Source organism: Miscanthus floridulus, chromosome 19 (genome assembly GCF_019320115.1).
Source record: "Miscanthus floridulus cultivar M001 chromosome 19, ASM1932011v1, whole genome shotgun sequence".
NCBI classification, from domain to species: Eukaryota; Viridiplantae; Streptophyta; class Magnoliopsida; order Poales; family Poaceae; genus Miscanthus; species Miscanthus floridulus.
In genome coordinates this window covers 24579952-24652040 of record NC_089598.1, presented here as the reverse complement: position 1 = coordinate 24652040, position 72089 = coordinate 24579952, and the positions used below count along the sequence as shown (strand labels likewise).

Genomic DNA, 72089 nt, shown 5'->3' with positions numbered 1-72089 from the left:
ATGAGTTACGTGCCATGAAAAGTGATTTATGTTTGACCAAGTTTATAGTGATATTCGCAGTTATGTCTTTAAGCCCCCGCGTCGTCTGCACCAGGTGATATGGGGGCGGCTCGTCGCCGCCACCGCCGCAACTCCCATCGTGCTCGGCTCCGGCCGCTGCTGCTGCCGTCCATCGTGCGGCAGTGGCGGCCCACGGCAGCACCCCAATAGGTGGCTACTCGCACTCCCCCATACATCCCTCTCCTCTCCCTTCCCTTCCTCTTTCTGCTAGCTATCTTCGGATTCCATGGCCAGCGTTGCTGGAGGACGACGCCTATGTGCAGATCCACTCGTGAGGGGCATGGATCCGGGCTCAACACGGCTGGATCTATGCTCATCCAACCTGTCACCGCCACGGCTTGACGGCCTTCGGGCGGCGACGATAGTGCTCCGTCGGGGGCGCCGAGGGCGCGGCAGCGGATTTGTCTCCTAGGCGCTGCCCTATGGGTGGTGTGGAGTTGTTCTCCCAGCTTCGCTCCCGCCGTTGCCATGTGCTCCTACGCGACGGCTCTGGCATCGGCCCACAGGTTCTATGGCAGAACCGCCTAGTCTAATGCCCTCCCAAGAGTACTTGCCTTCTATTAGACACTAAGTACCCAAGAGAGTGCACTCAATCGTGTTGTTCCATCGAGAACACCCTAAGGGAGAACTCGAAAATCCATATTCTTCCATCAGGATCATAAATGAGAGAATAAAGCTTATAACTTTCTTAACCATTTCTTACATCACTTTATTACAACATTAGAGTACTTCAACAAGTTGAATGCAATAGCGGAATTAAGACAGTTCTACATGTAAAAGAGTTTATACATTTTAGGTTCACATTTTATCTTGCAGCGGAGAACAACATATGATCAGAGTTACAGCGGAAATAAAGATTAATGGTGAATCATTAACATAGTGAACATTTATAAACTAGATATGATGATAGATCATAAAACGTTTCTTCTAAAAACTTTTAGTGAGAGTTATAGATAAACACCACGGCCATAGCATGAAAGGAATCCTCTCTGAGCCCACCAGGAGGTTTCCACACACAAGAGTTAGCTCTATGTATCCTCCGATCACCTGCAACAGGGGGAATAAAACCCTGACTGCTCGATTATACTCAGCAACACTTACCCGACAGGAGAAAAATCAAAGACTCCAAGGATATGCAAGACTATTTAGCTTGTGGGCTATTGCACCTGTAGAAAGCATTACTAATAGTGCATCCATATGTTCTAAGTTTTATTAGCAGTCATCATTAGTTTATTAACTAACCATTCAATGTAAGCACATGTGCTACTTTCAAGCAGGTGGTAAGCAATCAGAACCATTTTACCATCTTTTATATTCCAGTTCTTACTACGGTGCTAGACCATAGCCAAGTCGTACCGTCTCACGGAAATGGCGATCAGCGAATCAATGTATCACAGCTGGGTACCCTGAAACACACGCCTCGCTTGTACCCTAGGCACAAACAAGACCAACCCATTTCACTCCTGTCGAGGGATCCAGATCTCTGTCCAAGCCCCCACACTTGAGACTTGGTCTCAGTATGGTGCTTAGACCTCCACCTTTCGCCACCTCCAATCAGTCGGTCCGAAAAGAGCCAGAACCCACGACAAGAGCGTAACGAGCCTTCCTGCTCCCATAAGCAAGTATGTGCTCAGGATAATAAGTCTGTGAGCTGACTACCATCCATTGCAACGGACGGTCCTCAATCGACATAGGCGGAACAAATGCAACCCGAACCTCGCTCGAATGCCAAATCAAGTCCAGATCCAGAGTACCATTCCGCTCGGTCTCCAATTATCATCCTGATATATATATTTCATGTGATAGTAATATGCTAATAACAATAATAATATCTTTCATATCTCTCGCGAGTGACATGTAATCACTCGACTTCTAAAAGTGCAAAATATTAGAGGTTATGCACCGGGGCTTGCCAGGGTAAGATATAACCAAAGGTTAGCACTCTATCGTGGTGACACGATCATCAAGGCACCATCTTTTCTGCTACTCCAGATAACTCCGTGATCCATCGTTGTTCCTATTATGATATACGTGGATGCAACGCAGAAAACGTAATTAACCAACGGCAACCGCAACTCTTAAAATACGTTGACGCCTCTCAAGCTAACAAGCTAGCTCTAACGACTAACATACTATGCTATGTATCCACGTTGTCGAGTAAGACGTCGTTTGTCGAAAAATGTTCTAGTTTTACAATCCCCGGGTGTTTTGGTATTTTATCGATTAAACATATATATATATGAACTGAAACTCATTTAGCTACCTTAGCAAAATGATTATTATGGAGCTACAAAAATTATAGTGAACACCTAATAATGTTAGTACTTTACTGTGAAAGTTTTAGAGCCAATAATATCACCAATTTATCGCAACAATTCCTATAAATTTATATTTTAACAATATTAAGCACCTAAAATTAGTTAGATCACTCTTGAAAATACTTATGAAGGTATGTGAACCAATTATACTAGTAGATAGATCATAATTTTAGGAACCTAACAAATTTAGTTTTATAATTTTTGGTTAACTAGGCAAATTCATATTGAATTTACAAGTTTACCTAAAAACCTCAATTAGAAAACGCTTTAGAAAAAGAAAAGGGCCGGTGGCCATCGATTCGGCCTAGTAGCCCCACGCGGGCGTGGCTGCGCGCGCGTCGCGACCGCCCAATATGGCCCAAGGCCGAGGGCGCCTGCTCGCGTTGGCTGTTTTGCAGAAAAGCCCCCGAGCTTCTAGAGATTAATGTGAATGCTATGTGCAGTATTCCTACCGACAGTGGTTTTGCGATCAAGCCCTCGAGCGTTTTCATCCTCACCACGAAGAGGTCCCTGGAATCCCCACGCTCACCGACGCGGAGGCCGACGGCATAAGGCAGCTACGCCAGGCAACCTAGGCTCGCTACGACGGGAGTAAGGGGTCAACCACCATCTACGGCTAAACGCGTAAGGTTGGGTGGCGGTTAAAAACTCAGGGACACACTGACGCGAGCTGCAGTGGTGAGCGGCTACCCGCGGTGACGACACGGCTGTTCCGATGAGCTAGGGCCCTAACGGAGGGGTGGAGACGGCGGGGAAGCATCAGAAACTCACCGTGGACCGTGCTGCGGTGACGGTTGAACCCAGGGAGTGCTGAGGTGGTCTGGCCACGTGCACCCGTGCGCGCGTGGTGGCGCTCTGAGCGCTGCACTGACGCGTCACCGCACCCACGACGAAAACCCAGACCAACCTGACGCAAGCACCAGCTAGAGGGGATCAAGACGAGTCTAGAAACACGACCAATTGAGTCCTTTACCCACGGGTTGGGACTTACCCCCAACCCAGTAGCTCCCAAAACTCTGGTTAACACTATTCACTTCCCAAATCTAAAGTTGCACTTTTAACTACACTATTTGCTCATCCTTTTACATAAACACTATACATACGTTATATTTTGTTTTTGTTGACCGAAATTGCTTTCCGTTTCATGTGTGTTTTAACTTGTTAAAATTCGAAAACTCGTTTTGCTAAATCCCCTGAGGCCTTAACTGAGGTGCTAAGCAAGTTCGTAACACCAGAGGTGTTACAGGTTTGCCGCCTCCGATGCCAACTACTCCAACCTCATGCTCGGCATGGTTGCCCGCACCAGGTCCCCTGCCTCCAACTACTCTTCTGTAGGCTCGCCATAGCCGGTGAGGGCATGGCGATGAAGCTGAGGATCCCGGTTGTCTCCGTCAGGCACGACACAACATGGGCTGATACGGCACAGGCATGCTGTTGTGTTCACTCGGCCATGGTTCACCATGGCGCACCACTGCGATGTTCCATGTTGCCCTGTGCGAGCTGCCAAGGGCTCAAGCAGTGGGGGCGTGTTTCAAATCGACCACCGCGACGTTCCCTGCTGCCATGTTCGAGCTACCAAGGGCTCAAGCAGTAGGGGGCGTGGGCGCGCCGTCGTGTTGTGTGCCATTGACCCATGACGCTCTGTGCTGTCCTGTGCGAGCTGACAAGGGCTAAGCAGTGGAGGGCGTGGGTGTGTCGTCGTGCCATGGTCTCCTAGTCTGATAAGGCGGCCTACAGTTTATGGGTTCGAGAGCCTAGGTGAAAGCCATGCTCGACTTGTCGGTGCTATCGACGACGACACCCTTGGGCGTCGTTAACCTCCTTAGAGGCATTGATACAGCCTCTTCGCCCATGTAACTGTAAGATATTTCCAGGTAAAAACCTAGCTCCAATTCTCTGGGGTCGACGGCGGTGGCGTCGTTGATGTCGCGTCCTACTTGTAGGCGTCGCCGTGGAGGGTCACCTCGGGCTTAACCACAACTCTTTTGCAGTGACCTTTCTTTCCTCGCACCTCGTAACTGGGGGCACAAGCTGGTTGCTAGATGTTGTTTGATGCCAGTGTCCTAGCTCTGATGTCTTCTAGGTTCCTTGATGCATCTTCTCACCATATGCTAGGTTAGCGGGACCATGATCCCCACTCTTAGATCTCCTCGTTCTCCAATCATCAGTCCTCCAACCCTTGAGGCTTCTTCCCCTCTAGGGGCGTAGGTGGAAAGCGACTAGATCTCAAATGATCTCCATAGAAGATGTTTATCATGGTTGTCGACCGTCATCTTGACTCAGTGCCTTACAGTTGCCTATGGAATGGAGTTCTTCGGAGTTTTGCTTGCTAGCGGACAATGTTCGACAACCATCGACATGTCTCTATTGTGGGGGTTGTGGCTTTGTTTGTCCCTGTGTGGCAGTTGGTGATAGTTGTTTTTCCCTTTTTTTCTTTTTATGTGGTGTTATTGGTGCTCTCTTTCTTACCGTTTTGCTTTTGTAACTCTAGGTTCATGACCTAACTATGTAACTACCATCGCTGGCTTTTGCCGAAATCTGTGGTAATGAAATTCAGGTGGGGATAGTTCATCCCCCGGTGACCTTTCAAAAAACAGTTATCTCTTTAAATTAATTTATTATAAAAATACATTTCGTAATTAATCTAATAATATTTATTCGGTATCATAAACATTGATATTTTTTATCTATAATTGGTTAAATTTAAGGTACTAACATATGACACTGTACTAGAATTGCATTTCTTGACGGGAGGTAGTATTTTCATAGACAGACAACAGTGCTGCTTGTACTGATGCGGAGTGACAGGTGCACTGTCCACTTTTAAAGTGTAAATTCGTTGTGGCCAGCTCACGAGGCCAGCATGTCCACGGTAGTAAACGAGATGGTGGCCGTTCGATGCCTGGTGGGTGGCCGTGATCGCGTTGATCAGCAGCTGGATCAGAGCTCGGTCAGCTGGTCTGTGCCCTCTTTTTGTTGTCGATTCAGGATTGGCTGAAGGAGCCAATGTGGGCCTGTGAAGCCTGGTTGGCCAAGACACTCCCCAAGGTGGCCACGTTAGCAAAAATGTTTTGGTCCGTTGGACTGGAGATCGGCGGCGCTGCTGTCTCCTTCCATGCCGAATATATACCGGCTCCAACCCTAGCTCTCTCTCTCCCATCCACATCCGCCTCTCCTCCCACCCCCTTATCTCGCGGCGGCGGCTAGGGCGGGCCCGGTCACGCGCGTCCGGGCGAGGGCGCCACAGCTCCCTGGCAAGGGAGGCATGAGCCCCAGCTAGGGCGGCCTGGCGCGGCAGCGCAAGGGCCCTAGCGCGGGTGGCCCCCAGCATGGCGCACCCCGACGCAGGGCAAGTGCGCCCCTCGGCGCGGCATTGCGCCCCCAGCACGGGTGGCCCCCCATGCGGCGTTGCGGGGTGAGCTCACCCCCACGGCCGGCGGTGCGGCGGCGCGGGTGGGGCCCAGGGGTTGGTTCGGGTCAGAGCCTCCACGCGGCAGCTAGCTCTGAAGCCCCACGCGCCCCAGTGCGTGAGGACTCTGGCGCGAGCAGACCCAGGTGAAGGTAGCCTCTCTCCCTTGCTCCTCCTCTCCTTCACTCGTCGGCGCCGGGGTCGAGCATCGTTCTGTGCTTGTCGCACTTCTTTGCTGGGGTCGAACTGGGGCCTCCACGACCGGATCTAGGGCCTTCATGGCCGCATCCGTTCGTTCCGGCACTGAATCTAGCCTGGTCGTGTCCTCTCGTAGCGTCCGGCTGGATCGAGCTGCACGTCGACAGATCTCGCCATCGCGAGGTGGGCCATGCCGCCGGATAAGCCGCCAGCTTTGCTTTTGCGTCATCGCGCAGCTGCTTGCTAACTCTAGATTTGCGCTCCTTGTAGGTTGGTGGTGGTGGGAGGAGCGACCCCACGAGCGCACCACGGACGAAACGGCCTTCGGTACCAGGTCCGATTTGCTTTCTGTTTTCTCGGCCCTGCTTGTTCGATGTTTGATTTTTGAGTGCCTTTTCCCGCTTGCTGGATTTAGGGACCGCGAGGACGACGCCGCAGCTGGACCGGAAGGCGCTGGGGATGATTCTCGAGAAGCTTCAAAAGTGCGTGTTTCACATCTTTGTCGCAAAAGCAAGATGAGATTTGTTGTGTCAAGTTTTAATGAGCTCGATTTCTCCTCCTTTTGCCACTGCCCTATTCCGCAGGAAGAATACATATGGAGTGTTTGCGGAGCCAGTGGATCTAGAGGAGGTAAGGAGCCCATATTCATTTGCCATGCTTCAAATAAGTTATAGACCAAATTATTTTTCCTTCAAATAAGTTAAAACTCAACTTTGTTCATTGCTATTTCCTTTGATCAGTTTTGATGCTTCATAGAATCTTTGGCTGGTACTAAAAAACCTCTAATTCTAGATGAAACAAAAAATTACTGTTGCGTCACTACCTTTTTTATTCTGGGGATGAAGCAGAATCAGGTTCCAGCTTTTAAAAACAAGATAGTGGTGGAGGGTTTTTGTAACACCCTAAAATTTGCATCATCTTTAAAAATAGGTTGAAATGATTTTATTATGCACTTATGTGATCATACAACATAGAAAAATGATAAATTCTATTAAATTAAAATCCATCATAAGGATAGGAACATGTTGGTGCATTCATGCTGCTGCATTATTTATTGTTGTGTTAGAGTGGTTTTGTCCAAAATTCAAACTAAATTCAAAATCTTTGAAAATGCATTTGAAATCTCTTGAAAATAAAAAGATAAGGCTTTTGCTCCCTCCCTCTTTCAATTCGGCCAAGACGCCCAGCCTACCTGCCCACCCCGGCCGGCCCCCTCACTCCCGCGGCCCAACCAGCCCAACGCAGCACCTCAGCAATCTTCGCGCAGCCTAGCCCACTTGGCGCCCTGCAGCGCCGCAGCTAGCCAATATGGTTGGGTATATAAGGAATACAGTCAAGTATACATAGCAGGTTCAAATTATAGCTAATCACACATAGACCTACCTAATACCTGTGGCTTATGGAGGAGTATACAGAGTGTTTAGTTATAACTCTGATAATATTGTAATGGATGATTAAACGTGATGTAATAAAGCTTTGAGTAATTTGTCTCTATATGTGTGTGATTGATCTCTGAGCACACATATGGTTTATACTTGGTTTTGTTCTTAAAACCGGATATGACAGGTTTCCCAGCAGCAGAGTGAAATCTGGAAATGAAAGTTGTGTTCTTCTCTCCATAAGCTGCATTTACATGCTGGTTCTAAAATTACTTTGAACCTACTTCTGAAGATTTTAGATCGTTTTAAGTAAAGCCTGTATGAAAAGTTGCTTATGGGCACCAAATGGCAGCTGCTGTTTTTATGCAAAGCTAGCTAGATAAGAATGAATTGATAGGTGTTTCAGTGTTTATATGCTCATGTTTGTACACATTGCGATGCACGCTGGCCTTATCAGCTCATTTTTATTCTACTGGATTGGTTTAGTTGAATAAGGGTGCCAGAGCCGTGAGGCTCCGGTTGCCGATTGAACTACCACTTATTGCCTGGATAGTCTTCAGCATTTTACATGGATATCATTTCATTGGTTGGTAGCAGCAAGGATTAGTAAGGACAGGTAGGAAATCTCTTCGATTGATATATTGTCAGATTAATACTTACAGTTATATCAAACAGTGCAGTTCTTATTATAGTTGCTGGCTTGCTGCCAAATTAAAAGCATTAGTTTATATTGTTGTCTTGTCAACAATGGACAAGGATTAGCTTTAGTATTCTTCTTGTGTGAACAAAGGAAATCCCAAGGAACAAGGTACATTGGCCCAAGAAGAGCTGCTTGACCACCCATCATCTGAACCATACAGTTTCTACCATCTGCAGCCGCCCAGAATCAATGCTTCTGCTCCAATCCTATGGACCCATTTGCACCAAAATCCTTGTTTCCACATCCATACCCAGGTTCATGTTGCTGGTCCTATCTGCAGTGATGGTCGATGATTATGTGTTTTTGTTGATGCTGATTAGATCAGGCAGGAACTGCTTAGAGCTAGATGCTGATTAGATCAGGCAGGAACTGCTTAGAGCTAGGTCAGTTTCATGAAAGTAGACTGATAATTTCCAGCTTTATATAGTAAAAAAAACTGTTGTCATGTTCAGCTATGTTGACGAGAACAAGTGAGTCGCTCTTGATTATATGACTGTAGTTTCATAATATAGGATAGGCAATGCATATGCTCGTACCTCTATGGAATCTTTTTTCGGTAACATTTTATTAATAATATTCTGATTTCTTGATGGTTTGCCTTGTGTAAGTGCGATTGCCAGCAATCATGTGTAGAAGAGTGTTGAGGTTGTTGATATAGAAACCAATGAACTACGCCCGCAGAATACAGGAGCACCCAGGGTATCTGTTGGAACAAAAAGATGGCCTCTTTTGTTTGATCCAGATTGATGAAAAGCGGCATGTGTCTTCCATCAGCTTTGTGTTCTCTTTATATAGTTGCCTAGCTTATTGGCCTTGGCTTCTCTTGACTTAAGGTCATGCTATCTTCGAGTTATTGCAACTTCTCTTGTGTTTTGTGCTGATTCTGAAAAACAAGGGCACTCAAAAATGTCAATGGCACATTGTTATTCTGGGGGATATTGCAAGGTGAATGAAATAATGTTTACTGTATTAACATACACTTACGGTTTCCCATAGAAAACAAAAACCAAATCAAGTGAGGTGATCATGTTTCAGTACTTTTGTCTTGGAGGACAATAGACCATTAATATATTAAACATACATTATCAGTTGTCGTAGTATTATGAGACATTTGTGGTTATTTTTTCTCAGCTTGTGTTTGCCTTCTGTGCTCTATTTTTGTGGTGATTTTTGGTTAACCTGTGATTTTTTTCTATCCTAGGACTATTTCGTGTAAAATTATGTACTATTTGAACATCTATAGTTCTGATGTGGGACTGTTTCATGTAAGATATAAGTACTATTTTGACACCTATGTCGCATGTAATATATATGTAGTGTATCCAGCTTGACCTTTGGCACGCGTGTTGTCCTAACTGTGGTCTGAGTGGTGGAAACAAATACCTCCTGTGATATGTTCGGTTCGTATCAACATTATTCCATTTCCCAGATAGAACCTATCATATTCATTCTGTATCAACATTATTTCATTTCTCAGACAGCTGCGGCCATGACTCACGCGCATGGGCGCGCGCAAATCACTAGTGTTATTTAGTTGCTGCTGCCTGCTGGATGCTGAGTAAGGAGGGGACTTGTAACTGCAAGTCAACTTGTGTGCCGGCTCAAGTGAGCTTCCACATCTAGCTCGCCCCTCTCCGTCGCCCTGCTTGCCGATCTGCTGCGATACCCACCGGAGCCGGGAGATAATGGGCGTCATCAAGGCGGCGTCGGATTCCATGTCTATGGCCTGAGCTGAGCTTCTCTGCTGCCACTCGGGCCATCGCGACGACAGGTCTGTCTGCGCTCCCTATCTTCACTGCTGCAAAGCGTTGTTCTGTTGCAATTTGCAAAGCTGCTCTTGGTCGAGTACTGTTTCTTCTGTCCTGTTAGCTGGCATCCCCAGCTCGGTCATGAATCCCAAACCCAAATGTTATAGGTCTTGAAAGCTGAGATTTATCTCCTTCAATTTTTAATTTTTAATTTTATTTTTTGCAAAGCTGCTAGTTCACTTCTGCCCCTTTTGCTTACCTTGTTTTGTGAATCCTTAGATCCACTTCGAGTCGGTCAGTACTCAATAAGTCTGCAAAGTCTTGTCAGAGAGCAACAAACAACACCTGGAAATACATGTTGCCTCAGATCTTAATTCTGCTAGAAAAGTTGTGTGTAGAGTGTAGACTTTGTAGATACACTAATTAAGAATTGTAGCTTTAGCCTTGTTCGCTTGAGCTTATTCATAACTGCTTTTCAAGCATAAGTCAAATTTCAGCATCAGCGAATAGGATGTTTGTCGCCAGCCACCTGCATACATTTGCCTTCATTTATTCGGTGATAAATTGGCCTTTCTACCTTGTCTCGCTTAATTTGATTGCGTCTACTGATGAAACCACTGGGATCTGGAGTGAATTTGACCGTTTGAGTGGGTATACGAAGTTCCGTACTGATGCGTAACGCTTGGGCTTGGGCTTGGGCCAGACATGGCCTAGGAAAACCCCGTTTGTCGGCCTGAAAGAGGTCGCCCAGGCGGCCAGGCCTACGCCTACCCAATAAAGCTTTTTCGCCTACTAAATGTGACACCAGGCTGGGCTGGACTAGGTTGTGCTACCCGTCCAACATAAAACGTTAGATAGATTGGGCTTCAGTTCTCTTTGTTACAGAACGAACAAAACACAGCCTGTATTTAAAGACGAGAGCCCAGTATAGAACAGATGGGCTTAGCAGCAGCACCGGCGAGGACCCAGCACAGCCCAAATCTCGTCCCTATCTTTAGCTACCACAGCGTTCGGCATCGCTTACCATTTTCGCCTACGGCAGATTATGGCTAGATGCCGCCACTTAAGCGTCACTGAAAACAGATACTCCTGGTAAAGCTGCTGAGGGAAAAGAGAAGCTTCCTCGGAGGTTCCTCCCGTTAGCCCAGGCAACAGCCGCAACAGGCATGGCATGGCTAGTCGTCGTCCTCGTTGGTTTCTCCGGCGAACTCCAACTGCCCCCCTCGACGCGGACGTACGTTGCTATCCTATCTTGCCTCTCTTTTTTTTCTCACACGACGTTGCTCGTTCGGCTGGACCGTGCCAGCAAGCTGTGCTCTCTCTCTCTCCCCCCGTCTCTAGCACGCACTCTCTCTCTAGAGCTAACCGGCTGATTAAAGCTACTCCTACTTGCGTAGTAGTCTAGTACTTTGGGTTTGGCATCCAGGGACTCTTCTGTCTTTCTCTCTCTAGAGCACGCACTCTTCTCTCTCTTGTCATTATCAAGACAGAAGCGAACTTGCAGAGAGGAAGGACTGGACATAGGACTGCAGATGCGATGCTCATGCTAGTGCTGGGTTCATTGGGGGCTATAAGCCTATAAGGGAGTGTTTGGTTTTTTAGTTGCTCCTAAAATCTATGTCACATCGAATATTTAAATATTAATAACGAATATTAAATATAGATTAATTATAAAATCAATTACATAGATCAAGGTTAATTTGCGAGACGATTTTTTAAGCCTAATTAATCTGTCATTACACATGTTTACTGTAGCACTACGCTGTCAAATCATGACCTAATTAGGCTTAAAAGATTCGTCTCGTAAATTAATCATAAGTTGTGTAATTAATTTCGTAATTAGTTTATATTTAATACTCAATATCTGATGTGACAGGAATTTTAAAATTCTGATACGAGAAGCAGGAGCACGGAAAGGGTTCGCCTGACGCGACGCGACCGTGGAATTGTTTTTTCTCTTGGGCCTCGTTTAGATTCTAAGTTTTTTTATTCTTTCTTCATCACATCAAATCTTTAGACATATACATGAAGTATTAAATATAAATAAAAAAATAACTAATTACACAGTTTGATTATAAATTACGAGACAAATCTTTTGAGCTTAGTTAGACCATGATTGAACAATAATTATCAAATACAAACGAAAGTGCTACAGTGCCAAATACTGATTCACAACCATCATCTAAGCAAGGCCTTGGCGCCGCACGGCTTCAGCGGACAAGGATTTAAAAGTCTTCTCTTCTGATAAGCAACGAGAACAGGAGCACGGAAAAGGGCTCACCTGACGCGACGCGACTGTGGAATTGTTTTTTTCTCTTGGCGCCGGGAAAGCGGACAAGGATTAAAACGTCTTCTCTTTCGTTTTCCAATCCCCTCCCCTGCCCCACAATAATCAGCCTGTTCGGTTGGCTGGTTCGTATCGTTGCTAGTTCGTAAAGAAGTATTACTGGTTGGTTTGTCTGAAAAAAAAATATTATTTCGATTGAAAATTTACGATCGTTTACGATAAGCCACAGCCAAACGAACAGGTTGAATATCATATTGACAGATCGTTCATCGTATCCTCCTCAAGTCCTCTATGCTCTGTTCGGCAGGACTTATAAGCCGGCTAAAAAGCTAAAACGACTGATTTGTTGTGAGAAAAAACACCGTTCTATGAATGATAATCCGGCTGGAACAGAGCCCTGATCCTCTCCCTGGATCCTCCCCTCAATCCAGACGCGCAAACATCGAATCGTCTCCACATCGAATCGTTTCCTTTTACATGCACTACACCCACTCTCTGCAGCTATATATAGGCCACCATATGCCCATCTTATGAAACCATCCACAAGAGAAGAAGAAACAAGCAAGTAGCAAAACTCTCTTCTCCCCTTCCCCGTCCCTCCACGCCTCGAGGCTCGAGATCGTCCTCCCCAACCCAACACCATGGTGAGGGGTGTCGCCGCCTTCGGCTTTGCCGGCCTGTGTCTGGCCTTCGCCACCCTCGAGCTCTTCACCTTCCTGTACCCGCAGTGCGGTGCGGGCACGGGCACCACGACATCCGCTGAAGCCCCACTGCTCCACAGCGCGGCCGAGGTTTTTCCGCCGTTGGCTGCGGTGGTGGTCCTCTTCATCGCCGTCGCGCTCAACTACCACCACTTGACGGGTCGCCGCGTCGTTGCTGTGCCCGTGGCCGGCGCGGGCAACGGGCGGCGCTCGATCTCGAGGCTTGTCATGTTCGCGCTATGCGTCTCCGCTGGGACGCTCGAGTTCATCGTGTTCGGGCAGGCCACCGGTGGTGGTGCGGAGGATCACGGGGGTGCCCAAGCTCGCGCGCTCGCCATGGCTGCTCTCCGCGCGCTGCCTGCCGCGGCGACGGGCACGTTCTTTTCGGGGATGTCGCTCATCATCGTCGCGCACGTCCACGCCGGCGGCGAGGGTGGTGGTACCGGTGCCGTCGCCGGAGACGAGCTGATCCAGGGGCTCCTCCGCCTCCTCACCAAGGTCGTGGTCGGAGCGGCGGCGGCGCTCGTCGGCCTAATCGCCATGGCCCTCACCTTCTACGGCGCCAAGTAAGTTGCCCCAAACTCTGCCGCCGATGGACCTTAGCATTCCCGGCTGCCCCGTGCGCCCGCGCACGGCGCATCCGCCCTCCGCAGCCCCGCCGCCTTCCTTTCCGCTTTCCGTGCGCCCGTGCATCCTCCCGGCGACCCCGACTCCCCGGCTCCCCGTTCGCCCTTAACCCCAAACCCCTCTTGTCGGCACGCCTCCGCCTAAACCCCGTTTTCCGTCCAGCTCCTCCAACTTCGTCAGGTTGCGCACCGACCAGCCCGCGGCCGACACTATCACCTAGCCAACCATGGTACCAGCTCCTATAACCGTGGGAAGGGAGTTAAATTCCTCCGTCTCGGACCCTAGACCTTCGCCCCCGATTCGCGCTTCCTGCTGACCTCGTCGCCGCTTGATGTGCGCAGCTGGAGCTACTGGTTCGCTCGGCCGAATAATGCGCGTAGGAAATATCCTCCCGTTCTCCGCAGAGAGACAAGGCGACTCCCGGTGAGGCGGTGATTCGATCGGAGCGGTTGGTGGTGCCGGGCAGGTTCTGGGATTCTTTTCTTGAAAAATCTCCGAGCTCACCGAATTGGACGAAATTCGGATCGGTATCCACTATAAATTTGAATGAAATTTAAGCAAATTTGAACAAAATTTTCCCAAACAGTCAAACATGGCACTAGACATGGAGAGGGTGTGTGTGGCCCACCATGGAACGCGCAGGCAGCGAGGAGGGGGGCGGCAGTGTGTGGTGGCGGCAGGGGGCAGCGTCGGCGCGGCAGATCCGGTGACAGCGCGGGGTGGGCGTCGAGGAGCCGCCATGGCGCGGGGACAGGCGTCAGGGAGCCACCATGGCGCAGGGGCAGGCGTCGAGAAGCGGCCACGGCTCTCGCAGTGGCGGCAGCGGCGGCAACCACGCTGGAGCAGGTGGCGAAGGCCGAGACTGCGCGTTGCTGGCGGCGGAGAGCCAAACGTCGGGTGTTTCTGCGAAGACGTCCAGTGTTTCTGCGATGTATTCACGGTGGAGAGCCTGTGGGCTCGTTACTGGACCGTTGAATGGGTTAAAATTTTTGAATCGGGCTGAAATATTTGGCCAGTTTAGTTTTATTTTGGGCCGGACCGAAATGGGCGCATTTCGCTGAAATTCGGTTGATTCGGGCCGAATCCCAGATCGCTATACAAGTGGTCGAGGTGCGAGTGTGGTTCTGCAGCTGATGTCTCCTTTTGCTTATCCATACGGCGGCAATAGCTACGTGCAGCTGCAGACCTGCGCCTGGTCCATGGTGAACAGCTCCGATCAATTGAGTGAACAGTTCGGGCTCTTCAGCAGCAGGAGCAGCAGCAGACACGCCGCTCGTCTTTGGCTGTCAAGTGTCACCTGCATGGCGGCATCTTAGACTGAGTTCCTTTAGTGGTGCCTCCTGGTCCTGGGAGGAGTCAATTATCCATTGCAGCGCCGTGGCATTGCCGGTCGCTTTTAACCATTGTTTTGTTGCCGGCTTGCCGCACTGTTTCATCGTGCTCAACCTTCTCATTTCCCCTAGAACGGATAGATGGTTAATGCATGATCAGCCATCACAAAGCCTTTTGTTGTACATTTATACAATCGTGTTTACAATTGATTGTTTCCCCTTTGCAATATTCAAGATTGGTGTGGTGATTGCATAAAAATGATAAAATGTGGGCAATCTTGTGTTTGTGTCTTGCAGATGCTAAAAACAAAAGTATGGAAGAGGTGCTGGCCGGTTAGCGGTTACATTACAATCAAGGTTCGTCGTGGGGGTATTCTGAGATTGGCACTGCACCGGCCTACACACAGCAAATTTCAGCTATATGTACATAATGAATTTTCGCATGTTATGGATGGTGTACTAAATATGGTTTTGGGCCTTGCGGCGGTTACTTTGTGACTATGTGAGTGGGGTCAGCTGTTGATATTTTAAGCTTGTGTGTCTATCTATTATGGTTGAAAACTTGCCTATGATTTCATACTATGAAACATGGGAATGTGTGGTTGAGTAATATGATGCCATCTTCTGTATCTGGTGAATATATGTACCAGCTGATGATTGCTATTTTGCCAATTTGATTTGAGATTCTTGTATTGGTGCACTGGCATATGCAGATGTGCAATAAATGTATGTGTTGGCTTTTGCCTAGGAATGGGCCTATTTCATTCCATATACAGGTTAAGACTTGGCAGCTGTCAACTGAGTTTGAAGAGTATCCTGTGGGAGGATTTGATTCAGGTTATGGTTCTCTAAAACTGCAGAATACATCTATTTTTTTTTCAGTTAGCTTGGTATTTGGGGGGCTTGTTGGGGTAACTAGCTATCTAGTTCTAGTTTGGTGGTTCCTATTAATTCCTTCTGTTATGTGCTTCTGTAAAACTTCTTCTGGCTTCCGTTCAAGCTATGGGTGTTACTACACATGTACTTTGCTCTAAAAAGATTTGAATGACTGTTAACAAATAACAGTTTATCTGAATTGCTTCTATTGTGTGTGCAGGTAGCAATCAACAAGGCCTAAGCATATGCTGTTATTAGCTGCATCTTAAGCATATCATCAGTTCGTCACTGCCCAGAGATAAGATATGATGCTGTAAGTTTTGTCTCTAAACCTGTCACATAGTGAGACCCTGAATGGCTGAATCCCTGATTGATCACTTAATTAAGATGTCTTTTCAGACTTGTTAATGATGAGTTAACTTGAGATGTGGCAATATTTACCCGTGAACCCAAATACGCCCTAGTCACATCTAGTGTCATGCTTGCTATAAAACTTGTTTAGCTCTATTGCAACCTGGTTGTGGTCTTGTGGCAGCTTCTCGTTGATCATGCTATTTTGTGAGATTAGTGATATCCATGGGATTGCTGATTTCTGTAGGATCCTCTCTTTGTTTTGCTAATGGTAAATTTCTTAGGTTCCTTTGAGTTTTTTTTTCCTTTTTTATACTTGTAGAGTTGTAGTGTTAGCAAAGATGTTTTTTACTGTTGTAATGTCCAGGACTGCAGATAATAGCGTGGCCAAGGCCAACACATAAGCATATTCATTCTCAACTCCATCTTCATTGTTTCCCAGTCTGGCCGGAAACAAGACATGATTATGTAGGTTGCCTCCAAATCTGACTACAGTAAGATACTTATAGGACCATGATTGACTACTTGTATACTCCCTCCGTTACAAATTATAAGTCGTTTTGTCTTTTTTGGCACATAGAATTTATTATGTATCTAGACATACGTTATATCTATATGTATAGCAAAATGGATGTATAAAAAAAAGTCAAAGCGACTTATAATTTGGAACGAATGGAGTACTTCCTTTGAGAGTTGTAAGAAGTTAGTCACATCTGGTGCCTTCTTTGCTTGGTATCTAACCTTATCTAATCACAATTGAAATATGATTGTGGCTAGCTACTTCTTGTTAATTACTTCCTCCGTTCTAAATTATAAGATGTTATGTGTCAGACATAATGTATATCTAGATACATAACAAAAAGTACGTATCTAAAAAGCCAAAACGTCTTATAATTTAGAATAGAGGGAGTATGATATTATGTTCATTTTATAAGAAATGTTCTTTGGTAAGATTTGTAGTATGAATTGGATTGTGAGGTTATATATGCATACTCTACTGATTTTTGTTGATGTCTTACCCATCCACCATGGAATTGTTAGCCGTCCTCAAGTACACATTGAACATTTGGACTGCTTACTTTGCTGTCATGAACTGTATGATTTGGCAACAAAACCTTGAAAGAACTTTCTGCGAGATTCTGCAGAAAACCTCATCTCGGTCACAAAGGTTGATGCAGATTGATAAGCCTTTTGTTTTCCTACAGATATCCGTGGTGGCCATCGTGCCGAACATGGCCCTGTGGGCAGTGATGGCTGACAGCAAAAGTCTGCAAGCTATCATGGGAGCATGGGGCCTTGATCAGTGGAGTATTAGTGCGGCTGGATTAGAACAAGGGCAATCACTGTCGTCACTGGTAGCGCACGGACTCATGCACGCCGCGCCGCGTGACCAAGGCAACGCGGCTTCGCCTTCAACCTCAAATTGTCAAGAGACGTTTCCATCGAAGCAAGTTGCATCTTGCAGATGTGAAAGTAGCCACGATAATATTTTGTGCTCCTCTGTCGTTTTTAGTTGTTTTCGACACTGACAACGAGAATGAGATCTTGGATTTTTCTCATTTTGTTCCATTGATTGTGCCTGTGCGCAAGGATGAAAACGGTACGGATATTTTTCGACCGTATTCGAAACCGAATCCGTTTAGAGGGGTTGAGATCTGTCCGTATCCGAGTCCGGATATCCAACATCCGATACCGTATCCGTATTCGAATACTCAAATCGCATATTTATGATGTCGATATCCAATCGTATCCTATCCGACATAGTTGACACTATCCGTATTCGAATCCGAATCCGGACAGAAATATGAAAACAAATGTAATATCGGTGATATCCATCCGTATCCAATCCGCTTTTATCCCTATCTGTGCGGGACCTCAAATTGTCAACAACAGCAGTTCTTTTAACAATCACAGATGGGGTTGCTGCAACTCTAGCGTGCCAGTGCCGATGCCAATGCCGAGAGGAAATCGCGCTGTGCTACTGCTACCTGTTGCATCGCCGCACATGGCATCATCCCCAGGACTCGGCGGTGTGGCAGGCGCGGAAGGCCAGCACGAGCAAGTCGGGGCACGACAACGGCGCCAGCGCCGGTCCTATGATTTTAAGGGTCTTCCGAAGATTTGGTCGTAACGGTCCTTTCCGATCATGTATAAAATATTATAATATATAAACGCTAATTTTACTTATAAAACGAAAGCAAATTCAATAACATATTTTTAATTTAACATGTCTGATAATTATCGAGGAACAATATAGATTAATGAATATATTTGTAGATGTATGATAATTATCGAGGAATAATGTAGATTAAAAAAATAATATATTCGTTTTCTTTTCTCACCCATGACAAATGTTTCTTAGGTAACATTATAAAATTCTAACATGTAAATTATAAGAAAAATATGACTATATGGGTACAAAGTACTAGAAGTCTGGAATACTATACAAATAATTATTTTGCATTAAAAATAAAAAGGAAAAAAATACATTGGGCCTAAACAACTAATCGGTGATCGCAATTCATAAGAAGCAAAGAATCAAGATGTCGTCGTCGTGGAGTCCTACCTGGTCGCCGTCCTTGTGCGCCGTGTCTGTGTCTCCGGTAGTCTAGCTCTTCGCGACGGCGCGGCTCGCCAGCTCCGCGCGTGTAAGGCGCACGTCCCAAACTCACGATCAGAGTGTGTTGTGTGCAGCGTGACTCCTCGCTTCCTCTCTACCCGAGGGCCGTGGAGAAAAGAAACTAGGAAAGAAATATCAATGTTGTCTTTTTGGACCGCCTAGCTAGTTCTATATCTCTCTTCTTATTAGTTTGTTAATGCCTAATGAACTATAGGACCTCAGGGTTTGTATATCTGAGCTTGAGCCACTCCTCCGCTTGGCCCTCGGCCGACGCACCTCGTGGCGTACCTTAGGGCCGGCACTGAGCGGCGCGGTGGGAGTTTGGGCGAGCAGCGGCGGCGGGAGTTTGGGCACGGTCGTCTAGGAAGAATGCCACACGTGGTTCGTGTTTTGCGAGCGTACGTGTTCCGTGCTGGGCAAAATTGCATTTGGAACTAAAACTTAGACCACATTATCTTATTTTTGTGGTCCAATGGTACAATATGTTTTTTGGGTTAGCTAAAGTATAAATCTAACTTTAGATCATTTATTTGGAGATATTAGATCTAAACTTTAGTGGCTTAATTTTAGATGAGAGATCTAAATAGGGCCTTAATCTCTTTCTTTCTTCGTATGGCCACCCTCTAATTAGTTTCTTTGCATGCCTCACGATGTTTTTTTGCTTGATTAGTTTTTTTACATGGCGAAAGATAGGCAGCAATAGTTGCTAACATTAGCAACAGCGTTGTTTAGCACCTAGTACGGAGTACCGCTCAATGACAAGATTCCCTCGCAAAAGGAGGGGGGTTACTGTACAAGGGAGATGGGCCTATAGATGGGTATTCGGGCCCGGCCTGGCCCGGGCCCAGGTCAGGAACGGCACGTGTGCCGCCGGGCCGTGCCGAGGGTGGGCTTCGTGCCTAGCCAACGGCCTAGGCACGGCCTGTGAAGGCTATCATGACGGTAGCAGGCAAGCTTGGAGAAGGTCGAGGTCGCTGCCCCTTGTAGCCGCGGCGGTAGCAGGCGAGCTTGGGGAAGGTTGAGGCAGCCGCCCCTGTAGTCGTGGCTCCCATGGCCGCCCCGCGCTCGCCCCTAGGCACCTCGACGGAGGGAGCAGCAACAGGCCCCCGCGCAGATGGTGGAGAGAGCCGGGGGAAGGGAAGCCTGTGATGCGTCGCGAAGAAGGGAAGCCGACGATCGATGCGGTCTAGCGGAGATGGCCGAGGAAGTATGGTGCGGCGGCTGGGAAGGAAACAAGATAAGGTAGGGTTACGAGTGTGTTGGGCTGATAGCGGGCCTAGTATTGGGCCGATGCTATTTTACTGGCCATGCCGTGCCGCTCGACATGCCTGGAGAGCGGTCAGGCATGGCCCTATGTGTCGGGCCGTGCAGTGCTTGTGCCATACCAAAATGTCGTACTTCGGGCCAGGCTGCCGTGCTCAAGGCTGCATGCACATCTATAGATGGACCATTCTTTCCTTCGCTCTGATAGGCGTAGCGATGTATTACGTAGATAATTTTTTTCCACTAAAAAAATGTATTTCGTAGACAGATAACAATGATGCATGTCCACTCAAAAAAAAAATGATGCTTGTACTGGTCACTGGTGCGGAGTGATAGATGCACTGTCTGTTATTTAGTTGCGGCTGGATGCTGAGTGAGTGAGGAGAGGACTTGCAAATGCAAGTCAACGTGCGCTGGCTCAGGTGAGCAGAGCCTCCACATCTAGCTCGCCCCTCTCTGTCTTCTTGCTCGCCGATCTGCTGCGATACCCACCGGAGCCGAAGATAATGGGCGTCATCAAGGCGGCGGCGGATTCCTTGTCCATGGCCTGAGCTGAGCTTCTATGCTGCCACTCGTGCCATGGCAACGACAGGTCTGTCTGCGCTCTCTATCTTCAGTTCTCCACTGCTGCAAAGCGTTGTTCTGTTGCAATTTGCAAAGCTGCTACCTCTTGGTCGAGTTCTGTTTGTTCTGTCCTGTTAGTTGGCATCTCCAGCTCAGTCATGTATTTAAAAGCTGAGATTTATCTCCTTCATTTTATTTATTTAATCATTTTTGCAAAGCTGCTAGTTCACTTCAGTCCCGTTTTCCTTACCTTGTTTTGTGAGTCCGTAGCTAGAGCCAATTCGAGTCTGCAAAGTCATGTACGGATTACAACACAAGCGAATATGCCTTAGGGTGCGTTTAGATCCAAAAAATTTTGGATTTTGGCTCACTGTAGCATTTCGTTTGTATTTGGTAATTAGTGTCTAATTATGGACTAATTAGGTTCAAAAGTTTCGTCTCGCGATTTCTCGACCAACTGTGTAATTAGTTTTTTTTTTCGTCTACATTTAGTACTCCATGCATGTGCCACAAGATTCGATGTGACAGTTACTATGCAAAATTTTTTGGCAACTAAACGGGGCCTTAATATAGATATGGATCTGGAGTGGGTTTGACCGTTTTATGTCTTTTTTTTTTTTTTTGAGGGGGACCGTTTGAGAGTCCAAAGTTCCGTACTGATGCTTAAAACTTGGACTTGGGCCAGACATGGCAAAGGAAAGACGCCGTTTGTCGGCCCTAAAGGGTCACCTAGGCCTACGCCTACCTAGTGAAGCTTTGTGGCCCACTAAATGTGAGACCAGGCTGAGCTGGACTATGTTGGGCTACCGCCCAACAAAAATCGACATGTATGACCCTGCAAAAAAATACATCTTATTTGTATGATCTTTTTGTTTATGAATTTACCTATATGCTCCTAAAACGAAATTTTCTTTCTTCTGTAGCCTTTCGTTCGTTTTGGTCATTTGACGGTGGTAAGTCCAAGATAAAATAACTATTATACCCCTGGTGAAAAAAATAGACTGCAAAGTTTTGTTTGTCTATTCTACATTTAGAAAAATATTACGCAAATAAATTCTAAAGCTGGTGATAGGGTTAGATCCAAACTGAAACCAACCTCAAACCGTAAAAACGCAACTACCTCGCTGAACCAGTCTAATCAACCTACAAATACTCATAATCCATACCGAACCAAACTGGTGGGTGATTGTGCCCCAAATCAGACCAAAACCATGGTGGTTTGAGACTGCTTGCATGCTTGGAGTGCACCAGAGCTGCAAGGCAGCAAGCCAGCGTCCTCTTTCGCACGTGCGTACGCAGAGCTCTTTCACCAGAGCTGCAAGCGCTTCGAGCTCGCATGCGTACGCAGTACGGTAGACGGACTTGGCGGCCGCGCAGGCCTTGCCGGCGCGCTGAGAGAAGGTAGCGGATGGACTCAGCAGTGCGACAGCAGCAGCGCCGCCGGCGGGTGGCCCAGCCAAAGCAGAGGCGGCGGCGCGCGCGTCCGGCGGGGGCCTGTGGCCGCGGCGCAGGGCAGGCGGCAAAGTCACGCGCGGAGGCGGCGGAGGTTCGTGGCCGCGGCACGGCGCAAGCGGCAGCGGCGGAGTCGCAAGCGGAGGAAGCGGAGGCCCGCGGCGGCGCTTGCTCGGGAGCCCGAAACAGACTGAGGCAAACTAGATCGATCCATTCTACCGCCAAGCCGCGCCGGGCTGGGGCCGGAGATCCCGGCGGCGGCGGCGGTCCCCTCCCCCATCGCTCGGTCTCCGTGTCTTTCCGCCTGCTCGGTCTCGGTCGGATGCGCGGTTGGATGCGGCGGTACTGGCAGAAGGAGCAGAAGGGCAATTTAGAAGAAAGGAAATTTCGTTTTAAGCCCGGCACCGTTCCCTTGGTTGGAAAAAAAAAACACCGTTTCCGCTGATAGGTTACGAGAAAAAAATACCGTTCGAGCTAAAAAAAACAAATTAAAAAATACATAGACAAGCGAACAGAACTATACAAGTAAGTTAAGAAAAAAAGACCATACAAAAAAGATATATTTTTTCCAGAGCCATACCAGTAAAAACTCGTTGAGATCCGGTCTTTCTTATCAGCTAGCTTTAATGCTAGTCGAACAGGCCATAATAAGTTTCAAGGAAAAAATTTCGGTACTATGTTCCAACCCTACGCTCTAGTACATCATGCGCGCCGGACAATTAAGCGGGAAATCAAATGGTATAGGTAAGCATAGCAAGTATTGGTAAACGCATATGTGCATTGACCTGATGGTTTCATGTCGTGCTATCGATGATTCGCACGACGATCTTACACTACCAAGTTCAGTAGCTTACTAATGTCCCAACGGTAAGGAAAATCTGTAGTAATCTAATTTTTAGTGACTTACTCGGTGTAATAGGAAGATAGCAAGAACATTCTGTTTTCATATATTCTAAGTGCGCTAATTTTGACAGCATAGCGTAAAACAGGTAACTCATGGGAAAAAACAGTACACAGTTAGATATTTCTGATAATGGAAGTGGTAAAGTAATCAGTAATTGAGTTAGGAAATGGCAAGTCATGACCATTGTGACAGTAAGGATGACACAAGAAAGAATTCTAGATGTCTTGGTTGAATTTCACAAAACTTTTAAAGGTATGAACACTAATTCCCAGATATACCATATGTGAAGCATCGTTCAGAAGGTCGGATCAAACCATCTCGTGGACTATATAAACCATCTATCATTCAAGCTATCTTGTGCAGCCATCGTTAAATAGTGGGCAAGTTTAGAAACGGATCCAAAAGCGCAGCAAAGCAGGAAAGGAGATACTTACATTCTAAACAGTAGCCTTTGTTAAACAACCATCACTCGCGTCGGCAAGGTAGAAAAGGAGATATCTACATTGTAAAGACCACACGGGTCTCACAGAGAAATGTTAAATTTCACAGCGCCTAATCCTGCTGGGAAAACCTATAGCACTTCATAAATTTTGTGCAGCGATATTAATTCTCGTAGAAATTTTACTCACACATATGCATGTCATAGGGACTTTAATGATTTCAGCATATATATATTAGTGTTAGCCACCTTGTGAGCTGATAATAGATTAAAAAAATGAGGCTTCACAGCTTGATAAGCCGATGGTAATTGAGTCAGTGAGCAAATTGCAATCCAAAGCTATGATATTCACAAAATATATCACGACATTGCGCCGAAATGGCAAGCGACATGATGAGCATTAATTGTGACCAATTTTAGCCTCCTTACAACAATAGAAGCTAAGCAAACAAAACAGCTAGCAGCACCAACAAAATCCAAACACATAACGCCATTAATAAGGCAATCACTTGACACCTCTAAAAAAAGCTGTCAACTTAACTGGAAGAGAAAATGGACTTGTCCCTAATTTCAAAAGGTAGAGAAAACTACTAGACCTCTTCTTTTCATGTTCTTTTTAAAGTTGAAAGTGATCCATAGAGGCTTACTTGCACCCAATCAAAGAATTCATTTGGAGTTTTTTTTTAAATGGCAAACCTGTTGCTAAAAATTGCAGTGGAAGACTCTTCAATATGAACACCTGGGGAAGCAAAGAAAACGATCAGTTTATTCCAGTAGTCCAGTCACCCAGCCAATGTATACACACAGCACAAGATTTCTTTGATCCAATTAGAGACATTCCACCTAAGTAACACATCCATCATTATAAAATAAAAAGCACAGCCATAACCAATAAGCTAAGTATCGAATGGAAAATACAGACCTAACGACATAAAAAATAAAACATGTAAAATGAAATGGAAAACTAAATAAGCTTACCATGGAAGTCAGAATGACTCACCCTGGCATATGAAACAAATTTAGGGATTTTAGTCACATTTTTCGGGCCCTCATAGTATACACCTGCACCAATGAAGATCAATTTCGAGATTTGTGAAACCAAGCTTAGATTAGCTAATTGGAATATAAAACTCTCAAACTTGTAAGATCTGTCTTGTATGAATTAGCTAATTGGAATATAAAACCCTCATAGTATACACCTGCATCACGAGGCTGGCCTTCCACTGCTCATATGTCAGGTTCTTGGGGTTGTACCTGAAAACACACAGAAGGTAAGGGCAGAGCAAACGATACAATTATGATGACCATATATAGTGTATAGATATAAAAAATAAGGAGGGTAGCTACTATACCTGTTGTGCTCCTTTGGTGGCTGCTTGGTTGACCTGACCATGGAAGGAGCAGCACCAATCGCAGCATGGACCTTCTTGTACAGAGCTTCCATGTCGTCAGCCTCAATTCCCTTCTGAATGAACTCACTGAACTAAGGCTGGCACCTCTCTTGCTCCTCTTCAGTAAGTTTGTGGGACATAATAAAGAGCAGAAGAAATTAGTAAGCCTCTAGTGTACTAATTTCGTGATGTAGGACGGTCAACAATTTCTGAAATAAAGTTACAAGGGAACAAAGGAAAAGGAAATGTGGTGTGATAAGCAGCAAGCACAACTCACCTTCATGTAGTCAGTAACATGGGCACCATAGATGTACTTGCGGTGGATATCAGCATCCAGCTGCTTGTCATCCTTCTTGAAAGCAGCAAATCGCTTCTCACTATGAGGAATATTCAGTCCACCGTCCAAAGCTCCCTGCAGCAACAAAATACAGCAAACGTTAAAAAGCTCGGTCACTATAAGAGAGGAGGTATACATGAAGCTCATGAAAAAAAATGACCATTCTTGATGAGCTAACTACAAACAATCAGGCCAATATAGCATCATGATATCAGAAGGAAGATATACATAGAGTGAGGAGAGGGAGCTGAGGGAAGAGGAGGGGGAGAAGGGAGAGAGTGCATCTCCGCCATGCACAAGGGGCCAGACGCGCCGGTGTGGGGCTACTCCAGCGATTAAGGCCGGCGAGCCAGATCCACACACGCGCCTGGGCTCGGCACTTGCAAGGAGAGCACGCACCAGAGACAAAAAGGGGGAAAAAGCGAGGATAGGGATAGCTGAGACGATGGACGTCTGGGCGCTGCAGCTGGGGCCGTTGTGCTCGAAGCCAATGCCAGAGCGACAATGACCAGAGGTGGCTAATGGTAGATGGAGAACCAGAACAGTGCAGAGCAAGCAGTGGAGCTGTAGATAAATTCAACACCTGTTCAAAATTAAATAGCACTCAAAAGGGATCTATCAAGAGTAAATGCTCAATTTGACCCAATAGTAGAAGTAATCATACGGACACAAAAGGTGGTACCTGTCAGCATGATCATGGTTGTTAGCATACTTCAGAAGCTTGATCTCATCAAGGCTCTAATCGGAAAAATCTTTGCTATTTTTTATAATTTTAACACATACACCCATCCATGTGTGCAAATAATGTGCCTGGATGGCGATAAGGAACACAACTGAAAGCAAATATTGTGATACACGATAATGGCCAGCGATGACAGAACTGGGAACATGGAAATTGATGTCTTTTTCAACCTTTATGTAATAATCAACTTCTGTTCCACAGTTTCTTATGGTTATTTCAGGGCACCACGAACGGTATATATATCACAATGAAGAAAGTTGAAGGGCCTACAGTGACATACAACGCAGGCACAGAAATAGAAGCTTGGTGGATAAAAGAACCATTTGCAAAAGAAATCAATATGTTTATGAAATGAACAGTTACATGCATGATGGGCTCATGTCTCAAATGCGAGGAGGGTAAATCAATACCTAGGTTTATGCAAAGAAACAGCAAAGCCATGTCTACATAGCTTAAGATGAAGACAGTAGTATCGACGTCAAGTCTTGAATTGTCAAAAAATTTCTGGAATAGCAAAGCATGAACTGAAGCCCAAGTTGGGTTGCATATACAACCAAGAACAAATGGCACACATGGAGGCAAACATGCCATCGGTTAGAAATAGGATCACTCATGTCATCGAAAAGTAAGCGTCTTCCGTGATTCCTAAGGATGCGATCTAAAATTCAATATATGTTTATTCTGTCAAACGACAAAAGCAGAGCCATGCCTACTTAGTTGGCACTTCCACCAGACTTAGCTCATGTTAGTACAGCTAATGTTGATATTTTTGTATTTGCAAATAGGTATACTGCGATTATGAGGAAAAAAGAGACGAAAAGTGAGCGGTGGCAGTGTTGTACCTTCACTTAAGGAGCATAGGAGGCACCATGATGCCAATTTTAACGCACCATTGCTGCAAAGTATGGAGGCAAGTTTAATAGAACTGATATAAACACCATAGGAATTGCCAAGAACCAAGATCCAAGAAGATGCAACCGCAACAAAGGAGAGCGCAACGAACCAACGGAGGCAGCCGAGACGAAGGCCAAAGAGCCGACGCGCAGCGGTCGGCATCGCGCTGGTGGCCACTGTGTGCAGCAGCGGCGCAGTAGGCGAACGCGACGACATGGCAGCTAGGGTTTCCTGTAGCATAGGTACGCAGTTCATGTGCATACAGGTCGGCGTCCACAGTGAAATGGAGGGAGCCTCCGCGAGCGCTGGAGAGGGAGATCCGGCAGGAAGAGGTAAAAAGCGAGAGGGGTACCAAACCGACGAGGAGACGGCGCGAGGACCGCCAGGACATGGCCGTGCCGGGTGCAGACGCGCGCCGCGGCCAGCGGCGGGGATCTCCCGCTTCGCGCCGTGCCACGAGGCAGCCACCGCCGCGGCTCGTCGTTGCGGCTGCACGCACACGGGCGGCACCGCCGCCCAGGCCGCGCGCAGAGCGTGGAGGTGGCTGCGGCCGGGCCTGGCCGGTGCGCCACCACGCTGAGAAAGAGGTAGAGAGGGAGAGGAAGGGGAAGGGGAAGCGCGGGCGGGGGCGGGGACGGGGACGGGGACGGGAGCGCGAGCGGCGGAGGCGGGCGTCTCTTCGGTTGCTATCCCCGCGCCGTCGCCTCAGTGGCGTCGCGAGTCGGGAGCGAGGTGAGGGAGCATCCAGGAGAGAGAGAGAGAGGGGGACGAAAACTTTGCTGAAGGAAGCAAACGGCGGAGTCAATACCGAGCGTTGATCGGCGAATCGAACGGCTGAAGTAATATGGGCGACGTGGACACGCTGAGCGACGGCCGAACCTCCCTGCTTTGATAGTAAGAAATTGGTGACACCAGAAAATCTCGTCCCTATCTTTAGCTAGCACTTCGTTCTGCATCGCTTATACCCTTTTCGACTACGGCAGATTTGGGCAGATGCTGAGTGCTGAGGAAAAGGGAAGCTTCCTCTTTTTGTCTCACATGAACGAGTGCGTAAGAGTAAGATCCTAACGACCATCAAATGATGAAAGCTGCTGTTCTCGGGGGAAAAAAATCAGTGGTAAAAAGTTTTCGTCGCTATCTCTGGGGAAAAAAAAAATTCATGGGGGTATTTTTGAAGAAACGCGGATGCTGTTTTCCAGCCTCTTTTTTATTTCTCACAATGACGAGGACCAGAAGAGACAACGATGTCACGCCTAAAATTCAAACAACCCCTAAATGATGAAACCTACTGCGACTTTGGTAGGGGCATTCCCATCATTCAGTCAATGGAAAATGACATAGAGCGCGTATATATACACAATAAAAAAAGCAGCTTTGCATTGCGTTGATCCCTCTACTAACTGTTAGCTTGTTTGGATCATCTAGTAGTGGATCCAGTGGGTGAGTTCTTTTCTATTTGGGATAATTAGTGACTTAGAGATTCAGAGGGAGTAGGAGACAGAGAGAGAGAAAGGGAAATGTAGGAACATCTGACCGCCGGAGGGGTTGGAGGAGCTCCCTGTCTTCGGCTAGTTCGCCGGTGATGATCTGCGCTAGGGCAGCGACAGGCGATGAAGTAGCGGTGGAGACCGGCGGTGGTGGTAAAGGCAGCGGCGCTTCCCGCCGCTGGCAGTGCCACCCTCTGGATCGGATTAGGGTTAGGACCGTGGGGCTGTGGCGGCGGTGAACCTCGTACCTAGAGCCATTTGCCCCACCTCCTCTTTATAGGCACTGTGCGACAGGGGCCCACTAGCCACTAGATGGTTGGACGTCCCCGATCAGGACGCGGTCAAGGGGTCCGTTTCGACCGTTGGGTCAAGACGGATAAGATCAATTCTAACATTCTCCCCCTGATCTCAACTCATACTTTAACTTTGAACTTTGACTTTAATCCCTTTCACTTTTATTTGTTCCATCATAGATTAGTGCATAGAACATGCTTCATCGTCACGGTCAATCGTCGATAGACTTAACAGCTACAATACAAATCTCTGTTCTGAAACAGATTCTTTAACTTTGGGCCATTTGTTGTCCGAAAATCATAGGCTATACCATAAACCCATGTCGACTGTGTGTTCTCCAAACACACTGGGTGGTAAGCCTTTTGTATGCGGATCCGCAAGCACTTGCTTGTTACTTATATGTTCAATACTTTTAGTATGATTCCGGACTTTCTCCTTCACAACGTACAACTCTAACGTCAATGTGTTTGGCAGCACACTTGACCCGTTGTTATAGGAGCGAACTACTTAAATGGTTATTGCTGTTGTATACCATTATCAATTCCGGGTGTAAGTTCTTTTAACTACTTCGCCTGTCCTTAAGCCTCATAACAAGCTATAACATGGGTATGCATCTTTGATGACACCACAATTGTTTCTTTGGAGCTTTTCCACAATAAAACTCCAACTGCGAGTGTTAGCTACTATGTGGGTTTCACTAAACATCTCGCCAAAATTTAACATTTGTATCCACAACTATTTGAGAGTACTTATTCTTTCTTACTCACCATGAGGTCTATAAATCTTTGCACAATTGCAAAACATTCTCAACTCCATTCCAGTGATCTATATCTGGACTGGACTTCTGCCAAAAATATCCCGGATACATAAACTGTGTAAGGGTAAGTTCTTGCTTATAAGCATTCAGTAAGCTTCCAACAGCTGAAGCATATAGGACGTCCATTTGATCGATCTCACATTTATTCTTGGAACACTGAAAGTTCCGAAAACTATTACCCTTGACTATAGGAACAGGCGCAGGTTTATTCACATATATACTTTATTTCTTTAGAATCTTCTCTAAGTATACACTTGAGATAGTTCTAATACCCCATTTCCTTTTATCTCGGTAAGTTCCTATTCCTGGAACGAATGATGCTTTACCAAGACCATTCTCATTGAAACTTGAGGACAAGAACTGCTTCTTCTCCAATAGTAGATTAACACCACTACTAGCGAGTAAGGTGCTACCCACATACAGGATTAGGAAAATAAATTTCCCATGTTTAAACTTTGCATAAATACAATTGTCCTCTACATTCTCTTTAAAACCCAAACTTTCTTATTGTACTGTCAAACTTCAAGAACCACTGTCTTGAAGCTTGCTTTAATCCATAAATGGATTTCTTTAGGCAACATCCCTTTACGTTCTTTTTCTTCCACGACAAAACCTTTTGAGTTATGCCATGTAAACTTTTCCATACAAATCCTCGTTGAGGAATGTGTCTTTACATCCTTCTGATGTAACTGTAAATCGTAATGTGCCACTAATACCATTATGATTCTAAAAGAATCCTTGCATGCTCATTATAATCTATTCCTTCTCTTTATGTAAATCATTTCACCACAAGTGGCACTTTATAGCTTTCCATATTCCCTTTGGATATCTTTCTATATTCCCTTTGGAGTCACCTTTGTCTTGTAGACCCATTATAGCCTACTGTTTTGGCTCCATTAGGATTTTCTTCTAAGTCCCAAACATTGTTGGTATTTATCGATTTCATTTCATCTTCCTTTGCTTCCTGCCATTTAAACGAGTGAACGCCACTCATGGCTTCTTCAAATGAGGTGGAATCACTCTCTATTTGAATTTCTTTCTTAACTTTTACTTCTTAGTCACCAGAAATATCTGATTTTCTTATTCTTTGAGACCTTCTAGGGCCTCGTGGCACTTCTTTCATATGGGGATATTGTTACTCTTTATTGCCAAAAGGCAATTGTTCTATAGCCTCCTGTATCACAAGATCCTTGTTTACTTATTCATCTTTTTTAAGAGCTAACATCTAGTGTTGTATATGTCATACAACATCAGCATGTATAAAGCAATTTGTTGCTCTAAAACACTGTAGTGGATATGTAATCCCACTTCTATTCAAGCCTTAGGTATCTACATACACTACGCTAGATTCTTACTGTAGGAACGGGGGCATTTTTACTGTAGGGGCGGCTGGGGTTGGGGGCGCCCCTACAGTGGGCGTCCTCGGGTCCCAGTAGCCTAGCCGCCCCTACATATGGCACTGTAGGAGTGGCTGGTAACTTGAGCCGCCCCTACAGTTGGGGTTGATCTGTAGGGGCGGCTCAATCACCAGCCGCCCCTGCAGTGCCCATTTGTCTTTTTTCAAATTTCAAAATTTGAAAGGTTCAAATTTAGTCAAATGATAAGATGACCAAAATAAAAGTTGTAGATCTTGATGAGTTGAACAACTTTTGTATTCATCACTTTTATATCTGAAATCATTTAGGGTTTAAATTTTGGTTTGAACTTGTCAAATTTCAAATTTCAAATTTTAAAATATGTAAAACATTGTCACATCCAAGTTTGATCAAACTTAAATGCTGAAGCATGATTTTAGAAATTTTTAGGAAAAAAAACCATCACGTTTGGAGTTAGTATGAGGGAGAACAACTAGTTACAAAGTTTACCCACAGATTAAAAAGAGAAATCACACTGTTCTAGATGATCCTTACATGATCATAGTGAACAGTGTGATTTCTCTTTTTAATCTGTGAGTCAACTTTGTAACTAGTTTTTTTTTCTCATACTAACTCCAAATCTAATGATTTTTTTCCTAAAATTTTCTAAAATCATTCTCTATCAATTTATTTTGTTGGTTTTGTCAATATATACATATGAAAAGTTTGAGCAATTTAAATTTTGAAATTAAAAAAATGCAACTTCAAACAAGATTTTGGTACCCCAAATGATTTCAGCTGAAAAAGTGATAAATACCAAAGTTAAATAACTCATCAAGATCTACAACTTTTGTATTGGTCATTTTTCATATGACAAAGTGGTAATGACATTGTTCACAAATGTGACACATCTCTCATAATGTTTTATAAACTATATAAGACATGTGTAAGATTAGTGAACAACGTGTGCTAAGAATTTGTCAAATAAAGAAATAACCAAAATAAAAGTTTCAGATATTCATGAGTTGAACAACTTTGGTATTCATCACTTTTTATGTTGAAATCAATTTGGGTCTCAAATTTTGGTTCGAACTTGTCATTTTTCAAAATTTCAAATTTTAAAGGTTTAAATTTTATCAAATGATAAGATGACTAAAATAAAAGTTGTAGATATTAATGAGTTTAACAACTTTGGTATTCATCACTTTTTATGTTGAAATCAATTTGGGTCTCAAATTTTGGTTCGACCTTGTCATTTTTCAAAATTTCAAATTTGAAAGGTTCAAATTTTGTCAAATGACAAGATGACTAAAATAAAAGTTGTAGATATTAATGATTTGAACAACTTTGGTATTCATCACTTTTTATGTTGAAATCATTTTGGGTCTCAAATTTTGGTTCGAACTTGTCATTTTTTAAAATTTCAAATTTGAAAGGTTCAAATTTTGTCAAATGACAAGATGACCAAAATAAAAGTTGTAGATCTCGATGAGTTGAACAACTTTTGTATCCATCACTTTTACATATTCATCACTTTTTATGTTGAAATCATTTTGGGTCTCAAATTTTGGTTCGAACTTGTCATTTTTTAAAATTTCAAAATTTGAAAGGTTCAAATTTAGTCAAATGATAAGATGACCAAAATAAAAGTGGTAGATCTTGATAAGTTGAACAACTTTTGTATTCATCACTTTTACATCTGAAATCATTTAGGGTTTTAAAATTTGGTTTGAACTTATTAAATTTCAAATTTCAAATTTTAAAATGTGTAAAACATTGTCACATCCAAGTTTGATCAAACTTAAATGCTGAAGCATGATTTTAGAAATTTTTAGGAAAAAAAACCATCAAATTTGGAGTTAGTATAAGGAAGAACAACTAGTTATAAAGTTTATCCACAGATTAAAAAGAGAAAGCACACTGTTCTATATGATCCTTACATGATCATAGTGAACAGTGTGATTTCTCTTTTTAATCTGTAGGTCAACTTTGTAACTAGTTTTTCTTCCTCATACTAACTCCAAATCTGATGATTTTTTCCTAAAATTTTCTAAAATCATTCTCTATCAATTTATTTTGTTGGTTTTGTCAATATATACATATGAAAAGTTTGAACAATTTAAATTTTGAATTTCAAAAAAATACAACTTCAGACAAGATTTTGGTACCCCAAATGATTTCAGCTAAAAAAGTGATAAATACCAAAGTTGAATAACTCATCAAGATCTACAACTTTTGTATTGGTCATTTCTTTATATGACAAAGTGATAATGACATTATTCACAAATGTGACACATCTCTCATAAGGTTTTATAAACTATATGAGACATGTGTAAGATTAGTGAACAATGTGTGCTAAGAATTTGTCAAATGAAGAAATGACCAAAATAAAAGTTATAGATATTCATGAGTTGAACAACTTTGGTATTCATCACTTTTTATGTTGAAATCAATTTGGGTCTCAAATTTTGGTTCGAACTTGTCGTTTTTCAAAATTTCAAATTTGAAAGGTTCAAATTTTGTCAAATGACAAGATGACTAAAATAAAAGTTGTAGATATTAATGATTTGAACAACTTTGGTATTCATCACTTTTTATGTTGAAATCATTTTGGGTCTCAAATTTTCGTTCGAACTTGTCATTTTTTAAAATTTCAAATTTGAAAGGTTCAAATTTTGTCAAATGATAAGATGACCAAAATAAAAGTTGTAGATCTTGATGAGTTGAACCTACGCCTCCACCCCCTTCGTCCCTTCCTCTCCCCATCTCTCCCTCTCCCTCTCTCCCAACGTGGTGGCATGCTGGCCCCCTCCTCTGTATCTGCTTTCCCCTTCCCCTCTCTCCCTCTCTCTCGCGCGATGCCGCGGCGCATCAGCCGACGAACGGCGTGGGTATGAAGAATGTGTTGGTATGAAGAATTTGGACAGAATTTTATTACATGGAAAACTAGAAATATTACAGGCCAAATTTACAATCAATCCCACCACGCCTACTCCAATTCAGCTAGTTTGCTCGAATGTAATTAGTAACTAGTAGGCAATAGGCATTCAGGTCTATTTACCAACAGTTAGTACTATTTATGATATCAGTCTTCAGAGTAAATACTTTGCTTGGATTTATGAAACTTCATTGTGTCCTCTTGTCTCTGTCACTAGTCAAACTAAAAATAGTTTGACTTAATCACTTAATCAAGTGGGTTTAGCTTGAGACCTGAGGGCATGGTTACTGGCCAATAAGCATATTATGGAGAAAACTACAATGACACTCTATTCAGCTCCTTGTCTGTTTCGCCTTATGTTTCCATGATCTATTATCATAAATTGGAAAATTTTCATATCCTGATCAGTTTTTTTTCGGCATAATATTATTGATGTATAGTTCATATTTTCATGAAGGTAAGTATTGACGAATTGTGACTTGTCCCAGTAGCTATGCACACTTTTCTCTCTCTGTATGTTGTGAACTTTAATTTGTTTTTATTGAACATGCACCTTAAATGGAGTAGTTTGAATTTACCTAAACAAGCCCACAAGGCTCCTCCGGCAGAACCACCGTCCACGTCGCCCGAAATTCCTGCAGCCGTCCGATCTGTCGATCAACGGTCCAAAAAAAATGAAGCGGATTCCGTCGAAAGCAGCTTCTCCTGCTTTATCTGGCTTCTCAGCTGCTTCGTCTCGGCTTCCCTGGCTTCTCATCAGAATCCGGCCTGGCAAATATATACTTGGGCTTCCGCTTCTTGTTCCAGGTTCTTCTCCCAGCTTCCTCTCTCCCTCACCCGTCGGTCTCTCCCTCTCCCTCTCAATCTCCACGGCCTTCCTCTCTCCCTCACCCGTCGGTCTCTCCCTCTCCCTCTCCCTCTCAAACTCCACGCGGACAGGGGCGGCGACAGCGCAGGCGGGCACGGCGGCTGCGGCCGACCTCCTCCTCCTATCCCCCTCCTCTTCCCCTGGCCTTGCGCCGTGCCGGCCGTGCCCGCACCGCTCGCTCACGGAGCGAGGCGCTGCCAGGGCGCGGGCCTGCGGTGCCCGTCCCCGGCCACAGCGCGGCGCAAGCGGGCGAGCCGGTGGCCGCAGGCGTGGCTGCCCCTCGGTGATGCCTCCTCCCTCTGCTCTGTGTGTGCTCGACTGCTACAGGAAACCCTAGCTGTCCGTGCTGGAGGTCGCGAGCGCCCAGCGCCGACCCCACCCCTGGCGGTGGTGCCCTGCTTCCGCGTGGAGGCGCTCGCCAACGACAGCAGCGGCGGCTACGTGGACGACGAGGTAAGCTCCCAGCTCTCCTCTCTCTTGCCCTCACTTTCTCTATCTTGATGAAGCTCACATCTCGCAGCATATACCTTGTTTGCGCAAATATGCCTCCAAACTGGCCCATGGAAAAAAGTTCTGGGAGTTTGGCTCTGTTTAGCACGAGCTAATGCAACTGTTTTCTGTGCCTGATCTACGTGATTGTTTTCAATGTGTGCACAAATTGTGCTAAATCTCCTTTCTTTGGTGTGCAGTTGTATGAACTATGAAATACCTAGCTCCTCGCTTATTGATATGTTGAGTTTCAGTTTTTCCAATGGAATCTTTAGTTGGCACTATTTGTACGTTGTCTTCTAAGCACCTTACTTTCAGAGCTAAACTAACTGGTTATGGTCTTGCCTTCTCTCAGGACTACATTGAAGATTATACTTCCTGTATTAACAATTACATGCTTTAGTTCCTGTTGGGTCCCTTCTTAGCAAAGAAGTTATTATTGGATGATGTATTTTGCTTACACCTGATAGCTATTGCTTCAGCACTTACCTCCTTTATAGTTCTTTTTTACTGATTGGTGCTTTTCAAAGTAATCTACTAAAAGACAAATGGTACATCACCTCACCAGATTCCATTATAGCACCATAAAAAATTATCTCTATATTTTTTTGGAGTACCACTAAGCTAATATCAGTTGCTGTGCGGTTTGCCTGTATATAGGTTGCAGCAATAGTGTAGCGCCTCATGATATCTTTTGCTTTCTAATAATAGCTTCTAAAAGCGATCAGCTTAGCAATGTATTTTGGAGTACCACTAAGCTAATATCAGTTGCTGTTGCGTTTGCCTGTATATAAGTGGCAGCAACGATGTAGTGGCTCATGTTGTCTTTTGCTTTCTAATAATAGCTTCTAAAGAACGATCAGCTTAGCGATGTAGGCTTCTACCTTACTGCCTATGGTGCCTTTTAGCAAAGAGATCACCTTATCAAATTAAGCCTGCGTCTTACTGCCTGTATTTTATAGGGAAAAAAGTGCTTCTTTGTATGCCTAATCTGGCTGGGCAACATTAGATGCAACGAAAAATAGATGTTGGAATCAATAAAGATCCATGGTGAGAGTCCTTGCTATATAGGTTCCTGTGGTTTGCAGTGATTGTGCGTTAATAGAGGTTGAGTCATTATCAAGGTACACTTTGTGAAGCTATACTGTTTCCAGTCTTTCACTGCGCTGACGTTTATATTGTCTTTTGTTGTTCAAAGTGTAAACTTTCGTATCTTCTTTACGACACTTCTATTCATAGCAGTGGTATGTCATACCTCTCTGTTTGCCTCATTCAGTCTAATTGTCTTAGGTAAGCTCCTAGAATTTAGGAGACGACTTCTTCGGCTTGCAGAAAATCTGACAGTTGATGTTGATGCTCAGATTAGTCTTTTTGAGGTAATGCTATTTGATTATTTATGATGGTACACATAGGATTTTGAGAATCAAATCAGCTCTGCCTTGTGTCATTGTTTTTTTTGGCTATTCAGTATAACATGGAATTTTTCTTTCCCCTAAACAACTTTTCTCTGCGTGTAGCTTGCAGAAGGTGAAGCTTATTTGTTGATCATGGATGTTGTCCAAAAAAAGATTTAGTTCACTCTTTTTTCTTCTTCGACATTTCAGGTACCTATATTCTGGTTTTTGTTCAATGTGTTCCGAATATTAGCTTGACTGCACTTATCTGAAAGCTAAGTTCATTTGCTGGTTCCAAGGCTCAAGACCTATTATGACTGCCAAAAATAAGTTTGGTGTTGCAGCGAAAATGAGCTTGACCCCTCCAGCCCCCACGTAGGTATGCAAATTTTTACAGCAATCATGTCGGATTACTTGATTATTGTTCATAAAGGTTAGACACCATGAAGCGATAGCTGTGATTTATTACTGTGACTTTGAAGTGTTCAGCTATGCCCTGTAACATGGAATTTTTCTTTCCCCTCAGCAATTTTTTGTGTGCATATTGCAGGAGGAGAAACTTATTGGTTGATCATGGATACTGTCAAAAAAAGAATTAGTTGAGCCCTTACCTCCTTTATAGTTTGTTTTAGTAATTGGTAGTTTTCATTGTGATTCATGAAAACACAGGTGGTAGATCACCTCACCAGATTCTATTGTAGCACCATCCAAAATTATGTCTCTATTTTTTTGGACTACCACTAAGCTAATATTGATTGCTATATGTCCTGTAACATGGATTTTTTCTTTCCCCTCAGCATGTATGTTTCACACCCAGTCGACGTGCGCAAGGGCGCGCGCAATGTACTAGTTTTAATTACATTTGACTTGCTTGTAGCATGACTTCATGGCCTCATGGGTACCTTTCATATTTGCAGTTGAGGGGTCCTATTTTGAGAAGTTCTATAAGCAAACAGCTGATATGGATCCAGTCCAGGTTAATATTCAAATATGTTACTTCATTTTTCCGTACTCTTCATGGTCAAATTTGTTTTGTTCTCATGTATGAAATATTTGCTGCAATCAGCGTGCTACCTTTCTCGAGGAAGATGATGAGATGGAGGATGCACATTCTGTTGCTGCATCTGCTGGTGACACTGATGTAAGCCCACCCAAGCAGTTTCTTCTTATATGTATATTATTTGAGTTCAGCGTTAAATTTTATTCACTGGAGTATGAAATCAGTTTTGCCTCTTGACATTATTATTGTTTCAACTCTTTTTGTTAAATGTTGCTGACAGAGTACCATTTATAAGAGCCATAGTTGGTAGTTTCTTCCATTTTTTTTGCATGTGGACTTTGTTTTGCATGTGGACTTGTTGATTTCTTAATGGACTATGTTATAATGATGGACTTCATAATGGACTATGTTGTAATGATGGACTTTTGTGAATTATGACTTGTGATGATGTTCTAAATAATGGTCTTGTGTTTGTGGATGTATATATGTATATTTGTGGCGGTCAGATTCGAATTTGAATTATATATATATGTGGTCAGATTTGAATTTGAATTATTTTTTTTGCTGGAAAATCCACTGTAGGGGCGGTTCTTGATTGAACCGCCCTTACAAATACACACAACAGGGGCGGCTGGTGATACAACCGCCCTTACAGAAGTCCACTACAGGGGCGGCTGATATTACCAGCCACCCCTACAGAGGGCACTGTAGGGGCGGCTAAAAACACTAGCCACCCCTACAGAGGTCACTGTAGGGGCGGCTGAAAACACCAGCCGCCCCCTACAGAGGGCACTGCAGGGACGGTCAGGAAACCGCCCCTATAGAGGCACCCTCTGTAGGAACACCCTGGGAAGGGCGGTTGGCGCAGCCGCCCCTACAGAGGCTCTAGAGCCGCCCCTACAGTTAAATTCTGTAGTAGTGATACCATGCTCCCCCATATTACTCCATCTTCTGTAAAGATGGTGTATCTTTAAATTTCTTATTTTGGGTTTAATCTGCTAAAAACTCATATGGCGCGTTTAGCACCGCCTTGATAACTCTGAACTCGTCAAGTATAAATACTAGCCGACTATGCTATCTTCCTATCGGAACTATAAAAAGGTCCAGGAATTTAGCTATTTCTTTACTTTAGGGGTATCGTTATTATGACCGTCTTACTCCCTCAACGATCACAATCATCTTTTATAGATCACTTTTACCTTCAATGCATAGTATGCATTGCATTATTTGAAGTATGGGGAAGTATCTTTCTTAATTGTCTTTCTTAATTAATCTTACATTTCTCCCCCTCGAAATGTGGTATGAACTTTTCTACCACAATTTTGAAACATTCAAAACTCTTGTGAATGAGGAAACTTTTATTACTTACTTCATCCACATGATTACATCATGCAAACAAAATTCGTATGGGAGTACATTTTTCTCATTACACTTCAAAACTCAACATAGTCTATTATTATCAATACTTCTACAAGTCATGCTTGCATATCATTCTTATCTTTTGGTCCACATGCAACTTTCTTTTGTTCTTAAACTCATTGAGTACTTAATGACCATGACACAATTAGAGTGTACGGTCAATACTAGGATAGCATAAAAGCTACCTCAAACTTCTCTCCATGTGCGGGATACACTTAGAGCACATGAGTCATCACATCCTTCTCCCGCCATGCGGGATAAGTTTTATGCCAAACTCTCCCGCCATGTAGGATTGGTTAACATATGTACTATGCCAACTTTACCCCGCCATGCGGGTATTTTCTCAAACTTTTCCCGCCAAGCGGGTACTATCACAAACTTTTTCCCGCCATGCGAGATAATTCTCTTGAACAGACATAATTGTCAGGATTGGCTCGTGTTCAATCATCAAATTCAGAAATAAATCCAAATATTCTTTAACACACATGTGTAATCCAATGTTAGTCAAATTAAACATGTATATGACTTTTACAAGTCTCATAAGTGAAACTAAAAATAAGTTCTTCTTCATAGAGAGTACATAAAAGACATTTCTCAATGAAGACTCTCATTGATCTATCTCTTTTCTTGGATCAATATCCTAGAATTCTTTTCTTTTGAAGCCATTCTTTAAAGAGAACACAGTCTCTTAAACAATGGTATTCTTTCATACATAACTTGCCCTTAGGCATTTCATCATCTGAGTCATAAGTACCCAGCTCATTTCTCTTACTGCCTTCAAGAATGAAAGCATGGAGGTCTTTTGTCTGAAAAAATATTCAACAATAATGCTCATTAAACTTTGAAATCTTTATGTTCTATTCTATATCACCGTTGGGCAGAAATAGAATAAAACATCATTCTTCTACATTAATTCCACATCACCGTTGGGCAGAAATGGAATTAACGTATAGAAATTCAATAATCTTGAAAACATAGTACTGCTCCTCAAAATTAAATTCTCCCGTTGGTTCGAATTTAATTAGAAGACAATCAACTTCATTGCAGCGAAAACATGAAAATACATTTCTCTAGTTTAAGAGTATTCCTTGATCTTTATCTTTTCTCTAAAAAATTGGTCACTTTGATGCAAAATTCATCAGAGATTTAAACTTTAAACATAAAACTCATAGAATTATAATATTGTTATCATCAACGTTGGTCAGAAAATAACAATACCATAATTTAACTTTAAACTTAAACTTATAATATTGTTATCATCAACGTTGGTCAGAAAATAACAATATTATAATTTATCTTAACTATCAACCGACTATTCCTCCAATTAAAATTTTTTCAGCTGGTTCCAATTTTAACTGGAGGATAAACTTTTCATTATTTACTGAATAACTATAACTGCTCTTCAAATTAGAAGACAATAAACCTTTAACTTTGTAGCGGAAACTTGACAAAATTTCTTTTCCTACTTTTCAGAAGTATTTTTCTGTACTTTTCTACTCTTTGAAAATTCTAACACGTTGGTGCAAAAATTATCAGAGATTTTAAATCATTCTTTGAATGAAATCATCAAAATTTGCTTCTGAAAAATAATAAAACAATTCTTAATCACCACTGTGCATTCGGCCCAACCGGAGATACGGCCCGAGCTCATTCTTTTCTTTTCTCGGCCCAAGACAGTAGAAGCTGGCTCGGCCCAAAATGGCATCCAGCCCGGCCTTGCTCCCTCGGGCGCGCGCTCTACCACCCAGGCCGCAACGTGGGCCTGGGCCGGCAAAGCGCCGCGGCCGCGCGCCCCGCCTAGGCCACGATGCAGCCCGCTAGATCTCGGCCGTCCGTGCGCATCCGATGGCCGAGGGCGCATCTAGGGCGAACAAAACCACCGACCGACGCTTCCCCCTATAACCCTAGCCTCATTCTCTCCCTCCCCTTCTCTCTCATCCGCGCCGAGTGCAGCCAGCAACCACGCATGGCGTCCAGAGGAGGAAGTGGAGGTGGCGGCGCCGCCGTGGCACCTCTCGCCGGCGCGCGCGTGCGGCTAGAGCCACGCGCGGCACCATCGAGGAGAGCCATGGTGGTGCCCTTTGCAGACCGAGCCCGCGCGGTGGCGTAGCTCGGCCGTCTTCCCGCACGCCGGCGAGAGCCAACGCCGCAGTGTTTTTCCCGCACGGTGGCGATGCCGGTGGCGGGATGAAGGCCCAGGTTGGACCCTGTGTTCGTTCTCATCTTTGCTGGGATTTGGGGATTCTAGGGTTAGGGTTTGGTGAAATTTCGAATCGATTTTAATCACCTTCTTCTCTCTTTTCTTTCTATTTCTTTCCCTGAGATCTGGTCGCGGGTTTAGGGTTCGGATCAAGCGGTCTTGAAGCCGAGCCGCTTCCAACTTCACCCAGTTAGGGTTAGAGACTGTTCTTCTTCCCCACATGGCGTCCAGTGCGACGGTAGGCGGTGGTGATGGCGTAGGGGATCCCCAGGTAGGAGAAAACCCCTTCTAATCCGTCCTTTTTTCTTGATTCGAGATCACAGTTAGCGGTAGGGTTACGGTCTATTCTTTCCCAATCTGATCCGGATCGGTCAATCTTTCTTTCTTTCTTTTCCTGTCCCCGATCAAGATCTACGAATTAGACTGGGGATTTTAGGGTTAGTGTTCTTTGTTGAAACCGTGTTTCAATCTCATCCCCACTTTTCCCGTACCCCATCTAGGTTTAGGGTTCGATTTGCTTTTCTTTCCCCGATCTAGATCTACATACTAAACCTTGCTCTGAAACCATTGTTAGCTTGTTTGGATCATCTAGTAGTGGATCCAGTGGGTGAGTTCTTTTCTATTTGGGATAATTAGTGACTTAGAGATTCAGAGGGAGTAGGAGACAGAGAGAGAGAAAAAGAAATGTAGGAACATCTGACCATCGGAGGGGTTGGAGGAGCTCCCTGTCTTCGGCTAGTTCGCCGGTGATGATCTGCGCTAGGGCAGCGACGAGCGATGAAGTAGCGGTGGAGACCGGCGGTGGTGGTAAAGGCAGTGGCGCTTCCCGCCGCTGGCAGTGTAACCCTCTAGATCAGATTAGGGTTAGGACTGTGGGGCTGTGGCGGCGGTGAACCTCGTACCTAGAGCTGTTTGCCCCACCTCCTCTTTATAGGCACTGTGCGACAGGGGCCCACTAGCCACTAGATGGCTGGATGTCCCCGATCAGACGCGGTCAAGGGGTCCGTCTCGACCGTTGGGTCAAGACGGATGAGATCAATTCTAACACTAACTCCTATCTCCGCCAACGAGCAAGCCACCCTTCCCCTCCCTCTGCGCCTCAGGATCCTCCCCAGCCGAACACCATGGTGAGTGCTTCCGCCGCCTTCGGCTTCTCCTACCTCTACCTGTGTTTGGTCTTCGCCGCCCTTGAGCTCTCCACCTTCCTGGACTCGCAGTGCGGTGCCGACATGGGCACCATGACATGCGCTGAAGCCCCACTGTTCCACAGCGCGGCCGAGGTTTTGCCGCCATTGGCTGCGGTGGTGGTCCTCTTCGTCGCCGTCGCGCTCACCTACCGTCACCTGAGTCATCGCCACATTTACGCCATCCCCGTGGCCGGCGCGGGAAATGGGCGGCCCTCGATCTCGGGGTCTGGGCTTGTCATGTTCGTGCTATGCGTCTCCGCTGGCACGCTCGAGTTCATCGTGTTCGGGGGGCAGGCTGCCGGTGGTGGTGCCGATCATGGCGCGCTCAGCCTGGCTGCTCTCAATGCGCTGCCTGCCGCGGCGACGACCACGTTCTTTCTCGGGATGATGTTAATCATCGTCGCACACGTCCGCGCCGGCGGTGAGGGCGGCGGTGGTGCCGTCGCTGCAGACGGACTGATCTAGGGGTTCCTGCGCCTCCTCACTTAGGTCGCAGCCAGAGCGGCGGCGGTGCTCGTCGGTCTCATGGCCATGGCAGTCACCCTCTACGGCGCCATGTAAGTTGCCCCAAACTCTACCACCGATCAACCTTACCATTCCCTGCTGCCCCGTGCGCCCACGCACGGCGCATCTGCCCTTCGCGGCTCCGCCCCTACCGCAGCCCCACTTGCCGCCTTGGTGTGCCGTGCGCCCGTGCATCCTCCCCGGCGTCCCCGGCTCCCCATTCGCCCTTAACCCCAAACCCCTCTTGTTGGCATGCCTCTGCCTAAACCCCGTTTTCCGTCCAGCTCCTCCATCTTCGTCAGGTCGTGCATCGACCAGCCCGTGGCTGACACTATCACCTAGCCAACCATGGTTCCGGCTCATATAACCATGGGAAGAGACAAGGCGATAGGCAATATAGGCGACGCCGCGATGGCATAATCCCGGTGACTCGATCGGAGCAGTTGGTGGTGCCGGCTACAATTGTGGTCGAGGTGCGAGTGTGGCTGTGCAGTTGATGTATCCTTTGCTTACCCATATGGCGACCATAGGTACATGCAGCTGCAGAGTTGCGTCTGGTCCATGGTGAACAGCTCCGATCAATTGAGTGAATAGTTTGGGCTTTAGCAGCAGCAGACACACACCGCTCTTGTCTTTGGCTGTCAAGTGTCACCTGCATGGTGGCATCTTAGACTGAGTTCCTTTAGTGGTGCCTCCTGGTCCTGGGAGGAGGCAATTATCCATTGCAGCACCGTGGCATTGCCGGTCACTTTTAACCATTGTTTTGTTGCCGGCTTGCCGCACTGTTTCATCGTGCTCAACCTTCTCATTTCCCCTAGAACGGATAGATGGTTAATGATCAGCCATCACAAAGCCTTTTGTTGTACATTTATACAATCATCTTTACAATTGATTGTTTCTCCCTTTTGCAATATTCAAGATTGGTGTGGTGGTTGAATAAAGATGATAAAATGTGGGCAATCTTGTGTTGTGTCTTGCAGATGCTAAAAAAGAAAAGTATGGAAGAGGTGCTGGCCGGTTACATTACACTCAAGCTTCGTCGCATGGGGTTATTCTGAGATTGGCACCGGCCTACACACTACCAATTTCAGCTATATCTACTTATGAATGTGGTGTACTAAATATGGTTGTTGTGGGCCTTGTGGCGGTTACTTGTGACTATGTGAGTGGGGTCAGCTGTTGACATTTTAAGCTTGTGTGTCTATTATGGTCGAAACTTGCCTATGATTTCGTACTATCAAACATGGGAATGTGTGGTTGAGTAATATGATGCCATCTTATGTGTCTGGTGAATGTACCTGATGATTGCTACATTTTGCCAATTTGATTTGAGATTCTTGTATTGGTGCACTGGCATATGCAGATGTGCAAAAAATGTATGTGTTGGCTTTTGCCTAGGAATGGGCCTATTTCTTTCCATATACAGGTTAAGACTTGGCAGCTGCCAGCTGAGTTTGAAGAGTAGCCTGTGGGAGGATTTTTTTTGCAGGTTATGGTTCTCTAAAACTACAGAATTCATCTATTTTTTTAAGTTAGATCGGTATTTGTGGGGTGGGGGGTGGGGGGTGAGGGGGGCTTGTTTTTTTTGTTGACTTTATTTGGGGGTGGGGGAGGGGCCTTGTTGGGGTAATTATATAGTTATAGCTTTGGTGGTTCCTATTAATTCCTTTAGACCTTTTATAATGGTTAGGATCTGTCGGTGTAGAAAGTGACCAACTAGTGAATATTTGTAGTTTTGCTATACGTTGTGATCGGAGGTGGCCTAGCACTCAATGACACATGATTTATACTGGTTCAGGCAACATGCCCTATGTCCAGTCAGGGTCGGTCGGTGACTTTATTCAAGCCCATGTGCTCAAAGTTTGCAGTGGGGTTACAAACGGGAAGGAGAAAAAAGGGGGTGTACAAGAGGTCCGGTCGGCTTCGGTCGGAAGGGCCGAGAGTTATAGGAACTTCGCTATGAGCTAAGTGTTCAAGCGGGTGCTTGAGGTCCAAACCTGGTGGTTCTATGGTTGTGAGCTATCGATCTAAGGAACTTTGGCCTCTAAAATCGGTCTCCCTTATTGGAGGAAGGGCCCCCCCTTTTATAGATGAAGGGGACGGCTTTACAAGTGAGAGGGTGAGGGTACGTATGCTACCGAGCCTTGTTGCCCACGCCTTTCGAGCCTTGTTGCCCACACCGGCGGATACAAGATAGTGGTTGGCACCTACAACACTGTTGCTGTCACTGTAGAATGTTAGATGCACACGGGAGGTCGCGCTGCCTTTTTTAGGGATGGTGGACGTCGGTACCTGCAAATATTGTTTGATGCCTAGAGGCATGTGAGGAGTCTCGCTATGTTCACCCGGTATGGTAAATCCTGGTGCTCATACCGCTATAGATGCCCAGAGATACGTGGGGGCCTTACCGAACGGGAGGTTTAGCGGCCCCTACAATACCGTAGAGGGAGATGTCGGCACCTACAATACTATTTGTGTCAGGGTGGCTGCAGAGTACTATTCCGCATAGGGTATGGTCCCTGGTACAGTGATTTTGACGTGTGAGCCATGTCTATGTCTTTCTCCGCACGTCTTCTGGTTCCTACCGAGTGGGCGTCCCCGGTCGGATGGCTCCAGTCGGCTCTGAGTGCGCCGGTCAGAGAAGAGCGGTGAGCAGGGTTCCTGCGACCCCCGGTCGGAGACATGGGGTCAGAGCCGGAAGTAGTGTTTTGGGCTAGGCCTTCCGATCAGAGAGGCTATCCGGTGGCGGCTGGAGTCGAAGTGAACGCTCCGGTCGGAGAGGTGGGCCGAAGCAGCCGATGAGAGGGCGCTGTTCCTCTTCGGCTAGTCCTTTTGGTCGGTGACTGGGCCGCCCTTCCAGCCTGTCGTTCTAGACTCATGGGCCGAGCCTTGGCGTGGAAGCTGGTCCCCGAGGGACCCTGGGTTTATGAACCCGACAGGAGCCCCCGAGCCCCCGGGTGATTCGGTTAGAATTATCCTATCGCAGAACCGACCAATTTATAAGAGTACAAGTACAATGGCAGCTCGAAAGCGGTCACACTATCATACTTGAACCCATATAAACCCGGTAGTCCGTCGAGTACCACGACGGGTCTCGATAAACGATTCACAACAACCAAGATCATACATGATTCAACATACATGTCACATCTTACATAAAGTTCACAGATACATTTCCATCATCAGAGTATGAAACAAAGTTATTACAAACCAAGTTTGATAGATAATAGCGGAAGCAAATTAAGTTTGAAAGTAGCATTTGCCAACATAGTTTAATACAGTGCCAACATATGATCATAGTCCATAAAAGCATGTAGAAGGATTAATAAAGAAGCCTGTCCAAGGCTTACTCCTCATCCACAGTGGGATAGAAGAAACTCTTGCAATAACCATGATACACAGCAATAGGAAATAAAACCATGTGTACGAGAAGGTACTCAGCTAGACTTACCCATCATAAACCAGAAATAAAATGACCCCAAGGATCATGCAAGGCTGTATAAGTGGAGATAGCTTGACAACATTTTGCATAAAAAGCGATTAACTCAGTTATACAATTATAATTCTGTTATCAAGTTAATTATGACTATCCATCTCTAAATTAGCAACTATCCTATGCCAAACATGTGGTATATCATTTTAAGAGCATACAATAGTAACCATAGCAGATATTGTAATTCCTATGTTTATCCGAACCATCATATTCCATAATACAATTACTACGATGCTGGGTCTAGCCAAGTTTCTCACTATCCGGGAGAGACGGCGATTCAAATCGATTTCAACCAGCTGGAAATTTATTCCTAACACAAACCAAGGCAGACTAGATCAACAGTCACCTTAGGTCACCTTTGGTACAACTCAAGTACACATTTCGCGGGTTCGCCCAGCGCCGCACAATCAGGGACAACCAAATGCCAGGACGTTCAGGCCCAGCCTGCCCTTGGGCTTAGTCTGGCTCCCCGCACATCCTTACTACCATCCAGAGTGCGCACTCTTACAGAGCGGGGTCCTAGCCTGAGTTGAGCTACTCGGCTTCGCGGTCGGAACGAGTTATCCGGCCAGCTAAGTGATAGGCATGCGTTCAATCTTGTCAGAAGTGCCAACAACGGTACGGTCCTTAATCGGCACAGACTGGAATCACATGAGTCAACCTACACATAGACTCCATCTAGCCTTGATTTACTTTTACCCCATGGTTCTTTTCCATGATAGCAAATATAGCCAACCGTGCTTCGGTATCCACCTATATCTCGCAGGTGACTAGGAAATCACCCGACTTCTACCGGTCTAAGCATGGCTAAGCATATATTCGATCCTAGACCTATATAGGGTTAAAGGTATATTTCTGGACAAGGAATTTATATGCATCAAGTGGTTCCAATCAACTCTTATAACCTAATGCATCAATCATAAGGACTTGAGTAATATTTTGTAAAATACTGGGAGACTTAAGAATGCTCCGGGGCTTGCCTTTCAGAAAGGAAGTGGGGCGGTGGTCAGGGCACTCCGGAAGCTCTTCTAGGGTCTGCTCCTTCGCCTTCAGGAGCTATGGCTTGAGGAATCTCCTGCTGGTCCCCTTCCTCTCCTTCGTTGAACTCTAGCAACGTTATCTCCTCGGTCGATCCTATATGCATGGATATGGCATAAGATATTGCCAATGCATACATGCTGACAAAATAGTATGATGACACATGATGAATAGATTCTTGTAAGTATTCTTAACAATATGGTGTTATTGTAATAACAAGTGCATCACATTTTACTGAGTATGTGCATATCTCTTCTTGATTATTTAATCAACTACTTCAACAATTCATTTACTATACCACAAAACAATAGCTATTTGTTTTAATCATAACGGAAGTTCTACTTATCCAAATGCGGTGATCTTGGACTTTCTGGAAAGCTTATAAAATTATCTACAACTTTATTTTAATACTCTCACTGTGATTCAAGAGTTATGTAGGGCAAACAAATCATTCAATCAAATCTGTCCAAAAAGTAAACCTTTCGGACAGCAAACTTGTAACAGCTAGAACTAAAAAACCCTAAGTCCTATGGACTGTGAAAATGTAACACAAGGTAGATTAGTAAGTTATATACAACTTTGGTACTTAACAAGTTTTACAACAGAGACCATTATCCATATGAAATCATCCACACAATCAAAACTATACATGCAGCCTTGTATTTGAATGATAAAGCGATAATTAGTTATTTGTATACAATCAATGGCCTTCTAAGCCTTACCATTGACATCAACAGTTACTATGCATCATAAGAACCATAGAAAACATCATGCTTAATCACAATCTAATTATTTAAATGCCTTTATTAATTTAATTAAATAGTTAGGGTAAATAATAAACATATACTAAAGGTGCATCATAAATTCTCAAACATTTACAGTGGCTTACTAGTGCTACCAATAGACTACTATAAAAGTTTCATGCCATTTTACCAAGTAAAACATCCTATGCAAAAATGACAAGGCATAAAGGCTTAAAATAGCATAAATAGGAAACCCTAGTGAAAAGTGTCAAGCAACAGATCTTATATTTTTCTTAGCATCCGTATGGTACTAGGACAACCTCCAATAAATTTCATGAGTATTGGATTCATAAATAATTTATAAAAATTCACACAAGGATCACCTAATTATAAAAGGAAAATCTATAACTAAAAATCTATTCATGCACTGACCCTCAAATTTTTACCAGAGCTTATACTTATCAAGAAAAGCTCACCATATAAATTTCATAATTTTTGAAGCACAGGAACTTTAGATATAAATTAAACAAGTTTGCATACATTTAAAAACACATTTCAAGTTTCATTTTAAATCTTCCAGAAACTCTACTACAAATGCTAATATCATATTTTGCTAAATACTACACTTCACCAAGATCCTAACAAAATTTGAACCACCAAATTTGGATCTCCTAAACTCCAGATATAAATTTTACAAAACATCATGAAATCTAGAATTAATTGAGCTATCCTCCTATTCTACAGTCGCTGATAGGCGGGACCCGCTGGTCAGTGACCCCACACGTCAATGAAACAAAACAGGGCAGCGGCACTGCTCAACGCTTGCGCGGCCAGAGTTCATCGATGACGAGCTTCACCAGCGACGGCAAGTGGACCTATGTGTTCTACAGAGCAACGCGCGTCGAATGACCTAGGTGGTGGCAGTGAAGGTGTGGCGGAGCGTGCTCGTCGCCGGCCATGGTGGCACGGCGGCGCTGCTCTACGATGCACCGGCCATCATCGGCCATGGCGAAGCCAGGCGAGGAGTGTTACAGCAACACGGTGACCAGGCGAATCTATTTAGGCATCCTAGGCGGCTTGAGGTGCTCTGACAAAACATGGCCACGACGGCGGCTATGGTGGAGCTCCGGCAGAGGCACACCCGCGGTGGCGCAAGGCGAAACACGGCTTACCAACGGCGCGGCTATGGACGCTGCAGTGCGGGAAAGGTAGAGCAGAGTGAGGCAGTGCTCTGAGTGCAACTGATTGGAGAATGGGGCGGCGGTGAACGCAGGCAGGTTCGGTGGAGTGGCTGCAACGGCGATGGCGAGCACAGTGAGCAAAGGAGAGCGAGGAGGCGGGTGAGGGTGAAAGGCCGACTCGGTGGTGACTTAAGCGCGTTGCTGAGGTCGTGCGGGCCCTCGAGGCCTGACGAGTGGGCCCAGCGCTGGCGTACGACCGCCAGATGGGGCGCGTGGCCATGGCTTGCCACCACATGATGGGCAGTGCCTGTTGGCCGGTCGGCTACCGAAGGCCGAGCAAGGTGGCCATCAGAGCCCAAATCCGAGCCTGACGATGTAATTTCATGGTGGTTAAACTGCAAATTCGTAGCTCCATAGTGCAAACAATCTAAATGAAACTTGTAGACCTATGTACCAGCTCCAATTACTCTTAAAGAATCATGTGCTAATTCTCAACCGAAACCGAGTAATATCATCACCAATGTGAGCTGTTAGCCCTGTCAGTTAACCTGACTTAGAAAATTTTGCTAAGTGTTAGAAACAGTGCATTGTGGAATTTGAGCCTAATTCAAGCATGTTAGGAGCTAAACTAGTCTATGACCCAAAAATAAAAGTTGTTCCCTTATCAAATACTACAACTTTGCTTTAGTGACCACATCCATGCAAGGTCTCTATCATATGGTTCAAACTTGGTCAAACACATTACATTCAAAAGATGACTTATACATGAACTATGACTTAGTGACCAATTTAGCCCTAGCCATGAATACCAAAGTTGTTCATAATGCTATTCTAAACATGTTTAAGCTATTTGTAAGGTCACACAATCATTTCATACATTGGTTACACATAAAGCTCTCCAGGTCAACATGCATAGCATCACTTAAGTACTTGATCATGCTAAGTGATCTTCATGAACATGTTCCACTAGTCATCCTAAGTATAGCTATGATGTTTTAGTGACTCACATCAACCATTTACATGTATTCACTCATGATCATATGCATATATACAAAGAAACATAAAATATCAAGCATGTTTCATATGTTTCAATCACATGTTTCAAATGTAAGAGCTCAAATATGAATGCTTGATGCTCATGCTCATGCAATGCAAGTCAATTTATGCAAGGCTAACACCTAGGGTGTTACAGCCCCTCCCCCTTATAAAAATCTCGTCCCTGAGATTTGCAAGACCTACCATTCTTAGAAAAAGGCGGGATAAACCTCTCGTAAATAATCCTCCTCGTTCCCACGTAGCATCTTGTTCATCTGTGATTGTTCCACACCACCTTATAGAACTTAATGATCTTACTCCATGTTACTCTTTCCATCTCTTCTAACACTCGGATTGGCTTTTCTTCATAGGTCAAATCCGATTGAAGCTTTTATGTTGGTGGGTGCAATAGCTTCTTCAGGTACACGAAGACATTTCTTCAACTGAGAAACATGGAAGACATCAAATATTGCACTCATCTCTGGTGGAAGTTGTAACTTATAAGGCGACATTCCCTTTTCGTTCCATAATCTTGTATGGCCCTACATATCTAGGCGCAAGCTTCTTTTTCACTCCAAATCTCTTCACCCCTTTCATGGGTGATACTTTCAAGTATACATAGTCACCCACTTCAAAAGTCAGTGGTCTTCTTCTTCTATCAGCATAACTCTTTTGTCTTGATTGAGCTGCCTTCATATGCTGTTGGATAATACGCACTTGCTCTTCAGCTTCATTGACAAAGTCAATACCAAAGTATCTCCTTTCACCGGGCTCAATCCAATTCAACTGGAGTTCTACATTTTCTGCCGTACAAGGCTTCAAACGGAGCCATCTTGATGCTTGCTTGATAACTGTTGTTGTAGGAGAACTCAGCTAAAGGTAGCCATTTCTCCCATGAACCCTTGGAAGATATAACACTAAGCTCTCAGCAAATCTTCTAAGATCTGGTTCACTCGCTCAGTCTGTCCTGAAGTTTGCGGATGGTATGCCGAACTTCTGATCAATTTAGTCCCCAAGGCCTGGTGTAAGTGTTCCTAGAAACGAGCTATGAACTATGGTCCTCGATCTGAGATTATGGTCCTAGGTACTCCATGTAGCCTCACGATCTGAGAAACATACAGTTCGGCGTATTTCGCTACGCTATCTGTGGTGTTTACCGGTATAAAATGTGCTGACTTGGTGAGACGATCTACAATGACCCATATTGAGTCATGACCTCGCTGCGTTACTGGAAGGCCTGTGATAAAGTCCATACTGATTTCTTCCCATTTCCAACCTAGAATAGGACAATGGCTGAAGTAATCCGGCAGATTTCATATGAATAGCTTTTACTCTACTGCAGTTATCGCACCTAGCGACATAGGCTAGCGATCTCCTTCTTCATCTTAGTCCACCAAAAACGGGTTTTCAAATCTTGATACATCTTACTGCTACCCGGATGGATAGACAATTTGGACGAATGAGCTTCCTCTAGAATTTGATTTCTAAGCTCACGGTCTTTCGGTACCACAAGTCGGTCCTCAAACCATAGTACACCCTTTTCGTCCAATCTGAAATGCTTGGTTTCTTGCTCTTGCATCTTTCTCTTGATGTGACTTATACCTACATCTGTCTGCTGCAGCTCTATGATTTTGCTCTCAAGTGAACAACTGATAGTGATATTGTGCAGTACAACAGGATGTAACAAATTGAATCCATCTTCCAATAATGCTTCCACAGTGTTGCAATGAGATTTCCGACTAAGTGCATCGGCTACAACATTGGCTTTCCCCGGATGGTAGTGCACTTCCAAATTGTAGTCCTTAATCAGCTCTAGCCATCTTCGTTGTCTCATGTTCAGCTCTGGTTGGGTAAAGATATACTTGAGACTTTTGTGGTCAGTATATATATGACATATATTGCCCAACAAATAATGTCTCCATATCTTTAATGCATGAACAACTGCTGCAAGTTCTAAATCATGTGTGGGGTAGTTGACTTCATGTTTTCTCAACTGCCGAGAAGCATATGCAATAACTCTTCCTTCTTGCATGAGCACACACCCCAAACCTATACCTGATGCATCACAAAATACATCGAAAAGGCTTCTTAATGTCGGGTTGTGCTAAGACAGGAGCTATAGTTAACAGAGTCCTGAGGGTGTGAAAAGCTGCTTCACATTCTGGTGTCCAATTGAACTTTTCATCTTTCTGAAGTAGCCTAGTCATGGGCTTAGCTATCTTTGAGAAATCTAGGATGAAACGACGATAATATCCTGCTAACCCTAGAAAACTCCGAACTTCATGAACCGAAGTCGGGGCCTTCCAATCCATGACCTCTTGTACTTTTGATGGGTCTACAGAGATTCCATCTCTTGATAAGATATGACCTAAGAAAGGTACTTTGCTCAACCAAAATTCACACTTGCTAAACTTTGCATATAGCTTATGCTCCCTCAATCTAGATAGAACAATCCTCAGATGCTCTGCATGATCTTCCTCATTCTCAGAATAAATCAATATATCATCGATAAACACGACCACGAACTTGTCAAGCTCAGGCATGAATACCAAATTCATCAGGTACATGAAGTAGGCAGGAGCATTCGTTAGTCCGAAAGACATAACCAAATACTCATATAAGCCGTACCTAGTGGAGAAAGCAGTTTTAGGTATATCCTCTGGTCCTAATCTTTATCTGATGATAGCTGATCTCAAGTCAATCTTGGAGAATACCTTTGCCTTTGCCAACTGATCGAACAAGATGTCGATGCGGGGCAACGGGTACTTGTTCTTGATGGCCACAGCATTGAGTGGTCTGTAATCCACACACATTCTCAGGGACTTGTCCTTCTTCTTTACAAACAATGTTGGACATCCCCATAGGAGATGAACTAGGTTGAATGAGACCCTTGTCCAACAGATCCTGTAACTGAATCTTAAGTTCTGCTAACTCATTTGGTGGCATCCTATAAGGTCTTCTTGAGATAGGTGCCATACCTGGCACTAACTCAATCTTAAATTCCACATCCCTATCAGGTGGTAAACCTGGTAACTCCTCTGGAATACATCAGGAAACTCACAAACCACTGGGATATCACAAAGGGTAGTGGTTTGGATAGCACAAGCTAAGTGTTGGAGTTCAAAATTTCTGGAGAGTGGTACTAGAAAAGCATTTCCTCCCTTGGGTTCTCTCAACATAATAGTACGAGTGCTAGTGTCAATGAGAACACCATGATCCTTCATCCAATTCATGCCTAAGATTACACTTATGGATAACCCGGCAATATTATCAAATCCGTTGTATACTCCCTCTCTAATATAGAGATGAGCATGTTCTGACTATCTTATTTGTAGAAATAGTAGCCCCAGCTGAACTTATATTATAACCACCCTTGCTTACTTCAATGATTTTCTGATCATGTCTAGATGCAAATGCTTGACTCATAAATGAATGAGAAGCTCCTAATCAAATAAAACAATAGCGGGATGCTTGTTGACAAGAAACATACCAGCCGTGACAACTTCTCCATGCGGGCACTTCCTCAACAGCGGTATAGTGCACGTATCCCGGACGTGCCCTTGAGTTCGCCTGCCTCTGATTGTTCTAATTCTGATTGCATTCTTCTTAGGGTGGGGCATTCCTTGGCCCAATGACCCACTTGATTGCAGTTGTAGCAAGGTTGATTACTCCTAGGTCCTGTGGAGTTTCCTTGACCACCATTTCCTTTAGGTAAGGCAATAGTGAATGCCTTACGGAACACTTTCTAAGGCCTGCCATTCTGAGCTTTTGGGGGTGGAGGCCTAAACTTAGGTGCAGGTGGGCGGAATGGTGGCCTAGCTAGTGATAGGAGCTCTGGACTGTGAAGATCTAGAGGCACCTGCCTCAAATGCCCTCTTGCGACCCTTAGCTGTCGCATGCATGTTGTTATGGTTTTCCTGGGTCAGAGCATCACTAATAAACTCGTTATAGGTGGTGCACTTGGAATTGGCCATGGTCTTCATCAGTTTGGTGCCAAGACCCCGCTTGAAGCTCTCTATCTTCTTCTCCTCGGTATCCACAAAACCTGGAGCATACCTAGGACAGGTTGTTGAACGCATGCATATATTCTGTAAGGGTCTTTAGTCCCTTGGGTGAGCCTCATAAATTCAGCCGCCTTCATGCAGCATTAGGCCTGGGGGAATGTGATGCCCCTGAAAGGCCAACTTGAACTGCTCCCATGTTACTCAAGCATTAGCAGGTAGAGAGGACAAGAAACGTGTCCACCAGATCCCTGCTGGTCCCTGCAACTGATGGGACACATACTCAGCCTTTAGGTGCTCGGTGACTCTTAGCAGACGAAACTTCTGCTCAATGGTGTTGAGCCACTCGTCCGCCTGTAGTGGTTCCTCTGCCACCTTGAAAGATAGGAGGCTTTGTATCCAGAAATTCCTTGAAGATACTATGCTGATTAGGCTCGGGCCCTTATTGCTGCGGGTGGCCACGAGCTATGTTCTGCGCAATGAGGCACAGAGCTTCCTCCATTGTCCTTTGGCTTCCCAAGAATTGGACAAAGAACTCCTGAGTAGACGGCGGTGGCGGTGGTGGTAAGTCATCGCTGTTGCCATCATGGCTGCTACTAGCTCCTGCACGGGTGTGAGTCATCTGCGAAGTTGCAACAATAAGCGATTATTGGTTGATGTCAAGAGATTGCAGATGAATTTATAATCATGCCAAACTGAAATTACTGGAGACAATCTCAAATTCATACAATAAAAATAGAGGCATAATAATTCATTCTCGCAACATGACACCACCAATTTGATCACTTATCGGACTCATAGCACGTTAACATTCAAATCATGATCACTGATAAATGAACTGGAATTGCATTAGTGTTTAACCAAACGTGCGATAATCATGCGAATACCAATATTACATGATAGTCCAATCACCAACACCAAATTCAAACTACAGGTCCATTACATAACCAGCGATGATACATCAAGCATTTCTACTAAGTACTAGGCGATCTAATCCTCATCATGATCACTATCGAGGTCAGAGATAGGATCATCTCCTTCCTCAGGCTCCACTTCTTCCTCGTCCTCATCTTCATCTTCCTCCATATTAGGACCATCTTCTTCCCCATCAAGGATTGGGTTCAGCTAGGTTGTTCAAATAATGCACCTCATGCTGAAGGTCCATCACTCGAAGCTGAGCTTGTGCAAGCTACTGACGTAAGCCCCTTTTAGCACGGTCCTGCGCATTACTCATGTCGTGGTGCCTATCTCATTCTATCCTTGCTGCAGCGGCACGGTTGTTTGCTGCATCTCGCTGGTGTATAGCTGTGGACGCCTCGGCACGAGTGGCCTCCAACTGCTCCCACGGTCCTACAAGCAATGCTTGATCATCAGCTCTTGCTTCTTGGGCTGCTGCTCTCTGTTGATCCACTTGCTCCATTTGGGTATGGAGATGGCCCAAAGCTGCATAGGTTTGGTTAGATTCCCATCAGGCTTTACTTGCGGCTTTCTTTTGCTTGCGCACACACTTCTTGAGCTTATGCTGTGCGGCTTTAGCTCTCATGAGCTTATCCATGCAAGTGGTGTATGATTCCTGCCAGAAATCCCTAGTGTCCCTAGCATGTACAAAACATCTTCATCACCGCAAATATGGCACTCATAGTGGGACTAGAGCTATTTGTCCGCTCATCCCGATCTCGGATCAATGCATTTTGATTGCGTTGTTCCCATATTGCTGTGGACGGATCCACCCAAGGAAACATACCCACGGCACTGCCGGTAAGTGCATCCCCATGCTGCTAATAGATCCAACTCAAAACCTCAAAGGCCACTACTTGGGCAGCCTCCCAAGGAGTTTTCCCTTCCAATTCCGCCTTCCACTCTTGCTAGAAGAGGTGCCTATGTGCGGGCTGGTATAGTTAGCCGCACCTCGTACCATGGTTGTCCCTCCAAGTACTCTTCATTCCACTGATAAAGGGGCGGTTCATGGTACCCCGCAAAGTGCAAAACTCTCCACAGTAGAGTAGGTGTTCCGAAAACCATCAAGAAATTCTCACATCCAACTGGTGCTGCCATCTATACCATCAACATGTACAACTTTTTGTGAGATAAGGCCATAATGGATAAGAGTTACATAACCGAGTAAGAAATTTATAAGGGGAGGAACAATATACTTATTTGAATGATAATTATCATGATGCATGCTCGTTCCATACGTCCTCACAAACTTAGGAAAAATTATTCTAACGACATATACGGTGGCATACATACATTCTCTCATATATAGCGTAACTAGTCGAGCTACACGTTTCGTTGTTAGTGTACCTGCATAAGAGTTTCATTTCAGCCCAATCCCATAATTAAATATGCAGAATGTAAATCTAAATACTTCCATATATGTATACCCATACATATACTTCCGTATCAAAGCTACCCGATAACAGTTTATACCCACAATTAAATACGCACCATCATACACATGCAAGCATGCATACATAGTCGTACCAAAGCTAACTCTCCCCGACCGCACGCTCACATCTTGCGGTCATAGCCACTCATCAACTTACCTTGGCATAGAGGCATTTGATCCATACATTACCATTCAAATGAATGGCATCCATACAATAGCACGCCGTATGGACGACGAAAGTAAAAACCCCCTATGTTAGTACTTAAATAGCCACCTAATAGTCCTTAATTTGGGCATAAGGAAAGTGATCACTGGCACACTTTAGATTTCAAATACCTATTTATATAGCTATCAGTTGCTAGAAAGGGTTTTGGAAAACAAAAACTTTTGTTTTAAATACACATGTGACAATTAACGTTGAATCTTGCTCTGATGCCAGCTATCGTAGAACCGACCAATTTATAAGAGTACAAGTACAATGGTAGCCCGAAAGCGGTCGCACTGTCATACTTGAACCCATATAAACCCAGTAGTCCGTCGAGTACCACGACGGGTCGTGATAAATGATTCACAACAACCAAGATCGTACATGATTCAACATACATGTCACATCTTACATAAAGTTCATAGATACATTTCCATCATCAGAGTATGAAACAAAGTTATTACAAACCAAGTTTGATAGATAATAGCGGAAGCAAATTAAGTTTGAAAGTAGCATTTGCCAACATAGTTTAATACAGTGCCAACATACGATCACAGTCCACAAAAGCATGTAGAAGGATTAATAAAGAAGCCTGCCCAAGGCTTACTCCTCATCCACAGTAGGATAGAAGCAACTCTTGCAATAACCATGATACACAGCAATGGGAAATAAAACCCTAAGTATGAGAAGGTACTCAGCTAGACTTACCCGTCATAAACCAGAAATAAAATGACTCCAAGGATCATGCAAGGCTGTATAAGTGGAGATAGCTTGATAACATTTTGCATAAAAAGCGATTAACTCAGTTATACAATTATAATTCTGTTATCAAGTTAATTATGACTATCCATCTCTAAATTAGCAACTATCCTGTGCCAAACATGTGGTATATCATTTTAAGAGCATACAATAGTAACCATAGCAGGTATTGTAATGCTATGTTTATCCGAACCATCATATTCCATAATACAATTACTACGATGCTGGGACTAGCCAAGTTTCTCACTATCCGGGAGAGACGACGATTCGAATCAATTTCAACCAGTTGGAAATTTATTCCTAACACAAACCCAGGCAGACTAGATCAACAGTCACCTTAGGTCACCTTTGGTACAACTCAAGTACACATTTCGTGGGTTCGCCCAGCGCCGCACAATCAGGGACAACTAAATGCCAGGACATTCAGGCCTAGCCTGCCCTTGGGCTTAGTTTAGCTCCCCACACATCCTTACTACCATCCAGAGTGTGCACTCTTACAGAGCGAGGTCTGGCCTGAGTTGAGCTACTCGGCTTCATGGTCAAAACGAGTTATCCGGCCAGCTAAGTGATAGGCATGCGTTCAATCTTGTCAGAAGCGCCCACAACGGTACGGTCCTTAACTAGCACAGATGGAATCACATGAGTTAATCTACACAAAGACTTCATCTGGCCTTGATTTACTTTTACCCCATGGTTCTTTTCCATGATAGCAAATATAGCCAACCGTGCTTCGGTATCCACCTATATCTCGTAGGTGATAGGAAATCACCCGACTTCTACTAGTCTAAGCATAGCTAAGCATATATTCGATCCTAGACCTATACAGGGTTAAAGGTATATTTCTGGACAAGGAATTTATATGCATCAAGTGGTTCCAATCAACTCTTATAACCTAATGCATCAATCATAAGGACTTGAGTAATATTTTGTAAAATACTGGGAGACTTAGAATGCTCCAGGGCTTGCCTTTCAGAAAGGAAGTGGGGCGGTGGTCAGGGCACTCCGGAAGCTCTTCTAGGGTCTGCTCCTCACCTTCGGGAGCTACGGCTTGAGGAATCTCCTACTGGTCCCATTCCTCTCCTTCGTTGAACTCCAGCAACGTTATCTCCTCGGTCGATCCTATATGCATGGATATGGCATAAGATATTGCCAATGCATACATGCTGACAAAAATAGTATGATGACACATGATGAATAGATTCTTGTAAGTATTCTTAACAACATGGTGTTAAAGTAATAACAAGTGCATCACATTTTACTGAGTATGTGCATATCTCTTCTTGATTATTTAACACAAGGTAGAACTCAAAAACATGGATATGGCATAAGATATTGCCAATGCATACATGCTAGAACTCAAAAACCCTAAGTCCTATGGCTGTGAAAATTTAACACAAGGTAGATTAGTAAGTTGTCTACAACTTTGTTATCAACAAATTTTACAGCAGAGACCATTATCCATATGAAATCATCCACACAAATCAAAACTATACATGCAGCCTTATATTTGAATGATAAAAGCGATAATTATTTATTTGTATACAATCAATGGCTTCTAAGCTTTACCATTGACATCAACAGTTACTATGCATCATAAGAACCATAGAAAACATCATGCTTAATCACAATCTAATTATTTAAATGCCTTTATTAATTTAATTAAATAGTTAGGGTAAATAATAAACATATACTAAAGGTGCATCATAAATTCTCAAACATTTACAGTGGATTACTAGTGCTACCAATAGACTACTGTAAAAGTTTCATGCCATTTTACCAAGTAAAACATCCTATGCAAAAATGACATGGCATAAAGGCTTAAAATAGCATAAATAGGAAACCCTAGTGAAAAGTGTCAAGCAACAAATCTTATATTTTTCTTAGCATCCATGTGGTACTAGGACAACCTCCAATAAATTTCATGAGTATTGGATTCATAAATAATTTATAAAAATTCACACAAGGATCACCTAATTATAAAAGGAAAATCTATAACTAAAAATCTATTCATGCACTGACCCTCAAATTTTTACCAGAGCTTATACTTATCAAGAAAATCTCACCATATAAATTTCATAATTTTTGGAGCACAGAAACTTTAGATATAAATTAAACAAGTTTGCATACATTTAAAAACACATTTCAAGTTTCATTTTAAATCTTCCAGAAACTCTACTACAAATGCTAATATCATATTTTTCCTAAATACTACACTTCACCAAGATCCTAACAAAATTTGAACCACCAAATTTGGATCTCCTAAACTCCAGATATAAATTTTACAAAACATCATGAAATCTTGAATTAATTGAGCTATCCTCCTATTCTACAGTCGCTGACAGACGGGACCCGCTGGGCAGTGACCCCATGCGTCAGTGAAATGAAACAGGGCAGCGGGACTGCTCAATGCTTGCGCGGCCAGAGTTCATCGAATGAAACAGAGCAACGCGCGTCGAATGACCTAGGTGGTGGCAGTGAAGGTGTGGCGGAGCATGCTCATCGCCGGCCATGGCAGCACGGCGGCGCTGCTCTACGGTGCGCCGGCCATCACCGGCCATGGTGAAGCCAAGCAAGGAGTGCTACAGCAACACAGTGACCAGGCGCATCTATTTAGGCGTCCTAGGCGGCTTGAGGTGCTCTGACGAAACATGGCCATGGCGACGGCCATGGCGGAGCTCCGACAGAGGCACACCCACGGTGGTGCAAGGCAAAACATGGCTTATCAATGGCGCGGCTGTGGACGCTGCAGTGCAGGAAAGGTAGAGCAGAGTGAGGCGGAGCTCTGAGTGCAACTGATTGGAGAATGGGGCGGCGGTGAGCGTAGGTGGGCTCGGTGGAGCGGCTGCGACGGTGATGGTGAGCGCAGTGAGTAAAGGTGAGCGAGGAGGCGGGTGAGGGTGAAAGGTCAGCTTGGTGGTGACTTAAGCGTGTCGCTGAGGTCGTGCTGGCCGTCGAGGCCTGACGAGCAGGCCCAGCACCGGTGTACGGCCGCCAGATGGGGCGCGCGGCCATGGCTGGCCACCACATGATGGGCAGCTCCTGTTGGCCAGTCAGCCACCGAAGGCCGAGCAAGGTGGCCATCAGAGCCTGAATCCGAGCGTGACGACGTAATTTCATGGCGATTAAACTACAAATCCGTAGCTCCATAGTGCAAACAATCTAAATGAAACTTGTAGACCTATGTACCAACTCCAATTACTCTTAAAGAATCATGTGCTAATTCTCAACCGAAACCGAGTAATATCATCACCAATGTGAGCTTATCAGCCCTATCAGTTAACCTGACTAAGAAAATTTTGCTAAGTGTTGGGAACAGTGCATTGTGGAATTTTGTGAGCCTAATTTAAGCATGTTAGGAGCTAAACTAGTCTGTGACCCAAAAATAAAAGTTGCTCCCCTTATCCAATACTACAACTTTGCTTTAGTGGCCACCTCCATGCAAGGTCTCTATCATATGGTTCAAACTTGGTCAAACACATTACATTCAAAAGATGACTTATACATGAACTATGACTTAGTGACCAATTTAGCCCTAGCCATGAATACCAAAGTTGTTCATAATACTATTCTAAATATGTTTAAGCTATTTGTAAGGTCACACAATAATTTCATACATTGGTTACACATAAAGCTCTCTAGGTCAACATGCATAGCATCACTTAAGTACTTGATCATGCTAAGTGATCTTCATGAACATTGTTTCACTAGTCATCCTAAGTATAGCTATGATGTTTTAGTGACTCACATCAACCATTTACATGTATTCACTCATGATCATATGCATATATACAAAGAAACATAAAATATCAAGCATGTTTCATATGTTTCAATCACATGTTTCAAATGTAAGAGCTCAAATATGAATGCTTGATGCTCATGCTCATGCAATGCAAGTCAATTTATGCAAGGCTAACACCTAGGGTGTTACACATCCAAGGGATTTTTTCCTTGCCAGTGGGTGCGTGCGAGCGTATCCGCGGGTGTAGCCCTCGAGCCCTCGGGCGGTTCGGGCAGAACCGTTGGGGGGTTTCATTTTTTAGATGGAGTTTTGTCGACCAAGGCGTTGTTGTGCAGCCGAGGCGGTTTTTAGTTGTTTTGAGAGATTGGGCGAGAGGGAGCTTGTGGATCCTGGCATCGGTGCACACCATGGATCGAGCGAGGGAGTCAGTCAAGGGTTTTGGACGAGACAGAGCTTCACTGATCCTGGCATCGATGCGCGCCGTGGGATCGGGTGAAGCAGTTAGTTTTAGACAAGATAGAGCTCACTAACCCTGGCGTCGATGCGCGCCATGGGATTGAGTGAGGGAGTCATTTTTGGATGAGTCAGAGCTCACTAATGCTGGCGTCGATGCGCGCCGTTGGATTGAGTGAGTCGGAGTCATGTTTTGGACGAGACAGTGCTCACTGATCTTGGCATCGATGCACGCTGTGGGATCAAGTGAGGGAGTCAGTCTTGGATGGGACAGAGCTCACTGATGCTGGCGTTGATGTGCGTCGTGGGATCGAGTGAGTCGGAGTCGTGTTTTGGATGAGACAGTGCTCACTAATCCTGGCGTCGATGTGCGCTATGGGATCGAGTGAGGGAGTCCGTCTTGGATGAGATAGAGCTCACTGATGCTGGCGTCGATGTGCGTCATGGGATTGAGCGAGTCGGAGTCGTGTTTTGGACGAGACAGTGCTCACTGATCCTAGCGTCGATGTGCGCTGTGGGATCTAGTGAGGGAGTTAGTCTTGGATGAGACAGAGCTCACTGATGCTAGCGTCGATGCACACCGTGGGATCGAGTGAGTCGGAGTCGTGTGGTGAGATCAGGATCATGGACCCAGATGTTTGGAGCGTAGTCGAAAGCGTAGCCGGATGACGTGAGTTTAGAGTCGACGCGAGTTCGGAGTCGTGGTCCCTAGTTTTTGGAGCGCAGTCAGAAGTGTAGTTAGTTGGTTAGTTTATAGATCGGATGAGGCGGTGCTCGCGGATCCTGGAGTCGGTGCGCGCTGTGGGACCGAGCGAGTCGGAGTCATGGATCCTAGCGAGTTCGGGGCCGCAGTCCCTGGCGTTTGTCTTGAGCCCCCGAGCCTTGTTGGGCTTTAGTAGGGGTTGGTATGAGTTGTGTGCGTTACCCCATCCTTGGTTCCTCACAACCAGAGGGGCTGAGTCTTGTCACCTGTCCCGATCGCTCGGGCTCAAACGACGTCGCTCGGTGAGTTCGCTAACGGGTATGATCGAGTGGAATCTGGGTTTGTCGTTCGTGACGGGGTCGGCATAGCCCTCTTGTGACATTCCACTACTCCTTTACCTGCAACCCGGTAGATGCCTAGGTCATTCCGGAGACTGACCCAGGTGGCCTAACGGCGTCCCCTCAATGGAGATTCTGTGGGCTTGGCGAGAGGTTTAGGATCGAATGAGAAGGTTGAGATGACCCAGTCTGCCTGACTGGGCGAGGGCTGCACGGGGCTCATCTACATTTTTCTCCCCTGGCTCTGTTGGTTGCTCATGTCGAATGAGGCAACCGCCGCTTCGTGACGCAACACGAAACATTGTGATGCATTTCGCTGCACGTGCTATGCTTAGTTCCCGAGCCCCTGGGCGGTTCAGGGCCCAAATCGTCCGGGAGGTTCGGGCATATGGAATGAATGCCCGTATGGATGTATGAAATGATTGTAAGGAAATAGAGGGGGTTGGTAGTGCTCACCTTGATGGCTTTGAGTGATGGGGTTCGGAGAGCTTCAGTCAGAAATGTCTAACTGGGACCTGCGCTCGTCAATCATGGGTGAGTCCTTGTGTGAACAGTTTTTGTATTAATGAACACATGCTCACCTTGATGGCCCGAGTGATGGGGTCTGGAGAGCTTTAGTCAGAAATGACCGACCGGGACCCGCACTCGTCGTTCGTGGGTGAGCCCCTGTGTGAATAGTTTTTGTATTTTCATGAACACATGAGTCTCGTTCTCTGTGATAGGATCACTATCCGTTCCTTGTCTTTATCCTGGCGTAGCTATTGTCTTTGTCTGTTCTTTTTCGCACCTCCCCGTTAGTTCCATAGGCTGTAGCTTTTTTAAGAGCCTAGGCATGGCCCGCGGGGCTCGGCTGCTCATAGCCATAGGTCGTGGAGGGGTGCGTTCGGTTAGGAGTGAGAACAAAGTTACATAGGATAGTTGAAGGAAAGGAAAAGTGCTTCCATTCGGGGGAAAATTTGTTTACCACGTGATAATAAAAATAGAGGTAATATTCGGTATTATGCCCTTATGTAGCCCCCGAGCGACCCGGGCCAAAACTGTTCGGGCCAGGGTGCTTTTCAGGAGTAAGTGTTGACTAAAAAAAGCGGTAATACCAAATTTTTAGGGGAAAAATGACGTAGCTGTTCAATGTTCCAAGTGTTGGTGACAGCGTTGTTGTTGTTGTCCTCCAGTCGGTAGGTGCCTGGTCGGATTACTTCAGTCACCATATAGGGTCCTTCCCATGGCAAAGAGAGTTTGTGTTTTTCCTTTGTTGATTGGGTCCTCCAGAGTACGAGGTCACCAACTTCGAGGATTCTCCCCCTAATCTTCCTTTCATGGTACCTGCGGAGAGTTTGCTGATAGCGAGCGGAGCAAATGACGGTCGTCTCACGGGCTTCCTTGAGCAGGTCGACTGCGTCTTGCTGAGCCTCCGTGGCTCGGTCGCGGTCGAAAGCCTTCACTCTTGGGGCACTGTGGTCAAGGTCGGAGGGCAGCACTACCTCAGCTTCATAAGCCAGGAAGAAAGGCGTGAACCCAGTGGATCGGTTCAGGGTCGTTCTTAGGCTCTAGAGGATTGCTAGGACCTCTGCCACCCATCATCCAGCGTATTTGTTGAGTTTGTCGAAGATGCGTGACTTGAGTCCTTGGAGGACCATGCCATTAGCACGCTCGACCTGACCGTTGGTTCGTGGATGTCCGACCGAGGCCTAGTCGATCCTGATGCCGTATCCATTACTGAATTCTAGGAACTTCTTTCTAGTGAAGTTGGTTCCATGGTCAGTGATGATACAGTTAGGAACGCCGAACCGGAAGATAATGTCAAGGAAGATTTTGACTGCCTCTTCCAAGCGGAGATTTGTGATGGGCTTGACCTCTATCCACTTGGTGAATTTGTCGACTGCTATGAGTAGGTGAGTGAAACCGCCTGGGCCCTTTTTGAGGGGTCCCACCATGTCGAGGCCCCAGACCGCAAATGGCTAGGTGATGGGGATGGTTTGGAGTTCCTGTGCTGGCAGATGTGTTTGTCGAGCATAGAACTGGCATCCTTCACACTTGTGGATGACCTCCTCTGCATCTCGTAGCGCGGTGGGCCAGTAAAAACCTTGGCAAAAGGCTTTTCCAACCAGCGACTATGGGGCCACGTGATGCCCGCAAATCCCGGCATGGACCTCAAGGAGGAGCTGCCTCCCCTGGTCGGTGGGGATACACTTCATGAGTACCCCTGATGGACTCCATTTGTAGAGCTCGTCACCGAGCATAACAAAGGTCTTGGCACGCCTGGCGATCTATCAGGCTTTGGTTCTTTTGGGTGGGAGGACCTCCTAGAGGAGGTAGGCGAGTAGCGGTACTCGCCAGTCGGTTTGATCAAGTGCCAATACGGTGACGTTCGCAGGTGACATCGTCATAGGGGCACTGAGATCGGGGCCCTCAAGCACTGGCTGGGCGTCGGGGTGTTTTTGGATTGGACTTTCTGGGATGCGGGCGGACGGCTCGTGGATGTCATTGATGAAGACCCTGCTCAGGGATGGATCCCATCTAGCGGCCAATTTTGCAAGGAAATCAGCGACGTCGTTGTCCCTTCGAGGCACATGATGTAGTTCGATCCCATGGAATTTGTCCTCGACCTTGCGGACCTCTTGGCAGTATGCTGTCATGAGGGGGCTTTTGTAGGAGGACTCCTTCATGACCTGATCCATGACCAGTTCTGAGTCGCCACGAACGTAGAGTCGCATAGCACCGAGCTCGATGGCGATGTGCAGTCCGTTGATAAGGGCCTCATGTTCTGTGACTTTGTTTGAGGTTGAAAAATAGAGGCGGATGGCGTAGCGGAGCCTACTCCCATCCGAAGAGATCAGAACCACTCCAACCTTCGAGCCGGGTGCCATTATAGACCCGTCGAAGTACATTGTCCAGTACTCATGGGTGACGTCCGGGGTCGGTAGTCGGACCTCCGTCCATTCGGCAATAAAATCCGCGAGGGCCTGGGACTTAATAGCGATGTGAGGGGTATATCTGATGTCATGGCCCATGAGTTCGAGCGCCCACTTGGAGATTCATCCCACGGCGTTGCGGTTGCGGATGATGTCTCCAAGTGGGTATGAAGTGACGACCGCAACTTCGTGGTCGGTGAAGTAGTGTAGGAGCTTCCTAGTCACCATTAGCACGGCGTACAGGAGTGTCTACACCTAGGGGTAACAGACCTTTGGGTCGGTGAGTACCTCCCCGACGAAGTATATGGGTCGCTGAACTTTCAGCTGGTGTCCTGGTTCCTCCCTTTCGACGACTAGGGCGGCACTCACGACATGGTTGCTTGCTACGACATACAGGAGTAGGGGTTCTCCCTGTTCGGGAGCGACAAGGATTGGGGCCAATGTCAGGGATGCTTTGAGGCTTTCTAGAGCCTATTGGGCTTCCTCAGTCCAAATGAAGGCATTCGTCTTTTTGAGGACCTTGTAGAGCGACATCCCCCGTTCGCCGAGCCGGGAGATGAAGCGGCTCAGGGCAGCCAGACAGCCGGTGAGCCTTTGTACATCCTTGACGTTGCGTATGGGGCCCATGTTGGAAATGGCCATGATTTTTTGGGGTTGGCCTCGATGCCGCGTTTGGACATGATGTATCCTAGCAGCTTTCCCTTTGGAACCCCAAAAACACATTTCTCGGGGTTTAGCTTGATGTTGAACCTTCGAAGGTTCACGAATGTCGCGGCCAGGTCTGCGATCAGGTCGCAAGCTTTGGCTGTTTTGACCACTATGTCATCAATATAGACGGTAATTGTTCGTTTCGATTGCTTGACTTGATCAGGCTGACCGAGTGGGTTGATTTGGTCGATGAAGCATTGCCTGGTTTTCTTTTTGACAAGAACGGGATTGGCGAGCTAGTCAGAGTGGAATACCTCTCTGATCAATCCTGCTGCCAGGAGTTTGGCGATCTCTTCACCTATGGCCCTGCGCCTCTCATCGTCGAAGCGACGCAGACGCTGCTTGGTGGGCTTCGAGCCTAGGATAAGGCGCAACACGTGCTCGGTGACCTCCCACGGTATCCCCGGCATGTCAGAGGGCTGCCATGCAAAGACATCGCGATTATCGCACAGGAAGTCGATGAGCTCGCATTCCTATTTGGTTGGGAGCTGGGTCCCGATCTAAACCATCTTGGTTGGGTCGGTGGGGTCGATTCCCACTGCCTTGGCTTCTTTGAGCGGATGGAAGGTCATCGAGGAAGTTGGTTTGTTGTAGTCTAGGACTACCAGAGCCGATGACTCCCCGAGCTGCGGGAGCTCGGACGAGTTGACGACCGCGGTGGCGAGCTCATAGTGCTCGTGGTCGCACACGAGGGCGTGTGAAAAGGCGCTACTCATGGTGATGATGCCGTTTGGTCCCAACATCTTCAGCTTGAGGTAGGTGTAGTTGGGGATCACCATGAACCTCATGTAGCATGGCTGCCCCAAGATGGCGTGGTAGGATCCTGGAAAGTCCACCACCTCGAAGGTGAGGATCTCCATGCAGAAGTTGGCCCGGCTGCTGAACATGACGGATAGATCGATCTATCCGAGCGGGTATGCCTGTGCTCCTAGGATTACTCCGTGAAAGGGGGAGCCTGTTAGGTGGAGCTCCGATCGAGGCATGCGCATGGCATCGAGGGTGTCGACGTATAGGATGTTGAGGCCGCTGCCTTCGTCCATCAGCACCTTGGTAAGGTGCTTCTTGCAGATGATAGGGTCGATGACGAGAGGGTAGCATCCTGGTCTCATAATGTGGGGGGATGATCCCTCTGATCGAAGGTGATCAGAGATTCCGACTAGCTGAGGAAGGAGGGGATGGCTGTCTCGACGGCGCATGCCTCTCTATAACGAACCTTGTGCTACTGCTTGGACCAGATGGCGTCGGGCCGAAGATCATGATGCATTCATCTGGGTCGGGGAAAATGTCCCCATCCTTGCCTGTCGTGCCTCCTTTCTTGGCCATCGTCTCCTTGCCGTCTCCCTCCTTTGGCCCACCGGTCTGTCGGAGGAAACGTTTGAGGAGCTCACAGTCCTTGTAGAGGTGTTTGATGGGGTAGGCATGGTTGGTGCATGGGCTATCCATGAGTTTTTTGAAGTGGCCAGGCAGCCCTTGTTGGGGTTGCTTGCCCATGCGATCAGTCATGGCTACCATCGTGGTGTTGTCCGATCGGCGCTGATCCTTTTTGTTCTTCTTGCCCCTCTATGTAGAGGGGCCCTTGTCTGGGTCCACGCGCTTAGCCTTGCCTTTGTCCCGACCTCCGCCAAAAACTGCTCTGATCGCCTCCTCACCAGAGGCGTGGTTAGTGGCGACGTCGAGTAGGTCGCGGGTGGTACGGGGTTTCAGGCAGCCAAGCTTGTGGATCAGGGACTCATAGTTCATCCTAGAGAGGAATGCGCTGATGATGTCTGTGTCAATGACATCAAGGAGGGAATTGCATCATTGGGAGAACCTGCGGATGTAATCCCGTAGGGACTCGTTGGGCTCCTGCTGATAGCTCTTGAGGTCCCAGGAGTTCCTAGGATGGACATACGTCCCCTAGAAATTCCTGACAAAAACCCTCTTGAGATCCGCCCAGTTGCGGATGCTGTCGTGCGGGAGGATTTCAAGCCATGCCCGAACGTGTTCCCCCATGCAGCTGGGAAGATACTGAATGATGAAATAGTCATCATCCACTCCCTCGGCCCAACAGGCGAGCCGGAAGTCTTTGAGCCAAATGCCTGGGTTTGTCTCCCCGTTGTATTTGGCTATGTTGGTGGGTGGCCGGAATCGCTATGGGAACGGTGCTCTTCGGATACACCGGCTGAAGGCCCATGGTCCTAGGCCCTTAGGGCTGGGGCTCCGGTCATCTGGCCGATGACCACGCCTGGGGTGCGTTTCATCGCTCCCCTTGAGGGTTTGGCTGAGATCTGTGTCGCCTGTCGCCGTACGGTGGACGTCATGACCGTGTCGGGCCCAACGCCGGTTGCTGAAGATGCTACGTGCGTCCTGGTGCGGATCGGGCCACTCGGGTACTGGCGGTCGGTGTGGGGCAGGCGCTAGGCCGGACCGTGGTGGGGCTGCCGCCCCCCGAGCCGCGCCTAACGGCTGTAGCGGCGAGCGAATGGAGCGATCCGTCTGGTGCGTCCTTGTTCCCCCGGTGGGGAGAGAGGGTGTGGGTCGGAGTTGCGACGCGGAGCTTTCCGCCTATTGGACGGTGGTGGCTTCTACTAGAACCCAGAGGTTTTGGTGGACTGCGCGCTCCCACGGGTCGACGGGCTTGGGAAGCATATAAGGAAAACCCTAGCCTCCATCCTCAGGGAGAAAGCTACCACTGTCATAAAGAGAATTAGAGTGTGCAGAACACACTTCCCAAGGTATAAATCAAAGGAAAAGACGAGCGGGAAATCTATCAAGATTTCATGGCACTAAACTGATTATTTTTAAGCCAGTGATAGTGGCTCAAACATGGTTGAATTCACACCAAACTTGGTAATCTCATCCCTCGCTTAAGGTACTTCGATGTCTTAAGTTGGCTAGAGTATTGGTTGAGTAAAGTATCAGATTTGAGAGATGTTTTGACAGTTCGGTCATCAAAATTTCAGAACAAAGCAGTTTTGGTAGATGATTTGTTTGGATAGTCAAATGGTGTCCGTTTAAGCTGAATTTTGGTCAGTAGTCAAAGGACTCTTGGATCTAAATGGCTACCAAAATTTGTGCACCATGGAGCAGTAGTTTGCTGGATATAAACTGATTACCGAGAGGTACAAAATCTATGATTTCTCTGCTGACTACTATCATATCTCATATTAGAAGGTTGTGTTTGTAGCTTAGGTCATGTTGGCAAAGTAATGATTGTAATACTTTAGATGTCTTAGAGAAGACTCCTGGCACCCCTTTTTGCCTCGCTTTTGCCCTCTCATATCAACAATGCTAGAGCAGTCAAGGTGTTCTACAAGTCAAATTGTGCCATTACGAGTCAAAAATAATTCAAAAAAATGTCAAATAACAGATTTTAGACTTTGATTTTGAGTTGTTGATTGACATTAGAAAGGAAGCTTCAATGTCCAATGTAGTTCAACAAAGCTAGTTTTGCTACAATGCAAGTCAAATCAACTTACGCCACTGCACCACAAAGGCAAATTATACTCAACCTGCTTGGTAGTGAACTAGTCCCTAGTTTTGTGATTACTTGCAACTTTTGTTGTCCTCTAAGCCTCGCTAACATCCTTCTGCATCAATGGTTCTTCAATACTAATATGCCTTTGGTACCTTATATGTGTTTTTACCCAAGAGACTGCATCAGATTCAACCCAGATAACTGTTGCAACTTGAATACGAAGGCTCCCTAAGGAATGATCATCGAGAACGTTGAGCCGATAGAGTCAGCTATCACATTCACCGCTCACTCAATGGACTCAGATAATATAGTGTTATCATTAGAGAAAGAGAACTGCACACAAGGAATATTATGTAGTTTTCCATTGGTTGGCATCTGAGTGATTGAATGGTTACGACCGGCATAGATATTGTCTATTGGTTACTCGGTTTCTCACAACCTCAGAGGATGTTTACCCCGTTTGTGATCTCATCTCTTATGGAAGGTTGTACTCAAGCTACTTTGGTAGAGGACTGCTTTCGAACTTTGTGAACAAACATGGAACCATTGTAATAAGTAGCTTTCTAAAGCTTGCAGTCTAGTGCAAAGTTCACATGGTCCATGCTATATCCACTAGGGAAGTGGAGATTGTGGGTGATTAGTTTATGCTCTGTAATACTCTCCGTATCCCGAGAACAAAGTGTTGTGATATCTCGGATTCCTCCCAAAGCAACAATGCTTCATGGAAGCCAAGGAAGGAAATTATTCAGACAAAACTTACTACGAAGAGCAAGTATCAAAAAGTGTCTTAACCAAATTAGCCTCTCTGATACTCTGAAGTTCAGTAGCCTAATGCTATCACTGATGTTGGAAAATGGTTGACATGCTTCTCTTCCCTTGAAAGTCTTTCGCACCGAATCTCGAGGGGAGATTCCCATAAGGGGGGAGGGGTGTAACACCCCAGGTGTTTGTCACCAATTAAGCAATGGGTTTAAGCTCAAACATGACATGTTAAGTGGTGATGAAGGTGTCAAGATCAAATCTACAAGAGTGAGCTCCAACTTAAACTTGGGCAACACACATTGCTTGCATATTGGCCCTTTTTGGATATATACCTAAGTAATGTTGAAGGTGCCTCTCTCATGTGCCTCACATCAATTTCCACCCACATGGATGATTGTAAAAGTTTCATGAAGTTTGGAATCAAGAAGTCGCATGAAATGATGAGTTACATTCTTTCTTGGATTGCTTTATTAAGTGAATGGGATTATAAGTCATCAACCAAACCTTTCTACCTTTCTCAAATGACTCTAATTAAACTCTACAACAAAAGTCATGAAGGGTTCATGTTGAGTAGAAGTCAACAAAATGCCTCAAACGGTCTAAAACTCTAATTTAAGCTTTACCGTGATGCTACTTTGACTTGGTTTGAACTGTGGCATACAGTGCTTGCATGGAGTTGCACCTTAAATAAAAGTTGAAGTTTGAGTGGAGTAGAACAAACTTTGTTTAGGGGTCAAGAGCTAGTTTAGTCTCTAAATTAGTCTATCATGGCCTCCAAAAGTGAATGTATTGTTGTTTCTGGAGCTAATAATTTGGCTAAGTCCTTAATGGATTGAAACTGAGATTTTAGTTTTCGTGTACCCCGCTTTGGAGCCTTGTATCTCTCCAACCAGGCCAAATCAGACTTTGACGCTTTAAGCAAAGTTGGAGATGTCGCGTAGGTCTACAACTTTCATTACTACAGCTTGTGCCAAAACTAACTGGTTTAGGAGATATGAAGGGACGAAGATTGAGATTTCAGGCGTACTTTTGAGGTAGTATTGCTGCTCCTTCATAATTTTTGAACTGGATTTCTATGGCCGACCATGCAGACTGCTTGCTGCTGCGTGGCCTCCCATGCCTGCGCCCGTCGCCACCTAGCCCCAGGTGCATGAAAGCCGAGCTTGAGCCCTGTTTCCCCCTGTCCTCTCCATTCTACTCCCTCTGCCCTCCCTCGGTGCTCTCTCCAAGCCGTCATCATGCCACCGGTCAGCTCTAGCTACCGCTCGCACAGGCTGCGGTTGTGCAGCTGCTACTCGTTGTTGGCCAAGCCAGGGCCCTGGCCATGGCCCTCCTTCGCAACCGGCCGACCAAGCCTCAGCGCGCTCGCCCTCGCCTATGGTCACCGATGCGCCGCTCTACCGTCGCCTCTGGCCGCTGCTGCCGTAGCCACGCCACTACTGGCTCTAGCTGGTCAAGCTAAGGACACAGCTGGCCATGGCAAAGCCGGCCGACCCTTTCCCTGCCCTGTCTGACCACCGCCGCCGGCCAACGCCCCCCTGCTGGCTAACCCGACGCCGCTGCCCCTTCACTGCGTCCGGCGTCGTGAGGTTGAAGAAGAGGGGGTGAATCATAAATAGAAGCTCTTTCA

At 45.6% G+C, this 72089-nt stretch overlaps 3 protein-coding genes and 2 long non-coding RNA genes across 5 annotated transcripts; 3 read left to right on the top strand and 2 right to left on the bottom strand.

Annotated features, from left to right (window-relative positions):
- The first annotated feature begins 12664 nt into the window (after positions 1 to 12664).
- LOC136526726 (uncharacterized) lies at positions 12665 to 15380 on the top strand. Its single transcript, XM_066519313.1, has 2 exons — positions 12665 to 13366; positions 15056 to 15380. The coding sequence occupies exons 1-2, from the start codon at positions 12741 to 12743 to the stop codon at positions 15060 to 15062; spliced, it is 633 nt and encodes a 210-aa protein (XP_066375410.1). The 5' UTR covers positions 12665 to 12740; the 3' UTR covers positions 15063 to 15380.
- Positions 15381 to 23815: 8435 nt separating this feature from the next.
- Positions 23816 to 24691, bottom strand: LOC136526747 (uncharacterized). Its single transcript, XR_010776571.1, has 4 exons — positions 24580 to 24691; positions 24427 to 24481; positions 24206 to 24289; positions 23816 to 23966 (listed from the first exon to the last, which is right to left on the bottom strand). It is a non-coding gene; the product is annotated as an uncharacterized lncRNA (long non-coding RNA).
- Positions 24692 to 36139: 11448 nt separating this feature from the next.
- On the top strand, positions 36140 to 36915 carry LOC136526738 (uncharacterized). The gene is made up of 3 exons (XR_010776569.1): positions 36140 to 36215; positions 36357 to 36612; positions 36784 to 36915. It is a non-coding gene; the product is annotated as an uncharacterized lncRNA (long non-coding RNA).
- Positions 36916 to 41976: 5061 nt separating this feature from the next.
- On the top strand, positions 41977 to 42504 carry LOC136529676 (uncharacterized). The gene has a single exon (XM_066522752.1). The coding sequence runs from the start codon at positions 41977 to 41979 to the stop codon at positions 42502 to 42504; it is 528 nt and encodes a 175-aa protein (XP_066378849.1).
- A 24236-nt stretch (positions 42505 to 66740) lies between these two features.
- Positions 66741 to 67127, bottom strand: LOC136525739 (uncharacterized). The gene has a single exon (XM_066518624.1). The coding sequence runs from the start codon at positions 67125 to 67127 to the stop codon at positions 66741 to 66743; it is 387 nt and encodes a 128-aa protein (XP_066374721.1).
- Between the last annotated feature and the right edge of the window lie 4962 nt (positions 67128 to 72089).

Coding starts and splice junctions, on each gene's coding strand:
- LOC136529676 (XM_066522752.1), top strand. CDS start 41,977: ATGGTGAGTGCTTCCGCCGCCTTCGGCTTCTCCTACCTCTACCTGTGT.
- LOC136525739 (XM_066518624.1), bottom strand. CDS start 67,127: ATGTTCAGCAGCCGGGCCAACTTCTGCATGGAGATCCTCACCTTCGAG.
- LOC136526726 (XM_066519313.1), top strand. CDS start 12,741: ATGGTGAGGGGTGTCGCCGCCTTCGGCTTTGCCGGCCTGTGTCTGGCC.